The sequence below is a fragment of the Lithobates pipiens genome, unplaced genomic scaffold, assembly GCF_037356315.1.
Source record: "Lithobates pipiens isolate NorthernLeopardFrog02 unplaced genomic scaffold, aLitPip1_a1.2 Scaffold_18, whole genome shotgun sequence".
Taxonomy (NCBI): Eukaryota; Metazoa; Chordata; class Amphibia; order Anura; family Ranidae; genus Lithobates; species Lithobates pipiens.
Genome location: NW_027507758.1, coordinates 636,404,716 through 636,476,804, shown reverse-complemented (window position 1 = coordinate 636,476,804; position 72,089 = coordinate 636,404,716). Strand labels below are relative to the sequence as shown.

Sequence of the window (72,089 nt, the reverse complement as noted above, 5' to 3'; positions counted from 1 at the left end):
ACCTCTTCAAAGAGGAGGGTAGGGGCATATAGTACGGTGTGCTTTTTTGGGTCAAGGAAGTGAGCCAAATGAATTAAGAAGGTCTGTGTGCTTGATTAAAAAAATAGTTTATAGACATATACATGGTCTACTGGTCACATGTGTTGAATTCCTCCGAGATCCATGCCTCATTCATTTTTAGAAATGTGAGGTAGTTAACACTGTGGTGAGCTAGGCGAGTACGCTTATCGGTCACAATCCCCCCTGCTGCGCTGAACGTCCTTTCGGACAGGACACTGGATGAGGGGCAAGCCAACAGTTCGATTGCAAATTGGGCAAGCTCTGGCCAGAGGTCAAGCCTGCCCACCCAGTAGTCTAGGGGTTCATCACTCCTCAGAGCGTCCACATCGGCCGTTAACCCAATGTAGTCGGACACCTGACGGTCTAGGCGTTCCCTGATGCTGGATCCGGATGACACCTGTCGATGGGTCGGCTGAAAGAATGACCTCATATCCGAAGTCACCAACACATCTTCAAACCGGCCTCTTCTTGCAGGCGCTGTTGGATTGGTACCCGCAAATCCTTCTCTGGGAGTGGGAATTGCTCCTCTGCCAGCGCACGCAAAAGCAGAATGCAGCATTTCTCGAAGCAAGGCCTGGAAGTGCTGCATTCTGACAGCCCTCTGCGACAGCGGTAACATTTCCGCCATTTTGTGTTTGTACCGGGGGTCTAAGTACGTTGCCACCCAGTACTGGTCCTTGACCCTCATGCTTTTTATACGGGGGTCCCTATTAAAACACTGGAGCATGAAGGCCCCCATTTGCACTAAAGTGGAAGCGGTGTGGTGGCCTGGCTCCTGCTCATCATCCAGGATAATGTCGTCCTCTTCATTCTCCTCTCCCCATCCTCGCACAACAGGGATCCCAGAAAGGTTTAAAGCATGCTCTTCTTGCTCCTGCTCATCCGCCCCGGCACCATCCTCCTCTGACTCCTCATCAGACTCCTGTTGTTGACTTGTCTCAGATAGAGTAGCCCCCCCTGGGAATTCATCCAGCATTGCGACTTCCTCATCTTCCCGCTCCTGCTCCTCCACAGCCTGATCAATGACACGACGCAATGCACGCTCCAGAAAGAAGGCATAAGGTACCATGTCACTGATGGCGCCATGGCTGCGACTGACCAGTTTGGTGATCTCCTCAAATGGCCGCAGAAGTCTGCATGTGTCGCGCATGAGCAGCCACTGGCGCGGTGAAAAAAAACCCAGCTCCCCAGAACCGTTTCTTTCGCAGAGTTCATACAGGTAGACGTTAACTGCACGTTTCTGCTGGAGCAGCCTATCAAGCATATAGAAGGTTGAGTTCCATCGCGTCGGGCAATCGCAAATAAGACGTCTGACCGGCAGATGGTGTCGCCGCTGAATGTCAGCAAGGCGAGCCATGGCCGTGTAAGATCTTCTGAAATGGGCCGAGATTTTCCTTGCCTGCCGCAAGATGTCCTGGACCCCAGGGTATTTGACAAGGAATCGCTGCACGACCAAGTTTAAGACGTGTGCCATGCACGGCACGTGCGTGATTTTGCCCTGTTTCAATGCGCTAAGCAGATTGGCACCGTTGTCACACACCACTTTACCAACTGTCAAATTGAGCGGTGTTAGCCACTCATCTGCCTGTGAACGCAAAGCTGAAAGGAGTGCCGGGCCAGTGTGGCTCTTTGCTTCCAGGCACAACAGACGCAGCACGGCATGGCAACGTCTCACCTGGCATGTGGAATAGGTTCTGGGGAGCTTGGGCGGTGCAGTGGAAGAGACGCTAGCAGCGGAAAAGGAGGAGGCAGCTGAGGAGGAGAGGGAGGAGGATGGAGTAGGAGGAGGAGAAGAAGAGTCAGGCCTGCATGCAATCCGTGGCGGTAAAACCAAATCTACACGGGTGCCACGGGTTACATGCTTGACGGCCGTCAGAAGGTTCACCCAGTGGGCAGTAAAACTGATATACCTTCCCTGCCCGTGTTTGCTAGACCACGTGTCTGTGGTCAGATGTATCTTGGCACCGACACTGTGTGCCAGAGATACATTCACTTGCCGCTGAACATGGCCATATAGCTCTGGGATGCCCTTCTCTGAGAAATACTTCCTTCCTGGGACCTTCCATTGTGGTGTTCCAATGGCCACAAATTTGCGAAAGGCCTCCGAGTCCACCAGTTTATATGGCAGTAGTTGGCGGGCTATGAGTTCTGACAAGCCAGCCGCCAACCGTTGGGCAAGAGGGTTATCCGGCATCATCATTTTTTTACGCTCAAACATTAGGCCCACGGAAGCCTGCCTTTTTGCAGAAAAATGTGAGCTTGGCGTGATGGAAGGTGGAGTGGAGGACAATTGTGAGGAGAGAGGAGAAGGAGAAGTAGAAGACGAGGCTGGACGGTGAGAGCCTGCAGTGTGGCTTTGTGTGTTCCGTTGCTCCCACTGGGCTCGGTGATGGCTGCTCATGTGCCTTCTTAAGGCGGTCGTCCCTAGGTGAGTATTGGGCTTACCGCGACTAACGCGTTGACTGCAAAGATTGCAGATGGCAACGCTATTGTCAGCAGCGGACACGTTAAAAAAAGCCCACACTGCGGAGCCATGTGCCGGTGTCCTGGGAGCGCCAGATGTGACCGTACATGGTCGATGACTCGCTCCTGATACATTTGCAGTCTGCTTTGTCCCTGCTGTGCAATGTAAGTCATTGCTGCTTCTCCTCCCTATCTGCTGGTCCATATCTCCCTCTGAACTCCCCTCCTCTTCCTCTCTTGTGGGCACCCACGTGACATCACTAGACACGTCATCATCAACGTCACCTTCCCCACCGCTATAAGTAGAGATCTCGGAGTAGGCAGCAACACCGGGGACCAACCTCCTCCTTGGGCTGATCTGGGTACTGGCGTCAGACTGCTGAGTAGCGCTTGTTGCTACCTCCTCTTCCTGATCCAATACCAAGAGTGGCTGCGCATCAGAAATGTCCTCTTGATATGGATCGGAAAATAATTCCAGTGACTCAAGCGGAAGGTATGTGGTGGTGGTGGTGGTGGTCGTGTTGTTGGTGGTAGTGTCTTTGGGGGTGCACATAGCAGAGAGTGAAGAAGAGGGTGCAGATCGAGAGGATGAGGAGGGTGCAGAAGAGTAAGGCTGAGCGAGCCACTCAACCAAGTCTGGTGCATCCTTTAAAGTAATTGAACGCACCTTCTGCAACTTCCCACTTTGGCTCAAGCCTGTTGCTCCTGCCCTACCCCTACCACCCCTGCGGAAGGGCCTGCCTCTTCCTCTGCATGTCATTTTTTAAATGACCCTGTGACAAAACTCTTAGTCCCTATACCGCTGAAGGACTGCTGCAGTATAGGTGAGCGGTCAGCAGTGGTGCACGTCAACCCTATCTATTGTGGACCTATAGCGGTCCTTACAGAACAGCAGACTGTACCGCACTCAAGCCTATGTACCGTAGCACCCTATACCAAGTTACCAGTCCTTATAAGAACTTTTGTGGACCAAGCAGGTTGTGTATTAGTGTTTAGCAGACTGTACGTCAGTCCCTATACCGCTGAAGGACTGCTGCAGTATAGGGCAGCGGTCAGCAGTGGTGCACGTCAACCCTATCTATTGTGGACCGATAGCGGTCCTTACAGAACAGCAGACTGTACCGCACTCAAGCCTATGTACCGTAGCACCCTATACCAAGTTACCAGTCCTTATAAGAACTTTTGTGGACCAAGCAGGTTGTGTATTAGTGTTTAGCAGACTGTACGTCAGTCCCTATACCGCTGAAGGACTGCTGCAGTATAGGGCAGCGGTCAGCAGTGGTGCACGTCAACCCTATCTATTGTGGACCGATAGCGGTCCTTACAGAACAGCAGACTGTACCGCACTCAAGCCTATGTACCGTAGCACCCTATACCAAGTTACCAGTCCTTATAAGAACTTTTGTGGAACAAGCAGGTTGTGTGTTAGTGATTAGCAGACTGTACGTCAGTCCCTATACCGCTGAAGGACTGCTGCAGTATAGGTGAGCGGTCAGCAGTGGTGCACGTCAACCCTATCTATTGTGGACCGATAGCGGTCCTTACAGAACAGCAGACTGTACCGCACTCAAGCCTATGTACCGTAGCACCCTATACCAAGTTACCAGTCCTTATAAGAACTTTTGTGGACCAAGCAGGTTGTGTATTAGTGTTTAGCAGACTGTACGTCAGTCCCTATACCGCTGAAGGACTGCTGCAGTATAGGGCAGCGGTCAGCAGTGGTGCACGTCAACCCTATCTATTGTGGACCGATAGCGGTCCTTACAGAACAGCAGACTGTACCGCACTCAAGCCTATGTACCGTAGCACCCTATACCAAGTTACCAGTCCTTATAAGAACTTTTGTGGAACAAGCAGGTTGTGTGTTAGTGATTAGCAGACTGTACGTCAGTCCCTATACCGCTGAAGGACTGCTGCAGTATAGGTGAGCGGTCAGCAGTGGTGCACGTCAACCCTATCTATTGTGGACCGATAGCGGTCCTTACAGAACAGCAGACTGTACCGCACTCAAGCCTATGTACCGTAGCACCCTATACCAAGTTACCAGTCCTTATAAGAACTTTTGTGGACCAAGCAGGTTGTGTATTAGTGTTTAGCAGACTGTACGTCAGTCCCTATACCGCTGAAGGACTGCTGCAGTATAGGGCAGCGGTCAGCAGTGGTGCACGTCAACCCTATCTATTGTGGACCGATAGCGGTCCTTACAGAACAGCAGACTGTACCGCACTCAAGCCTATGTACCGTAGCACCCTATACCAAGTTACCAGTCCTTATAAGAACTTTTGTGGACCAAGCAGGTTGTGTATTAGTGTTTAGCAGACTGTACGTCAGTCCCTATACCGCTGAAGGACTGCTGCAGTATAGGGCAGCGGTCAGCAGTGGTGCACGTCAACCCTATCTATTGTGGACCGATAGCGGTCCTTACAGAACAGCAGACTGTACCGCACTCAAGCCTATGTACCGTAGCACCCTATACCAAGTTACCAGTCCTTATAAGAACTTTTGTGGAACAAGCAGGTTGTGTGTTAGTGATTAGCAGACTGTACGTCAGTCCCTATACCGCTGAAGGACTGCTGCAGTATAGGGCAGCGGTCAGCAGTGGTGCACGTCAACCCTATCTATTGTGGACCGATAGCGGTCCTTACAGAACAGCAGACTGTACCGCACTCAAGCCTATGTACCGTAGCACCCTATACCAAGTTACCAGTCCTTATAAGAACTTTTGTGGAACAAGTGAGTTGTGAATGTTTAGCAGACTGCAGCAGAAGGGCAGCAGTCAAGTATAATATCCTTTCTATATTTGGAAGAAAGAATATTATACATGTACAAGCCTATTACTGTACCACTGATACCAGTCCTGAAAAGAACCTTTGTGGAACTAATAATAACAGCAAGTCTTTAAAATTACCCTCACTGCCTGACAACACTGCTTCCTTCCTGTCCCTATACAAATTGGCAAAAAAAGAGAACGATTAGTGGTTACTGGAACAGCTCTTTTGTGGACCTTGATAGTAACAGCTAATGATGATGATGATGATGATGATGATGAAAGACTAATCTGGCTGTCCCTGTAGCATACACCGTCCTTTCCCTTTCTCTAAACTAACAAAAGACACTCAGGCTGCTGCAAGAATCAGCAGCACAGCAAACCTATCAACACCTAACACCTATACCAGTCCTGAAAAGAACTTTTGTGTACCAAATAGCTAGTGGTTTATCTCTCCCTACTCCACACAGGAACCTGTCCCTATCTTAACAGAAGAAAGAATGTAAAATGGCCACCGGATCGGGTGTATTTATAGGTTAGGGGGAATGTACAAGTGTCCATGTGCTGTCATGTCTCAATTGGCTGTCCTGTATCACATGATAAACGTGTCACCAAAGGTTAAAGTTCTTGTATACATTAAACACGTAAGTCCGCCGCGGCGAACGACGGAAAAAGGCGTTCGAACGTGCGGACCGCGAATGTCGGAAATTCGCCGCGAAACGACCGCCGGGCGAACCGTTCGGCCATCACTAGTGGTGACCTGTCCAGGGCACCTGGAAGGGGGGTCAATCAAAAATATAGGGATCACACAGCCTTTGGGTAGCATTCAGTCAACCTAGGAAAGCTGGGGAAACGACAAGCAACAACAAAAATGTATTTTATTTTATTTTATGCCTTCCCCTTTAAGAAGGTCACAACGTGATCATGGTCCCAGGCTGGGGCTTACCTTATGCTGAGTGATCCAGGCTCGGGGAAGCTGCCGCTCACTGTCCACAGGGGTTCCCAAATTGACAGGGGCTTTTAAAACCCCGTCACCGCCTCCCCCCTCCTCGCGCCTACACCACAGAGAGCGGTCGTTCAGCACCTGTGAGGCCGCCGGGCTCTCCGCCGAGCTGCACATGCGCAAACCAAGCCTCAGTGTCACTGAGGCCCAGATCTGTGAGGTGTTCTGGAACGCAGGAGCGTTCCAGGTGCCATGAGAGGCCGAAAGCTGGAGCCAGGGAGGAAGAAGAGGAGAAGACAAACTGGAACATAAAAAAAAACATAAGTAGCTGCCATGGAAGGGAATTATGCAAATTTCAGACCTTGCCAGCCAGGTGTACTTGCTAGACGTCCCATCCTGGGCATACTCAGGCAGCCCCCCCCTCCATCACTTGGGTATCCTGTGCCTGAAGCCACTCGCCCGCCCGTGGCTGGGCCCTGGGCTTGCACCGCATGATTGGTAGGCCTGACTCCAGGAATCATCTGGACTGGACGCCGTACAAGCAAATGTGAGTCCACACAATGTAGGTCAATAGAGGAGGACAAAAAAGGAATGCAGTATCTGTTGATGAGCTCAAATTTATGGGGTCCTATAGCATTGGAGAGGAGGTGGGGTTAACCCACACGTAGGCTGCCATGGACTCTGCCGTAAATACAAAATTTCAGTAAAAACCCCACTAAAGTTCTTTTCGGGGGCACAAAAACATGATAAATTACCCAAATTTTGGGTAAAGTATGACAGCGTAAAGAGTAAATAGATACCTAACATGTCAAACCTTAAATTTCTGTGTACCTGTGAAGTTCCAGTACCTTATCTTTTCTATAGGTGATGCTTTAAAAGCCCCCTGTAGGTCATCAGTTTAGTGTTACGGAGGAGGTCTGGTGATAGAATTATTGCTCTCATTCCGGTGTGCGCGCCGATATGTAACGTGTATCGCAATCAACGTTTTCAGGCGTAGGCACCCCAATGTGTGAGTTTATGTTTGTACATGCGAATATATGGGGGGGTCTCAATTTTTGGGGGTGAGGGGTGGGGCTTTATGTGCCTGGATTTAAATTTATATTTGTACAATTACAATTTGTTTTTGTTTTTCATTACATAGAAAAGCCTTTTTCCACCAGGGTGCCTTGAGGGTTCTTCAGGGGTGCCTTGTCAAAATACCGAAAAATTGCCCCAAAACTGTATACAAGCCAGAGGGTGGATGAAGCCTTTTAGTTACACAAAGCCTCAGGTTTTCATTGTACATCATTACAACCTTATAGCTGCCGACCTCTTAACGACCAACGGCATCATGAGCTGATAAGGAGGATGTCAGTTGCCTGAATATAATTTTTGTGTGACCCTCCCCCATCTCTCTCCATCAGTTTTGGAATCTCATTAGCTGAGTGATGGAGAAAACCTGAGTGAGAAGAGAAACATTGGAATACTAGTCAGTACCAGTTTTCAAAAGTGTATTGTGTATTTGCTTTGGAAGAATAAATCACTTATAATGTTGGGTGTCCTATGTGTGTGGATGTTGCTGCATTATGTAGAACTATTAGAATAGTTTTTAAATTTTAGATTGGAGCACCTCAAGACTGTCCATAATTTCGGAGGGTGCCTTGACTGAAAAAAGGTTGAGAAACACTGACATAGAAGATACAAAGTCCCCTATGTGATGATTTTTTTGGTGACAGGTTCTCTTTAATGAGACACCCAGGGTCTAAAAGGCTCCCAATGTCTCCCCTGTGCTCCACTGAATGTAATGTAATACAGATCACACTCCATTATATTCTTTCCCAGACTTGATGGCTGGGGAAACTGTCAATGGGGACCCGGAAGTGATGTCATACATGTCACTTCTGGGTCAGGAACAAGAAGGGTAGGAGAGCGGATGTGTGTCCTCTCTCCTCTATACCCATCATCACCCTCTATGCTGGTCCCGGGTCCACAGATGGGCAAGAAGAGCCCGGAATACATAGCGGGTGTGTGTCGGGGGGGCACTTTACCGGGGGGTGGAAACATTCGCTCAGCCACCCGAATGCTTCCATCCCACAAGTAAATCTGCTCCTTGCTTGCCCTCAGAACTGCATGTGGTGTACATTTTGTGGTGTAGGATTTCACAAACACTTAGGTCTATTTTTTTTTCAATTAATTTGAACGAATATGACCGGCATTCATCCAGTTGTGATGAATATTGGATGTATTTTATTTCATACACTGATTTCCTTGGCTCCATCTAGTGGCCATAATTGGTATTGGGCTAATTTTACTAGGGGAGATTTGTCAGGAAAAATACCCCATTATGGCCACTAGATGGAGCTGACTATCATAGGAAATCAATTTGTTAGGTCATGGCCAGAATTTGTAATGGCTGGATGAGTGCTTGTCACATTTGTCCCATGAATTTTCAGTAGACCCCTTAGTTTCCTTCATCAGACATGTCTTCATACTAATACCTAAGATCATACTCAAACACTTAAAGTTACCAAAACAACACACAGACCCCCGAGGTTCTTCTATGTATTTGGGGAACCTTTGGAGGCTCTGTGTGCTGTTTAAATTAAAAAAAAGGTGCCGGAAATCAAATGTAATTTTCTACCAATTTAAACTGATTATTTTTTTCTTTGTAAGTGTCACTTTATCTGTAGCCCACCCTACAGCAAGAATAAAGAAATGTATAGAGCCCCCAAAATCCATACCAGGCCCTCTGAATGTAAGATGGATAGTAAAGGGGCGGTTTCACACAAAAAAAGTGTGTGCCCCCCAAAAAATCCATACCAGAACCTTAATCCACACCAGGTCATGTGCCCGCAACATGGGGGTGCCTTGCCAGGGGGACCCCCTGTGGCAAATTGCCTTATCCCCATCTTGATGAGGAAAAAGGCCTCATCCTCACAACTCTGGCCTAGTAGTTGTGGGGGGTCTGGGGGGCATATCAGAATCTGAAAGTGTCCAGATACCCCCACATGAATGTGTTTGGGATATATAGTACATGGCTCCCCTACTCATTTAAAAAAAAAAGAAGAAATAAAGCAATAAAAACCCTCAATGTCTTTTATTTTAAAAAAATCCCCCCAAAAGTCCCTCATTGTAAATCCATCATCAATCTCGATGCCAACCCCCAATAACCCCCAATGATCCGCCACACAGGAGCGATCTCCTATGGCAGTGATGGCGAACCTTGGCACCCCAGATGTTTTGGAACTACATTTCCCATGATGCTCATGCACTTTGCAGTGTAGTGGAGCATCATGGGAAATGTAGTTTCAAAACATCAGGAGTGCCAAGGTTCGCCATCACTGTCCTATGGTAACACTCGCTGACTGATAGTGTCCTGAGCTGTCATCAGCTATTTAAAGGAAGGGGCGGGGATAGTTGTGACATCATTCCCCAGATATGGTCATATTCGGACACTGGTGTCATGTTCTATGCCCCACCCATTTGCCTATGTTGCCATGTAAGGGAATGGGTGGGGTGAAGTCGGTGATTGCTAAGGACGGAGTTGTTGCAGGCAGCCGTTGCTTCCCTAGAAACCAGTGACAGACAGAAGCCGTCACATTTGTCTACACCAAATGCCGTAAACATTGGATGTTCAGAAGAATGTGGGAGGAGCCAGTGTTCATCCAATCTTCTGTTCAGACATGGAGCTCCTCCCTAATGCAGATAATTGTCAGTGTGTGGAAGTGATTGTATCTGGCAGACAGGGATCTGTATGTGTGTGTGTATCACTGCCCGGCACACCACTCACATCACACACTTCATCCAATCTGCCCTAAATCATGTGTGTGCTGAGGGGGAGGGGGGCAGTGGAAGAAGTCATCACACCATGATTCTAGATTGAAGGATCGCTTGGAGGATCCTCTGAAGTGTGTGGGGATCACTTGTCTGCTCCACACTCCTTAGACTGTATGAAAGATTTGTATCTGCCTGTGTGTGTCCAGCCAGATAAATGTGGGAGAGTCTCCCTCCAGTAGTGATCAGCAGTATTGTAGGCAGTGAGAACTGTATTATAGCTGGTTTTATCTTCCCAGAGAAAGATCTCCCCTCATTCCTCCTCCACCAATCAAGGATCTCACTCCAGTTGGCAAATCACCATAGATATGATCTCCTTGACATCCATTGTTGGTGTCAGTGTGATAAAAAAAAAAAAACATTGTTGGTGTCAGTGTTATAAAAAAAAAACATTGTTGGTGTCAGTGGTATAAAAGCTCCTCTGTTATTCAGCTCACAGTCGGGCTCTTTACTGGCACCTCTGACTGCATGTGCACCCTTTGGGTGTACTATAGTTTGGATTGCAGCTCCTCTCCTATCTCACAGGGACATGTAGTAACAGGACCTGGGACTAGGAAGAAGTGGGGGCTATGAGTACAAGTGAAGGTGGGAGGCTGTTTGTGTAGGGGGGGGCAGCTGAATGTGTACATGTAGGTGTGCGTGGGGTTGGGGAGCTGAGTGTGTACAAGTGTGTGGGGGGGCAGATGACTGGGTACAGGTGTGTGTGTGGGGGGGAGCTGTGTACAGGTGTGTGTGGGGGGGGGCAGCTGAGTGTTTACGGGTGTGTTGGGGGGCTGAGTGCGCAGACATGAGAGGGGTGCTGAGTGCGTAGAGGTGTGAGGGGGGACTAAGTGCGTAGAGGTGTGAGGGGGGACTGAGTGCGTAGAGGTGCGAGGGATGGCTGAGTGCATAGAGGTGCTGGGGGCTGAGTGCGTAGAGGTGTGGGGGGACTGAGTGCGTTGATGTCTGAGGGGACAGAGTGCGTAGAGGTCTGAGGGGACTGAGTGAGTAGAGGAGAGGGGGGGACTGAGTGAGTAGAGGTGTGGGGGGACTAAGTGCATAGAGGTGTGAGGGGGCTGAGTGAGTAGAGGAGTGGGGGGGACTGAGTGAGTAGAGGAGTGGGGGGGACTGAGTGAGTAGAGGTGTGGGGGAGACTGAGTGAGTAGAGGAGTGGGGGGGACTGAGTGAGTAGAGGTGTGGGGGGGACTGAGTGAGTAGAGGTGTGGGGGGGACTGAGTGAGTAGAGGTGTGGGGGGTACTGTGTGCGTAAAGATGTGGGGGGTACTGCGTGCATAGGGGTGTGAGGGGTGGCTGAGTGCGTAGAGGTGTGAGGGTGCTGAGTGATGTGGTAGCAATTTTGCTGCTATGCTATGCACATAGCCCCACTACCTACTTTGTGCTTCAAATAAGCACCCATTTCCATCTTAATGATATAATGCTTTCATGTTACCTTCCAATACATTCATTCCAGTGAACAGACTCAACCATCCTTCTACGTTCTCATCTCAGCCTGGCTGCTCCTCAGCCAGGCCGCCCTGGTTACCCATTAAAGAGACATCAACAGTAGTGTTTCCTTCTGCTTCATCGTCAGCAAGCCCAGAGAGCCCCCCTTGACCAAAGCTTTTTATTACTTTTCCCACTGGAAGCCACGCCCTGGAGGGTTTGCCTCCAACAGCTGAACACCTCCCGCAAAGGATGTGACCTCACAGCAGTAACAGGATGTGAATGTCCATATAAGGACAATACAATACAATACAATACAATACAATACAATACAATACAATACAATACAATAGAAGGCACCTTTACAGACATGTATACATTCAAATAGTCTGTTACACAGACTGACCAAATTCTTTCAATGATGGAAACCATACAAAACCAATGAACGATGATTATAATTCTGTCGATAGAAATCCTTAATATATATACATTGTTCCAGAGAACAATGTATACTTGGATAATTCATCTCTTGTGAATGGAAAGCCATCTACAGATGTGCACCGCCTATCTCCATATGTTGATCAGACACAGGAGAGACGATGTGCGCACATCCGCACACAGCCAATGCCTACAGAGCACGCATATGTCCCCAGACGATCGTCTGTACAATGTACAGGGGCCCTTTTGCTGGTGGACATACCCCCACTCCGCAAACACCTTTCTTTCCAACCCCAAGATATTATCCACTACCTAACGGATCTCATCCAGCGTCAGTCTGCCCCAGTCAGCTCTAAAAGAGCGGGCTGGGAGAGAATGAACACAGGACGACTCTTATGACAATACATATAATAAATACATCTAAAATTTCCACAACAGCTCCTCCTCTTTGTCATATGATCCCATGTGTCCCTCGATGACTTTCGATCTTCTTCTTACACCTGGCCTTACAGTCCATATGAGTCCATAAAAAGGAAAACACGGCTTGACATGTAGACTTTTCCTCAGGAGGGATGACATGGTGAGCTGTAGTAGTCGCTGGTCGGTCTGGGATCCTCTGTGTCTTTTTCTTGGGTCAGGCATCTTGGGCTCATCTGTTCGGGCTCTGGTCACGCGTCCAATCAGGCAACAGGAACGCCTCATCACGGAATATAGAAGAATAGAAACAAAAAAATCATGAGTAAATATACCCCTAATTCCTTCAAAATTTGATCCGCTGCAAAAATAAAAATTAAATGCCCCCAGATTCCCAGACCCTTAAGAAGATTCCAACCTTCACTAGCTATAGCTCTGGCTTTGCCTTTTAGGTTTCTTAGCCTTATCCATATGGGCCTGAACTTTGCCACCAGTATCCCCGATCCAGGTATAGCAATCTTTACTTATGAAATCCCAGGAACCACCCTTGGGCTGTGGGAACTTCCTTGTTGCTTCAACAGTTACATGAAAACATCCCATCCTCAATGGATGAGAAATTGTTCAATCGTTTCATAAGCTCAAGCCCCCACCGTGTACAAGCAATTCCCTTCCAGCTGTCCCTGCCATCCTTACCTTCTCTCGCGCCATCAGAATCGGCCGCGACATAAGATGCTGGGACGAGATTCACCAGCACACATGAACTTCTTGCCTTAGGGGAATTACCTTATAAGCTGTAGATCCACATTAATACCAAACTAAAGCTGGAACACGCTTGTGGGCTACCTAGTTATCCCGTTACCAAAACTGGCAAGAACCAGAGCTATTTTTAAAATTATAATACATTTTACCCTCTAGAAATGTATCATTAAATTCTATTGTCATGTGTCTGTTTGGATTGTACTAGTTTGTCAAAAACTCCTCACACCAATATGCCTATATATCTCATACACTGCTGTCATTGCTGGGGCACTTAGAGCTCAGTGGAGACTCAGAGTAGACCCCACCATGTGTCCTGTTCACTTCCATACCTAGTTGGAAAATACACTTTAAAAATATAAATAAAAAGATACTTCTCATCCTTTTCTCCTTCTTCAATCTTCTTTACAACGACCCAGTCACCTGTCACAAACTTGGCTAGAATTAGAGTAGTTAGTATTATTGGTTTGAAAAATTTGTCATTCTCACCTCTCTCATCCCCCCTTTTTCCTCATTACAAACTGGAGGAAAACACCCAGGGTAAACTGTGAAATAGCCTATGATACTTTTACCTTCTTATACACTTTCAGAAACTCCTTGGACCTGAAAAGATACTTATAAACAAAAGTTATTACTCTGCCCTTCATAGACAATACAACATTCGTGTACATTGGTAAATTGTCATTGACATTCCTCAAAACCGATAATAACTAAACCCCTCTGTAACCCTTACTTTCACGTTCTTACTAAAAATACAACACCCGCGACACGTAAGAGGGCTGCCGCGGTGGGTTCAGACATCTTCTTGTTACCACAAACAATGAGAATACTAAAACCTGAGACAAACACTTAGATACAAATGTGGGGGAGATATTTCATAGTTCCAAATCAAAAATTATAAATTTAAAAACAACCAAATGGAATTCTGCCTTCACTCTTAGCGATAGAAAAAATAAAATACATACAATGGGAAAGACACAAGGACATCTCAGAATATTGTATGGACCAGCCACACAAAGTTCTTAAATGGGCATGAGAATTCCAACCACAGTTCCTCCTCTGAGAATCACAAAAGCAAGTACTACACATCCATCAGCTCACTCAGCCTTACAGATTTCTGAAGCCTCAGTTGCGATATATCAACTTCCAGAGGGATACCCAAAATAGTATCCTTGGACCACCTATGTCAATCTTTGAAGGGCTAATGGCCTTTAGCCCCAAAACTAGGATCCTTATGTACTGTGCAGCAGTCTGACTGTGGGAAGCCTCCAATCCTTCCCTTGCATGAACCTCCTAGTGCCCATGGCGATTCGAATCGGCTTATCGTCTTACCCCTGCGTCCAGGGAAACCGTTGCACCTACTTTGGGGACCACCGCCAGGTGCCATCTTGTGCGGTGGATTAATGGACTACAGCTAGTCCCTCAACTAGAAACTCCACCTGAGGTGTTATCACCCCCCGAATTAAGTCTCTACCCCTCACAGTATATGCGTACACAAACGTTTCCTTTGTACGCCCATACACTGCGTCGCCAGATTATGCCACACAGAAAACACAATAACTCCCGCTTACTCTACAGAACAATGCTGCTTCTCTCTCTGTATCTAGATATTACAACAACCAACATGGGTGCCTCCTATTTGCTCTCTACCCAAAACTGTATTACAGTACAAACCTTAGAAAAAACTGAAATTAAAATTTAAAACTCTCTTTCAAACGCCATTATTTTCCATTGTCCTAACAAACGTGAGTCAGAAAACCCCCGACTCCTCCCACCAACTTCCTGTCTCTAAAAGGTTGTAGCATGAACCCAGCAAACACGTTCATTTACATATCAATGTTACAGGAAAAGGGAGGGGGAGCCTCGCCCCATATGCAGACTATACAATACAAACTTAACAAAAAACAAAACAAATGAATTGCCCTCTGTGGAACTTCCATACATTTGTAATAAAAATAACACACTGCTGTGTACAAAACCTCAGTTCAAGCTAGTTTCACCATCCACTGAAATTAAAAGCAAAATAGAGATTTACACTGAAAACCAAAAATTCACTACAGAAAATGCAATAGCTTAACTGAAAAAAAAATCACATAAAAGGTACAAAAGTAGAATTCACTTAAAGGATATGGCGCCTAGAGAGAGGTGCCCAGACCACATGGTCTAAGAACAAGATGGTGGTTCATATCACATGGTTTCACACACAAAGGAATGGTGTCTGCACCTTCCCCTATAGAGATGCTCAGATTTTCACAAATGGCCACCAAGCTTGGTCACATGGCAGACAACAAAAGCTAGGCCCCAACAAAATGGCGTCCTTTCCCGCCAAAACCACAACTTCTCCCCACAAACCCACACACTTGAAAATGCACACTTAGACACACAGTTTAGGAACAGTTCCACTGAAAAGTATGTAATCTTACTACACAATTGAGAATGCACTCTTAGTAACACATGTTAGCCAATGAAACAAAAACACCACATAAAACGACAATATAACACAATATATCCCAGGCCAGCTCAAACATAGCTTCTTTTATCAAACAAAGCTAGCATAACAAGCCATTGTTTCCCTTCCCACAGGGCGTATCCCATTCAACACAAGGCCGCATGGCACAGAATCTTGCAGTTAAATTGCTCTACAAAACTCATGCAGTCTACTTGTTCCATACATAGGTAAAAATCAAAATTCATCCATTTCTCACATGCATTACAAACTTGTTATCCAAATCACACACACATTCTCACACACACACACATTCTCTCACACACACACACACACACACAATCAAACTTCAAGCATTATCTCAAAAAGATGGAAAATTGTTCTTTTCACAAAGCAGAACCTCCCCAATGCATCAGGCAGAGAAGACGTATCCCTTTTTCAGGACAAAAACGTTTTCATGTCCTGGACTAGGTCTTCTTCTCCCCCTCTCTGCCTGTGCAGAGGGGGGCTTTGTTTGGTCCACTGGTTCGCCATCTGTGGTAGCAATTTTGCTGCTATGCTATGCACATAGCCCCACTACCTACTTTGTGCTTCAAATAAGCACCCATTTCCATCTTAATGATATAATGCTTTCATGTTACCTTCCAATACATTCATTCCAGTGAACAGACTCAACCATCCTTCTACGTTCTCATCTCAACCTGGCTGCTCCTCAGCCAGGCCGCCCTGGTTACCCATTAAAGAGACATCAACAGTAGTGTTTCCTTCTGCTTCATCGTCAGCAAGCCCAGAGAGCCCCCCTTGACCAAAGCTTTTTATTACTTTTCCCACTGGAAGCCACGCCCTGGAGGGTTTGCCTCCAACAGCTGAACACCTCCCGCAAAGGATGTGACCTCACAGCAGTAACAGGATGTGAATGTCCATATAAGGACAATACAATACAATACAATACAATACAATACAATACAATACAATAGAAGGCACCTTTACAGACATGTATACATTCAAATAGTCTGTTACACAGACTGACCAAATTCTTTCAATGATGGAAACCATACAAAACCAATGAACGATGATTATAATTCTGTCGATAGAAATCCTTAATATATATACATTGTTCCAGAGAACAATGTATACTTGGATAATTCATCTCTTGTGAATGGAAAGCCATCTACAGATGTGCACCGCCTATCTCCATATGTTGATCAGACACAGGAGAGACGATGTGCGCACATCCGCACACAGCCAATGCCTACAGAGCACGCATATGTCCCCAGACGATCGTCTGTACAATGTACAGGGGCCCTTTTGCTGGTGGACATACCCCCACTCCGCAAACACCTTTCTTTCCAACCCCAAGATATTATCCACTACCTAACGGATCTCATCCAGCGTCAGTCTGCCCCAGTCAGCTCTAAAAGAGCGGGCTGGGAGAGAATGAACACAGGAGGACTCTTATGACAATACATATAATAAATACATCTAAAATTTCCACAACAGTGAGTAGAGGTGTGGGGAGGACTAAGTGAGTAGAGGTGTGGGGGGCCCTGTGTGCGTAGAGGTGTGGGGGGGATTGAGTGCGTAGAGGTGTGAGAGGTGGCTGAGTGCGTAGAGGTTTGATCAATGAAGGGGGGTACCAGATATTGGATATGCCCTGGGTGCCAAATGCTCTAGGTATGCCCCTGAATGGATTATCACATCTGAGGAGTGCTTCTGATGGAACATCTTTGTATTCTTATATAATGAGGGTTTATTGGAATTCTAAATAAAAAAATTTTTTGGACATTTTCTGTTGATTCTTCTGAATACCAACATATTGAAAACCTCCGACCATATCACTCCAAATTTACACCCCCATACGCCCAACCTGAGGAAGGTTTAGACTTGTTCTGATCTCTGTGTACAAAGAGCAAATGGGATGTGCCCAGAGATGGGTTCTATAAGAAATGACGGAGAAAATTGAGTACTGTGCGTGATACTCTTTTTTTATTTGCACTAACATACAATTTTTTAGGACAAGCTTTTGGGGTATGTCCCCTTCTTCAAGGTCCAAGCAGTACTGATTCACACATTTTTAAGCAGAATGTTAAAAAAAATAACAAAAAACATATCTCTGAGGGAAAGGAGAGAAAAACACATACAAATTCTCTGTCACAATTGCACTAATACGGCTACAATCACATCAAGTGTAAGAAATGATGGAAAGCAGAGCAGACTCTGACAATGGTGTAGTAAGGAACCCTCCCCCCTCCCCCTCTTCCTCCCTTCCTCCTCCTCCCCTCTCTTCCATTTCCTGTATCAGATATAATTTCAAGTAGCATTCAGAAAAACAACTCTGCTCACTTCTGGTCTTCTTACGGTAAGAAGAAGGTGGACAGTCCCAGTGTCCTGGTTCCAGGTGTTTATCTTCCAGAATCTTCTGTGATTGGACTCGTCACCTTTCTGGGAATATTTTATTGTTTATTGCATTAACCAGAGCACTGCCACTACCACATTTTTTTTAAATGTTGTCATACTTAGACCCTACCTAGGTAGGTGTCCTGGTGGAGGCAGCAGCTCACATTATTAGAATTTCACCATCAGCATGGGACATCCCCCCTTATTGACCCCATGTCCTGTGTTCTGCAACTTTTTCCTGCATCCTATGTCCTGCGGTAACCTACACCCTTCTCTGGTACCCTGTACCCTATGTCCTGCATTCTGCACACTGTACCTTTCCCCTGCACCCCGTGTCCTGCTTTATGCACCCTTCACCACATGTCCTGCACCTTGCACCCCGATGTTCTACACTCTGCACCCTGCTCCCCATGTCCTTAAGTCTGCACAATGTACCCTTCCCCTGCACCACATGTCCTGCATAGGGATGGGCCCGATGTTCGATTCGAATGTAAGTTCGACTCGGACATTGGGTGTTCGCCTGTTCGCTGAATAGTGAACAATTTGGGATGTTCGCGGCAAATTCGAAAGCCACAGAACACCCTATAAAGTCCACGGGAGAAATCAAAAGTGCTAATTTTAAAGACTTATATGCATGGTATTGTCATAAAAAGTGCCTGGGGACCTGGGTCCTGCCCCAGAGGACATGTGTCAATGCAAATAAAAGTTTTAAAAATGGCTTTCGGGAGCAGTGATTTTAATAATGATTAAAGTGAAACAATAAAAGTGAACTATTCCTGGGGGTGTCTATAGTATGCCTGTAAAGTGGTGCATGTTTCCCGTCTTTACAACAGTCCGAGAGCAAAATTAAATTTCTAAAGGAAAAAAAAATCATTTAAAAGTACTCGCGGCTATAATGAATTGTCAGTCCCGGCAATACACATAAAAGTCATTGAAAAAAACGGCATGGGATTCCCCCACAGTCCATTACCAGGCCCTTTGGGTCTGGTATGAATATTAAGGGCAAACCCGAACCAAAATGTAAAAAAAAATTCCACGGGGGCCCCCCCAAATTCTATAGCAGGCCCTTCAGGTCTGGTATGTATATTAAGGGGAACCTCGTGCCAAAATTAAAAAAGAAAATGGCATGGGGGTCCCTCGCATGCTGCCAAAGATCCGCCTCCATGGGAGGCACCCACCATAATGACCATCCTCTCAAGTGACAGTTTTTTATAACCGAGGGCGGGGCCACGCGGTGACGTTGCTGGGTGACCCCGCCCCCTCTAACGCACAAGTACATCCCTATGGCTTCCCCGTGTGTCAGAGGGGAGTGGGGTCACCTGGGGACATCACTGTGTGGCCCCGCCCTCAGTTATAAAAGAACTGTCACCTGAGAGGACGGTCATTACGGCAGGTGCCTCCCATGGAGGTGGATCGGTGGTGGCACGCAGGTTTTTTTTTGCGGTCCATCGGCGGAGCAAGAGAAGAAGAAGAAGACTTTGTGGAACATTTTTATTTTTTATTTCCCAAGCCATGTCATCTAATATTTACCATTTTGACACTTTTTTGTGAAATGGTAGGGGTACATTTGTACCCCGTTACCATTTCGCATGGGGGAGGCCGGGATCTGGGGGTCCCCTTGTTAAAGGGGGCCTCCAGATTCTGATAAGCCCCCCACCTGCAGACCCCCACAACCACCGGGCAAGGGTTGTGGAGATGAGGCCCTTGTCCCCATCAACATATGGGCAAGGTGCTTTTGGGGGCTCCCCATGTTGAGGGCATGTGGCCTGGTATGGTTCAAGAGGGGGGCCACTCTCTCGTCCGCCCCCTCTTTTCCTGCGGCCTGCCAGGTTGAGTGCTCGGATAAGGGTCTGGTATGGATTTTGAGGGGACCCCTGCACCATTTTTTTTTAATTTTGTGGCGGGGTTCTCCTTAATAACCATACCAGACCTGAAGGTCCTAGTATGGAATTTGGGGGGACCCTCACGCATTTTTTTTTTTAAATTTTGGTTCGGGGTTCCCCTTAATATTCATACCAGACCCAAAGGTCTTAAATGACTAGTTTTTAAATAATTTTTTTTCTTTAAAAATGTCATTTTGCTCTCAGAATGTTTTAAACACGGGAAACATGCACCACTTTATAGGCATACTATTGATACCCCCCAGGTATGAAATTTAAAGCAATATTTCACTTTAACCACTTGACCACTGGGCACTTAAACACCCTTAATAACCAGACCAATTTTCAGCTTTCGGTGCTCTCACATTTTGAATGACAATTACTCAGTCATGCAACACTGGACCTATATGAAATTTTTGTCCTTTTTTTCACACAAATGGAGCTTTCTTTTGGTGTTATTTAATCACTGCTGGGTTTTTTATTTTTTGTGCTATAAAAGAAAAAATACAGAAAATTCTGTAAAAAAATGAATTTTTCTTTGTTCTGTTATAAAATTTAGCAGATTAGTAATTTTTTCTTCATACATTTTGGCCAAAATTTATACTACTACATATCTTTGGTAAAAATAAGTACAAATTGGTGGATATTATTTGGTCTTTGTGAAAGTTATAGAGTCCACAAGCTATGGTGCCAATATCTGAAAATTGATCACACCTGAAGTACTGACGGCCTATTTGAATTCTTGAGACCCTAACATGCCAGAAAAGTACAAATACCCCCCAAATGACCCATTTTTGGAAAGAAGACATTCCAAGGTATTTAGTAAGAGGCATGATGAGTTTTTTGAAGTTGTCATTTTTTCCCACAATTCTTTGCAAAATCAAGATTTTTTTTTACTTTTTTTTTTCACAAAATTGTCATATTATCAGTTTATTTCTCACACAGCATATGCATACCACAAATTACACCCCAAAACACATTCTGCTATTACTCCCGAGTACGGCGATACCACATGTGTGAGACTTTTACACAGTGTGGCCACATACAGAGGCCCAACATGCATGGAGCGCCATCAGGCGTTCTGGAGCACCCAGGACAATTCTGACATTTCTCTCCTACATGTAAAAATCATCATTTATTTGCTAGAAAATTACATAGAATCCCAAAACATTATATATGTTTTTTTAGCAAACACCCTGGAGAATACAATGGTGGTCGTTGCAACTTTTTATCTCGCACGGTATTTGCGCAGCAATTTTTCTAATGCTTTTTTTTTTTTAAAAAAACAGTTTTGTGCTTAAAAAATAAAAATAAAAAAGAACACTGTAAAGTTAGCCCAATTTTTGCATAATGTGAAAGATGAAGTTACACCGAGCAAATCGATACCTAACATGTCACTCTTCAAAATTGCACAGGCTCGTGGAATGGCGCCAAACGTCGCTACTTAAAAATCCCCATAGGCGACAATTTAATTTTTTTTACTGGTTATATGTTTTGAGTTACAGAGGAGGTCTAGGACTAGAATTATTGCTCTCGCTCTAACATTCGCAGCGATACCTCACATGTGTAGTTTGAACACCGTTTTCATATGTGGGCTGGACTTACGTATGTGTTCGCTTCTGCATGCGAGCACATGGGGACAGGGGCGCTTTAAAAAAAAAAAAATGTATTGTTCATTTTACTTTATTTATTTTAGTTTGACATTTTTTTCCCCAAAAATAATTTTTTTGATTACTTTTATTTCTATTACAAGGAATGTAAACATCCCTTGTAATAGGAATATGGCATGACAGGTCCTCTTTACAGTGAGATATGGGGTCAATAAGACCCCGCATCTCACCTCTAAGCTGGGAAGCCTGAAAAAAAAAAAAAAAGATTCTGGATTTGATCGTATTGGCGAGTCGGTAGAAGCACCGGAGGGCGGCGGGAGGGGGGGTGTCTATGGCTGAGTATTGCAGGGTATCACCGACTATGGCTGGGTATGGCTGGGTATCTCAGAGTATGGCTGGGTATCTCAGAGTATGGCGTTGCAGAGTATTGCGTTGCAGAGCATTGCAGGATATTGGAGGGTGTTGCAGAGCATTGCAGAGTGTTGCATGGTATTGGCGGGTGTTGTAGAGCATTGCAGAGTGTTGCAGGGTATTGGTGGGTGTTGCAGAGCATTGCAGAGTGTTGCAGAGCATTGCAGAGTGTTGCAGGGTATTGCAGACCATTGCAGAGTGTTGCAGGGTATTGGCGGGTGTTGCAGAGCGTTGCAGGGTATTGCAGAGTGTTGCAGGGTATTGCAGAGTGTTGCAGAGTATTGCAGGGTATTGCAGGGTATTGCAGAGTATTGCAGGGTATTGCAGAGTAATGCAGAGTATTGCAGGGTATTGCAGAGTATTGCAGGGTATTGCAGAGTAATGCAGAGTAATGCAGAGTATTGCAGTGTAATGCAGAGTAATGCAGAGTATTGCAGTGTAATGCAGAGTAATGCAGAGTAATGCAGTGTAATGCAGAGTAATGCAGAGTAATGCAGAGTATTGCAGAGTGTTGCAGGGTATTGCAGAGTATTGGCAGGGAATTGAGGGGTTAATTTTCGGTGAGCAGCGATGTGGGCACTGCAGATGCAGCCCACATCGCTGCTGACACCGATCTCTTCCCCCTCCACTGTTCCGATCGGTACAGAGAGGGGGAGGGAGGAACCAGCGTCATCACATGACGCCGGTTTGTTTACAAGTGATCACTCCGTCATTTGACAGAGCGATCACGTGGTAAACGGCCGCTATGATCCGTGATACCGTGATCCGCTATGATCCATGATGCGGTTTACGGATGCTCTCGAGTGCGCACCCCAGGGGGCGCGCGAGAGCGGAATTCTGGGAGGACGTCATATGACGGCCTCCCAGAGTTAAGAAACCGCCCTGTAGCCGTCATTCGGCTATAGGGCGATTGTTAAGTGGTTAAACATTATGAAAATCACTGCTCCTGACAAAAATGCAATTTTTAAAACTTTTTTTGCATTGATACACGTCCCATGGGGTAGGACCCAGGCCTCAAACACTTTTTATGACAATAATTTGCATATAGGCCTTTAAAATGATCACTTTTGATTTTTCATTTTAGTGTCCCATAGACTTTAACCACATCAATACAGTGCACTTACACCCCCTTCCTGACCAGACCAATTTTCAGCTTTCAGCGCTCTCACAGTTTGAATGACAATTACTCAGTCATCCAACACTGTAACCATATGAAACTTGCGTCCTTTTTTCCACACAAATAGAGATTTCTTTTAGTGGTATTTAATCACTAGTGGGTTTTTTATTTTTTGTGCTATATATAAAATATAAAAATTTTGTGAAAAAAATGACTTTTTCTTTGTTTCTGTCATAAAGTTTTGCTAATTAGTAATTTTTCTTCATAAATTTTGGCCAAAATTTATACTGTTACCTATCTTTGGTAAAAATAACCCACATTAGTGTATATTATTTGGTCTTTGTGAAAGTTATAGAGTCTACAAACTATGGTGCCAGTCGCTGAAAATTTATCACATCTGATCAGGCCTTCAGTACATCAGGTGTATCTCATTTCTTGAGACACTAACAAGTCAGGAAAGTACAAATACCCCCCAAATGACCCCTTTTTACAAAGTAGACATTCCAAGGTATTAAGTAAGTAGCATGGTGAGTTTTTTTAAGTTGTCATTTTTTCCCACAATTCTTTGCAAAATGAAGATTTTTTTTATTATTTTTTTTTTTACAAAATTGTCATATTATCAGGTTATTTCTCACACACAGCATATGCATACAACAAATTACACCCCAAAATACATTCTGCTACTCTTCCCGAGTACGGCGATACCACATGTGTGAGACTTTTACACAGCCTGGCCACATACAGAGCACCAACATTGATGTAGTACCTTCAGACGTTCTACGAGCAAAAATGACGCATCTCATTTCTCAACCACCTATTACATTTTTGAAGGCCCTGGAGTACCAGGACAATGGAATTTCCCATAAAATGACCCCATTTTGGAAAGCAAACACCCCAACGTATAATCTGTGAGGCATAATGAGTCTTTTGAACGGTTAATTTTTTTCCAGAAGTTTTTGGAATATGTGGAAAAAAATAAAAACGCTTTTTTTTACACAAAATTGTCAATTTATAAGATATTTCTAACACATAGCATGTATATAGCAAAATTGACACCCCAAAATACATTCTGCTACTCTTCCCGAGTATGGCGATACCACATGTGTAGGACTTTTACACAGCGTGGTCACATAGAGAGGCCGAACATTGAAGTAGTACATTCAGGCATTCTAGGAGCATAAATGACACATCTCATTTCATTCCTTCCCATCACACTTTTGTAGGTCCTGGACCACCAGGACAGTGAAATTACCCACAAAATGACCCTATTTTGGAAACGAACACCCCAACGTATATTCTATGAGACATGGGCTGCAAATAGGTACTCCGGTACTCCGATGGGTTGGAGATAGGTACTCTGATGGCCTGGTGACATGTACTCAGTTTTTCTGATCTCCTGGTGGCAGGTACTTGAGTACTCTGATGGCACTGTGACGGGTACTCTGATGGACTGTGATTGACAGGTACTATGAGGGGTGGTGACAGGTCCTCTTTATTGGGGGGGTGGCAGTCAGTGTGCTTGATGTGTACTGTAGGCGGTAACGAGATGTTACCGCAATCTCCTCTTCACACACGATCGGTGTGTGAGGAGGAGAACCCGGTAACATCTTGTTACCGCGGTTTGTTTACATTTTAGTGATCGGCTGTGAAAGGATCACAGCCGATCATGTGGGTAAACAGCTGGCCAATGGCTGTTTACCAGCATCGGTGATGAGCAGTGTTCCCAGGGAACACGCCGCCACCGACGTGCACACGCAGCGCGCTCATGATCGCGCGCATGCGCCGTGCACAGTCGGGGTGCGACCATCTGTGATCGGCCGTGACTTCATCACGGCCGATCACGTGGTAAACAGCCATAACCAATGGCTGTTCATCCCCTTCGGTGGCGAGCGGTGTCTCCGTGACACGCCGCCACCGAAGAAACAGGGGTGCGCGCGCACGATGGCGCGCATTCCCTGTTTAAATGGGAGGCCGTCATATGACGGCCTCCCGCCACAATAGGTGCACCGCCTGGCCGTCATTTGATGGCCGGCGGTCAGCAAATAGTTAATGGTGTTTGTGTGTTCGTCCAAATTTTTTGCCTGTTCGCATGTTCTGGTTCAAACTGAATGGGGGGTATTTGGCTCATCCTTACTCACCAGAGAGATCATTGAGAGGTGAGCAGTGCTGGGAATTCTGGGACATTATCCAGTAACAGACAAGGGATTTGTCTGGATGGTGACTGTATCATTGTGTGTGTCAGATTCCTATAGGGTGTCAGGATGTCACTGTCTATTTCTCCATGGAGGAGTGGGAGTATTTAGAAGAGCACAAGGATCTCTACAAGGACGTCATGATGGACAATCAGCCGCCCCTCACATCACTGGGTAAGAGGAGGCTTTATTGTAAAGGAGAGAGCAGTACAGAGGGTCCATTTAGATCACCCATCATCTGATAAACACATAGAAACAATGTATTCAGTCAGTGTGTGTGTTTCCTACAAATGTATCCAGTAATGGGAACCCACCAGAGAGATGTCCCCATCTTCTGTATTCCCGGGATTCCACACAGGAAGGTCACACCATCCCTTGTCATCATCAGGTAGGAACAATCACTGATAGTATCATTAGGATCTGTACATTATCTGCATTGTTACAATTGATGTAATTTTTTATTATATATTTAGAGTGGAAACCTGAGAGATTCTAAAGCTGAGATTAAAGAAGAGATAAAAGAGGAGGATGATGAGGATGGGGTGATGGAGGAGTCAGAGTTTCTTAAAGGACACAAAGATCTGTACCAGGATACCATGGTGGAGTCATCCAGCTATAGAAACCCACCAGAGAGATGTCCCTGTCCAGACTTTTACATGTTAATAATGTGATAACATCCTCTAACTTTGGAACCTTAAACAGAAAGTGATAATGAGGGAGGAGTCAATAACCCAATGATGGGGGTCTTCAGGATCAGTCCAGTCTTCATCTTGGTTGTTCTCCCCCCATCCTCACTCTCTGACCTCTGGTGGGGCTCAGCCCCACTGTTATTCATGACTAAATCATGGACTAAATAAGGAAGTGCAGGACTTCTTGTGTTGGGAAGATGGCAATGAGTGATAGAGGGGGAGGGGACACTCGTCCTATAATCCCCTCATCACTGTCACTCCTATAACAGACAGTTCTCTTTGTTTCCTCACTCTCTGACTAAGGTCTATAATTAAAATAATGAACTGGTAGGAGAATTAGAGATGTAGGGCTGAAACAACTAATGGCCATAATTAATTAGTTGGTCAGACAATTAATTGGCCTGCATACAGAATGTATTATTTCTTTAACCACTTTCAGACCGGACCATTTTGCTGGTCAATGACCAGAGGTCTTTTTACAATTTGGCACTGCGCTGCTTTAACTGGTAATTGCGCGGTCATGCAATGTTGTACCCAAACAAAATTTGCGTCCTTTTTTTCCCACAAATAGAGCTTTCGTTTAAAGGTATTTGACTGACTCTGCGATTTTTATTTTTTGCGATATAAACGTAAAAAGACCGCATATTTTGAAAAAAAATGATATTTTCTACTTTTTGTTATTAGAAAAATCCAATAAACTCAATTTTAGTCATAGATTTAGGCCAAAATGTATTCAGCCACATGTCTTTGGTAAAAAAAAAGTCAATAACTGTATATTTATTGGTTTGCGCAAAAGTTGTCACATCTACAAACTAAGGTACGTTTTCTGGAATTTACGCAGCTTTTAGTTTATGACTGCCTATCTCATTTCTTGAGGTGCTAAAATGGCAGGGCAGTACAAAACCCCCCCAAATGACCCCATTTTGGAAAGTAGACACCCTAAGAAAATTGATAAGAGGCATGTTGAGCCCATTGAATATTTTATTTTTTTGCCTCAAGCGATTGAATAATGACAAAAAAAAAATTGTTTTTTTTTTTTTACACAAAGTTGTCACTAAATGATATATTGCTCACACATGCCATGGTTATATGTGGAATTGTACCCCAAAATACATTCTGCTGCTTCTCCTGAGTACGGGGATACCACATGTGGTCGACTTTTTGGAAGCCTAGCCGCGTACGGGGCCCCGAAAACCAAGCACCGCCTTCAGGATTTCTAAGGGCATACATTTGTAATTTCACTCCTCACTACCTATCACAGTTTTGAAGGCCATAAAATGCCAAGATGGCACAAAACACCCACAAATGACCCCATTTTAGAAAGTAGACACGCCAAGCTATTTGCTGAGAGGCATGTTGAGTCCATGGAATATTTTATATTTTGCCACAAGTTGCGGGAATATCACAAACTTTTATTTATTTTTAATTTTTTTTCACAAAGTTGTCACTAAATGATATATTGCTCACACATGCTATCGACATATGTGAAATGACACCCCAAAATAAATTCTGCTGCTTCTCCTGAGTACGGGGATACCACATATGTGGGACTTTTTGGGAGCCTATCCGCGTACGGGGCCCCGAAAACCAAGCACCGCCTTCAGGCTTTCTAAGGGCGTAAATTTTTGACTTCACTCCTCACTACCTATTACAGTTTTGAAGGCCATAAAATGCCAAGATGGCACAAAACCCCCACAAATGACCCCATTTTAGAAAGTAGACACCCCAAGCTATTTGCTGAGAGGCATGTTGAGTCCATGGAATATTTTATATTTTGCCACAAGTTGCGGGAATATTACAAACTTTTTTTTTTTTTCACAAAGTTGTCACTAAATGATATATTGCTCACACATGCCATGGGCATATGTGAAATGACACCCCAAAATAAATTCTGCTACTTCTCCTAAGTATGGGGATACCACATGTGTGGGATTTTTTGGGAGCCTAGCCGCGTACGGGGCCCCGAAAACCAAGCACTGCCTTCAGGATTTCTAAGGGTGTAAATTTTTGATTTTACTCCTCACTACCTATCGCAGTTTTGAAGGCCATAAAATGCCAAGATGGCACAAACCCCCCCCCCCCAAATGACCCCATTTTGGAAAGTAGACACCCCTAAATTTAGGGGTACACTAGTGAGACTCACAGGTAAAAAAGCACCTAGGCTGTCAGCGACTGTATCAAAACGCTACAAAAAAAACTGTTAGCGATCGCAGGGATCAGGCCTGACTCTGCGAACGCTGCAGTTATGTGTGTTGTGTTTTGTAAGTGACAGTGATCGATCGATACTGAAACTATATGCCCTGAAACTATAAAAAAATAACTAACCAACCAGCGTCACCTGTAACAGTTATATGGTGATCACTGGTGAAAGGGTTAATTAGGGGGCAATCAGGGGGCTTTATGCGGTAGTATATGGGGGTCCCTGGCGCTATAAAAAGCTGCGGCGAACCTAAATACCTACCTGCCTAACTAGCGTCACCTGTGACACTAATACAGCGATCAGAAAAACGATCGCTTATTAGGCTGGGTTCACACTGGAGCGATGCGGGAACGCCACGAATCCGCGGCGGGTTCCCGCATCACACTGCCCTATGCGAACTGCTGGGAGTGTCAGTGAAATGTTAATGACACCCCCAGATCAGTTCGCATATCGCAGTGCGATCTGCAAACTCGGACAGGAATCGGATCGCATGGTGTGAACACCCATGCGATCCGATTCTGCTGCGGACCAAAAAAAGGGTCCCGTGCGAGTTTGCGGCGGGTGCGATGAGAATTCAGCCATACTATCTGTATGGCTGAACTCGAATCGCACAGAGATCGGATGTGATTTGCACTGCAGTGCGGTGTGAATCACATCCGTTCTCATAAACCGCTGCAATGTGAACCCAGCCTTAGTGACACTGGCGACGGGGGGTGATCACGGGGTTAAACCTTTATTGGGGGGGTTAGGGGGGTACCCTAGAACTAAAGGGGGCTAACCCTAACTGCCCTAACAGTTATTACAGTCACAAATGACACCAATGCAAAAAAAAAAATGCAATTGGTGTCACTGTGACTGGGGGTGCAGGGGTGATTGGGGGGGTGATCGGGGGGTGAAGGGGGGGGTGAGAGTGTGCCTGGCATGTTCTACTGTATTGTGTAGTGTTGGTGCAACTCACCGATCCTCTCTCCTCGGTGCCGGAACGAAAAATACCGACACGGAGGAGAGATTACATCACTTCCTCTGCCTGTGTTTACATTACAGGAGAGGAAGTGATGTCACGCTGCACTTCCATTCGTCAGGAGCGATCGCGAGGGGGTGGCCATGAACAAATGGCCGCCCCCTCATCCCGGATCGCTCCTGAACGGATTCCAACCGCCGCTGGCACCGGGGGGGGGGCCCGATCGGGCCCCCCACCAGCGGGAAGGCAGGGACGTACAGGTACGCCCATATGCCTGCCCGTGCCATTCTGTCGACGTACATCGTCGTGCGGCGGTCGGCAACTGGTTAAATTTCAGAAAATACAGCTCAGTACACCATCCATACATTTCAATAAATGCCTGAGAACTTGAATGTGTGAGGAGCAATGCCTCATGGGACATATATTCCTGAGCAAAAGAAGGAAGTAAGTGATTCTAAAGGCAGAATTTTTTGTACCTTGCTATAGGGGAACTCTATACTATACTGTGTAGTTTCCTGTAGGGGAACTCTATACTATACTTTGCATCTTCCTATAGGGGAACTCTATACTATATTTGTGGCTTCCTATAGGGGAACTCTATACTTTGTGGCTTCCAATAGGGGAACTCTATACTATACTTTGCGGCTTCCTATGGGGAACTCTATACTATACTTTGTGGCTTCCTATAGGGGAACTCTATAGTATACTTTGTGGCTTCCTATAGGGGAACTCTATACTACACTTTGCGACTTTCTATAGGGGAACTCTATACTATACTTTGTGGCTTCCTATAGGGGCACTCTGAAGGCAGGCGGAGCCAGAAGTGCCGTGGGGGGTTCATAAGAGGAGAATAAGGGCTGCTCTGTGCAAAACCACTACACAGAGCAGTTACGTATGACAAGTTTGTTTAAAAAAAAAGAAATCCAAAATTTACAATTACTTTAAGGGCTCTGTCCAGGGAAGATCAGCATCTGAACCCAGAGAAGGTGGAGGCTGATAGAATGGAGGTGACAGAAAACAACTAAAAAAGTCTGGCACCTGGAAACTTGGACATGTGTAGCATTGGGAACAATATAAAAAGTCCTACTGAACACATCAGGAGAGGTGTGAGTACAAATGCAAACAGTCAATGGCAACCACAAAAAATTGCTAGTCAGAACAAAATCAATGAGATGAACCATATATTGATTTATTGTTACCATATGGTGAATTAAAAACAGTTAAAAATCTCTTTGCATGGATTGATGACAATCAACTTTCTCACTACTGTGGTGGTACCTTATGGTGGTGGCCAGGGATGGACTGCCTTGTTGAGGAATTGCTGTGGTGGTGGAACCCTCATTCACCCCTACGAAATCCACAAAAGCAGGGAAGGGGAACCCAGCTCTTGTGGGACTGGGAGGCGATGTAGAGCTGGAATAACCTCCAATGGGAACCAGTGAACGAAAGACTCCTGGGCATGACGTCAAGCACTCGGGAAGACCAAATCTAAAGCGAGGCTTGGAGCACATTGTGGTGAAGAGCAAGCCGAGAAGAATGAGGAGAGAACGTGGCCGTTGTCTTGACAATGCGCTTTGGCATGTGGCCCTTGATCAAGTCATGTGACATTACCAGTGTGACATTACCAGCCAATGGAGATTAAATAGGAGTAACCAGACACTGTCCCTTTAAAAATTTTAATCTCCTCGTGGCTTACTCCTATTTAATTCCCATTGGTTGGTAATGTCACATGACTTGAGAAAGGGCCATGCCTCGAATTGCGTTGTCAAGAAAACAGCCACATTCTCTCCTTGTTCTCCTCGCCTTGCTCTCCACCACACTGTGCTCTAAGCCGCGCTTTGGATTCGGTCTCCCCGAACGGTTGACGTTACACACGGGAGTCTTTCATTCACTGGTTCCTATTGGAGGTTGTTCCAGCTGTTTCCTGGTCCTCTCTCCACCTTTGGCTGGCTATCCGTACTGCCATTTACCACCAGGGATTCAGTCAAGGCTCTACATCATCTCCCAGTCCCACACGAGCTGGGTTCCCCCTCCCCTTCCCCACTTTTATGGATTTTGTAGGGGTGCATGAGGGTTCCACCACCGTGGCAATTCCTCAACAAGCCAGTCCACCCCTGGCTGCCGCCATAAGGTACCACCACAGTAGTGAGCAAGTTGATTGTCATCTATCCATTTAGTTCACTATATGGTACCAATAAATCAATATCTCATTGATTTTGTCTGATCATCTGTCCGCACAAGAGTGTCCCAACTAGCACGTTTTTTATGGTTGCCATTGACTGTTTTGAGGTGATAGAAGGCATTAAACCATTTTCTGCCAGGCCCTGTGCTCCATTTTGTACACTCTTTGTGGCCAGACCATTTGTGGAATTTTTCCTTTTGTTTTTTATTTTACACTTATAGCTTATAGAATTTGTGAAAACCCCCCCCCCACCATATATTTTCTGAAAGCACATGGTCAGTAGAATAATAAGAAGGTGCTACAGATTTTTTAGACCCCGCAGTATTTGCGCAAATGTTTTATCAAACCAAAATATTTCCAAAAAAATACACTAAAACCATTATTAGCAGATAAAAACACAGCACATTTTACAAAATTCCTACCAAATATAAAAGCTTAACCTGTATTGAGTTAGCTGAACAATTCTGTTAGCAGAGTCTGCTGAACAATTCTGAGATAAGCTTATGGTCATTGAAGTGACCATAAGCTTATAGGAGAGGGAGAAAGAGGTTCGTATGCTGTACTGACTTGGCCACCTGCAGGCACTTCTGTACATCCGGACCTGGCAATGAAAGGGTTAATATTACATAAAGTAAAAGTTTACTAGTATTGTGCATTATATTTAAAATTATTATATCCATGAAAATAGTCTCAGCTTTCAGTACTACTTTAATATAAAAGGTTTTTCCCCTCTAACATCCATATACAGTATCTTCATGTGTGACTCCCAGGTAGAATCCTCCATCTTAGTTACCTGTAGTACGCTAGCCCAGAAGACCTCCTTTCTATATTGTGATCAGAGCTAACCTCTTTGCTAGAGAAATAATTTGTCCAAGACCAAATACACTGGCTAAGACCAGGAGTATCTAGCCATGATGACCATGAAGTGTTAAACCTTTCTGGGCGGCCCCTGTGCTGGAAGATGTACTTCCCCAAGCGCAGGGTGTCCCCCATTTCAGTCATCAATTCTCTCAGAGTAGGAGGCTCCATTCCTTTCCAATGCCTAAGGATAAGCCTGCGTGCTTGAAAGAGTGCTCTGGCTTGTTTTAGGGATTTCCTCAATGGAGAGGTTGTCTAGAATACCCAATATACAGGGCTTAGGATCCATCAGGATGCAGACCTGAAACACCTTATTAATGGTAGTGACAGCTTCTGACCAATATAGATGGAGCTTGGGGCAGCACCCCAATAGATGTATAAGGTCACCATGGTCTCTGGAACACCTAGTTCACTCCGAGTTATCTCTCAGACCCATCCTACACAGCCTTGCGGGGGTAAAATGTACCCGCAATATTATGTACAGCTGGGACAGATGCTGTGCCACATTGAAAGAACACAGCTGAAACGCCTGTAGGGCCTCCTCCCATTGATTGTCCTCAAACGTGCTCACTTCACTTTGTACTCTTCCATAGGTGTGCCATGTTGGTCGGGAAGCCCTTAAAGTGTGTGGATGTAAGCATGGCGTAACACCGGAAATAAATCCTTTAAAGTGAGAAACCTCTGTCATATAATGAAAGATGGGGGCCAGGGATAGGACCCACATGGACCCCTCTGATTGTGCCCGGACAGCATGATATAACTGTAGGTATGGGAAATACATTGATTGGGGAGGTTGAATTTAGTCTGTTGCTGGAGAAGATGTGTACCAGGTGTGTAACCCCAGTTTTACGTCTTTTTTAAATAAAAAAAAATGTGATCTTTGATTCTGATATGTAGCAGATTCACCCTCTAATAATGCATCTGTCTGTCTGTTATTCTCAGAGTGGATTAAATATCCAACTATATATCTGGATATTTATATTTACTGCTGCATATAGATATTCAAGAATATTAACTAAATTATACACCAACCTTTTTTTTAGGTTTTTATCCAATTAATCAAAGCAATAATCGGCCAACTAATCAATTATGAAAATAATCATTCGTTGCCACCCTACAGAGGACCCATTTACTAGTTACCTTGAGGGGGGACTTGTAAGATCCTCAGAGACAAAGCTGCCTGATGTGGGCGGAGTCCTGGTTTAGGGGAACCATTCTGCTCATGTCTAGTGATAATCTTTGTATTTCTATTTTAGTAGATGGACAGGAGATGAGGAAAACCTCAGAGGATTGTCTCACTTTGTCTCCAGACTGTAAAGTAGAAAATGAGGACATCACACAGTATAGTCCAGGAGAAAACCTGGCTACCTCAAATGTTCATCTGGCAGCACACAGTATAGATGGACCATCGTATTTCTCTTATCCTGAGGAACCTCAGACTGTGAGGGACGGTGCCGTCCTTCCAACAGATAAGAGGATTGACTTTACTGAGTGCGGAAAGTGTTTCTGTTCTAAATACAATCTTAATGTTCCTAAAAGATCTCACACGGGGGAGAAGCCGTATTCCTGTCCTGAGTGCGGGAAATGTTTCCATTCTAAATACAATCTTAATGTGCATATAAGATCTCACATGTTTTTCAGTGAAGTTCAGTCTTTACACACATCAGAAATCTCACAATGGGGAGAAGCCGTATTCCTGTCCTGAGTGCGGGAAATGTTTTTCAGACAATTCCAGTCTTAATAGACATCAGAGATCTCACACGGGGGAGAAGCCGTATTCCTGTACTGAGTGCAGGAATTTTTTTCACAGAAGTCCCATCTTTACACACATCAGAGATCTCACACCGGGGAGAAGCCAGATTCCTGTCCTGAGTGCGGGAAACGTTTTTCCGACAAGTCTAGTCTTTCAAAATATCAGAGATCTCACACGGAGGAGAAGCCACTTTTCTGTCCTGAGTGAGGGAAATGTTCCTCACTGAAGTCCTGTCTTTCTGTACATCAGGGATCGCACAGAACCCTCAATATGTATTAGTGCCTTGAGTGTGGGAAATGTCTTCTATGTGAATGTTGCTGAATATCACAGCTCTCATGTGGGGAAGAAGCACACCCTGACATACACCTCAGATATACTCCATGGCTGATCTTTATCATGTAAGAAACAGTTCCAGAGGTGTGGACATTTTTTGAAAAAATGACTTGTCCAAGAGACTAAATCGGGGTCCCAATCTCCTTGTCCCTTATGACAATCTCCTTGTTCCTCATCTACCAGAGAGCTCAGCACCGGTGTGGGAGTTTACTGAAAACTACAAGCCGACATCGGCATAGGCTATGACTCTGTGAATGAATGGCACGGCCACTCTCTTTTCATAAAGTGACAGTTGATATGGGGAACTTCTCACATGGTAAAGAGCCTACATCATAGGCTCTTTACCAAGATTAGAGATGCGGTGTGTCAGAGCGACACACCACACCAATGATTGCCACGCACCCGAGAAGATGTCATATGATGTCCCGTCAGGATAATGGAACCCCCGCCTGGCCGTCATTCACCTATAGGCCGGGCGGGAAGGGGTTAAAAAGTAATTTTAGGCCTGAAGATTATATAAAACACCCTAGGGAGTCAAATAGCGGTAGTTACAATTTTTTATGTCACACGATATTACCGCAGAAGTCTAGGAAACGCCAAATTTCAGTAAAAACACGCAAAAGTTAATTTTAAGGACACAAAAACTAGATAACTTACCCAATTTTTTGGTAAAATATAAAAGCTGACGTTGCACCGAGTACATAGATACTTCACATAAAGCAGTCTTTTTCAACCAGGGTGCCTTGAAGTTTCTTCAGGGATGCCTTCCAAAAATGCCTAAAAATTGCCCCAAAATTGTATACAAGCCAGAGGGTGGATGAAGCCTTTTCGCTACACAAAGCCACAGGTTTTCATTGTACACCATTATAACCCTCTAGCTGCCAAACTCCTAATGACCAATGACATCATGAGTTGATAAGGAGGTTGTCAATTGCCTGAATATAACCCCAGTTTAACCCTCCCTTGCCTCTCTCCATCAGCTTTGGGGTCGTATTAGCTTAGTGATGGAGAAAAACGGAGGGAGAAGAGAAACATTGGAATACTAGTCAGTACAAGTTTGGGAAAGCGTATTTACTTTGGAAGAATAAATCACTTATAATGTTGGGCGTCTTAGCCCTTGTACACACGGTCGGAGATTCCGACGGAATGTGTCCTATCGGACCGTTTTGTCGGATAATCCGACTGTGTGTGGTATGCATCGGACTGTTTCCGTCGGAATATCCGTGGGACCCAATTTTCCAACTTGTTGGAAATATTTTCCGACAAACTGGTCCGATCGGACATACTCCGATCATGTGTAGAGAATTCCGATCGGACAAAGTGCCACGCATGCTCAGATCAAATTCCTACATCAAAGCTATTGGCTACTAGCCTGAACGTAGTCCCGTCGTAACGAAATAACGTCATCACGTTCTGAACGATCGGATTTTCCGACAACTTCTTCCGACCATGTGTATGCAAGTTTCGGACTAAATCCGTCGGACAAAATCCGACGGACAAAATCTGACGGATTTGGTTGTCGGAATCTCCGACCGTGTGCTCAAGGGCTCACGTGTGTTGATGTTTTTACATTATGTAGAACTATTAGAATATTTTTTACATTTTAGATTGGGGTGCCTCAAGACTCTCCATCATTTTGGAGGTTGCCTCAAGACTGCCCATGATCTTGGAAGCGCCTCAAGACTGTCCATAATTTTGGAGGGCACCTCAAGACTGTCCATCATTTTGGAGGGCGCCTTGACTGAAAAAAGGTTGAGAAACACTGACATGGAGGATAAAAATTCCCCTATGTGATGATGTTTTGGTGCCAGGTTCTCTTTAATGAGACATCCAAGGTCTAAAAGACCCCCAATGTCTCCCCTGTGCTCCACTGAATGTAATGCAATACAGGTCACACTGCATTATATTATTTCTTGGCCTTGATGGTGAGGAAACTGTCACCCGGGACCCGGAAGTGACGTCAAACATGTCACTTCCGGGTCAGGAACAAGAAGGGGAGGAGAGCGGTTGTGTGTCCTCTCTCCTCCCTCCCCTCTACCCATCATCACCCGCTAGTCCCGGGATGCTGGTCCTGGGTTCCAGATGGGTAAGAGGAGCCCGGGATACATAGCGGGTGTGTGTTGGGGTGGGGGAACTTTACCGGGGGGGGTGGAAACATTCGCTCAGCCACTCGAATGCTTCCATCTGACAATAAATCCTGCTCCTTGCTTGCCCACAGTAGGGCTAAATGTTACAACAAAAACCTATCTGCATGTCCCGGGTGTCAGGCGATAGGAATTGTTCATCCCTGAGTTCATAAGGAGATCAGAGATCACCAAAGACATGGATGAAGTGTTGTACCGTGTTGGCCATTGATAGCAGTAGAAAAATAAAAATTGAGTCATTACCTTTCATTGGCTGAGTACATTTTGTGGTTTAAAATTTCACAAACACTATATATATATATATATATATGTAGCGCTGATATCCTTGTCTTCTGATGTGTATTAGTATTATAAAGAAAGTCTATGGATGGATCTATAGCTTAGTGTTTGGCACCATCCACCGGCCAAATACTGAAAGTGAACTTAAATTATATTTGGTTTTCAAGCATTAAACTATTGACAGGGGGGGGGGCATGGCCTGGACATGGCCGAGTGAGGTTGCACTTTTGGAGAGCTCCCGGCCTGAACCCTCACCACCCGGCTGCTATTAGCTTTGCATACCAGCATGAGCTCACAAAAGCGGTACAAGACGAGAGCGATCACCCGGGACACCCCTTCCGGCAAAAATCTGGGCGAGATCCGTTACTTTCGGAGACTGCAAGGGCTCTCCCCGGCACCAATGCTGCGGTGCCATGAGGCTTCGTATCCTGCATGGCCCAGCGTGATGTCGCAGCAGCGCCTGCAGACTGGCAGCCTGTGGAGCGGTCACCACCCGGGAGCCCAGCAGAGGACCTACCGTTGTCCCGGGAGGTGGAGATGGCCTACTCACAGTCTTCGGAGGCCTCCCCGCTGGACCAGGACATTCCCCACCCAGTCCGCAATTGAGTCCCTGATCCTCCGGCTGGAGGAAACGCACAGGAGGGACATCCAGGAGGTCAGGGGCGAGGTTTCCTCTCTGGCGGAATGAGTTGCTACCGGGGATTCCTCGCTGACCACCCTGGACGCACGAGTGGCAGCGCTCGAATGGGACCACGGCCATCACCAAGACACAGCAGTGTCGCTACAGCTCCACTTCGAGGACATTGAAGACCGGAGCCGCCGCAACAACTTGCGGCTCCGGGGAGTCTCTGAGACATCCGAGGTGGAGCAGGTGAGTGACACGGTCAGGAGTATATTCCGGGCAATACTGGAGGATCCCTCAGCAGATATCATCCTGGACAGAGCCCATAGAGCTCTGGGCCCTAAATCCACAGACCTGAGCAGGCCGGGAGACATTATATGTAGATTGCACCGGTTCACTCAGAGAGAGGAGACCCAGCGGAGAGCATGGGAGCGAGGGGACGCGGAGATCCAGGGATCACCAATTAAGATTCTACAGGACCTATCCAGGGCTACCCTCAGACGCAGAGCCATCCTCCGACCAGTCCTGGATCTGGCCAAACAGCATGGATCGACGTATCGATGGGGTTACCCACTTTCTGTGATCTTCCGCAAACACCAGCAGACCTACCAGCCCTGTTCCTATTCCTGGGCACGGATCCGATTCCAGTCCCTGATTGGCTACAGCTTCTTCCACGACAACTGAGCAGATCAGGACCGACAGCCAACCGTGGTCCCCTGCCACCTCATCAGTTCCGTGGCAGGAGAAGACGCCGCTCGAGATCCAGGGACGCCCTACATGAGTAGGCTTTGAGCCACTGTTATCTGTAACTTGCCTCCTGGCCTGCCCTCCCCCCGTGCCTGCCTTTACCCTCCGGCACTGAGCTTTTTGCCGACATTTTTTTTTTGGGAACAATGACATGTTCCCGGGATGGGAGTCCCCCCCCCCCTTTTCTATTTTTTTCCCCCTTTCCACGCACCAACGGGCCCTGCTCGGTCGGTCTCATCTGAGCCACACGCATCAGACGACCGGGGACGGCCCTAGATACTCCCCAGTGCCAGCGAGGAGCGGCCTTCCACGGAGGGCGAAAATTCTCCACATGGCCTTATCGGACGCCTGAGATCGTCTCACTGGCACAACTTGGACACATGGTTCGCTTGTTTTCAGGCTGTTGCCCCCGGACCTGACTATTGGGATGGATTTTTTGTGTGGGGGGTGGGGGGACACTACAGAATGTTGTGGTATGGGGGGTTACGCATTAGAGGTCTGATCACATCCATCACATAGCCAGGGGGTGGATCCTGCGCCCCCCCCTCCGGCCTCTCCGCGAAGACCGCGGCATGCACCGATTGGGGGGGATGAGGGCTTACAACCCCCCGTGTCGGGCGGGGGAGGGGTCAGGAGGTCCTATGCTGACCTTAGCCATGCTCACTTTGGGTAGGTTTGTTTGTTCTTTTTATGGTTCCTGCCCAGGCTTAGTACATGCATGTCTTATGTTTTCTGTTTGATTCTGTTTCCAATGTTAATCTTGTTCGGACTGTTAAGCTGTTTTGCAGTGGGATTTATCCTGCGCCGGTATTAATATCATTACCAATATCAATCTTAACACCAATTTCTATATCACTACCCACCATGCTATGCCGGGGGGCTGAGTGGGGATGGACAAGGGTATATCTCCCGGCTCTGTTCCTCTACTCCCCCACATAGGACTGTGCTCCATACCTAGGGAACCCCCTGGGGAGTACTTCAGCCACTTAGGCTATTCTAGTAACACCTTTCTCAGCGGCACGACCTTGTGTCGTTTTTTCTTTTCTTTTCTTTACTCTCTGATACTTTCCTTTGACCCTATTCTGCTTACACTCTCCACTCCTCCCTCCCTACCTTCCCCCCCCTTGACGAACATGGATACACTTCACATAATATCGCTAAATGTCAAAGGCCTAAACACGCCCGAAAAAACGGCGGATGCTGTTACACGACATGCATCGGGCCAAGGCGGATGTAGTCATGCTGCAAGAGACACATTTTAGGGAGAATAGCCTCCCGCTGCTTAAGAATAGGTTTTATCCCCTGGTCTACCATTCAAATTATACTAAAGCTAAATCCAGAGGGGTATCTATCCTCATTTCGGCTAGGGTGCCCTGGACTCTCACAGCCTTGCAGACAGACAAAAATGGACAGTACTTGTACTTGAAGGGGATGGTGGGAGACTGTAAGGTGACGTTCGCCAATCTATATTCCCCAAACGACCGGCAGGATGCCTTTATTGCAAAGAGACTGGGCCAGCTCTTGCGATTCTCCGAGGGTCAGCTTATTTTGGGTGGCGACTTAAACATACCCCTTAACCCTGCAGAGGACACCTCCTCCGGCACCTCCTCCACTTCCCGGGAGATGCGCAGGCGTATCGGTCAGGCGCTACACAATGCGCAGCTCATAGATGTGTGGCGTCTTTTTCACCCTGGCGAACGCGATTACACCTTTTCCTCGACACCCCATCAAAACTATTCGCGTATTGATTATTTTCTGATACCCCACAAACACTTGCACTCGATCGAGCATACCTCCATCAGGTCCATTACATGGTCGGACCATGCTCAGATTAGCATCTCCTTTTGTCTGTCAGACACGAGACCGGGACTACGCCCGCCATGGCGCCTTAACAAGAGCCTGTTGCAGGATCCAGAGGTCCTGGCTGATGTGGTTAGGGAATTGGGTCATTACTTCGATACTAATGCGACTCCTGCTGTTATCAGAGGGAGCCTTATTAAACACGGCTCCAGGCTGAAGCAGGCACGGACAGCCAAACTGGACTCGTTACTTACTAAACTACGTGACCTAGAGCTTGCACTTACTGTAAGTCAGCACCAACCAGGAACCTGGGAGCTGAACTCGACATGGTTAGATCACAGGTTACAGACCTTTTACAGTTTAAGGCCAAGGCGGCGTTACAGGTATGCCGCAGAAAAACTTACGAAGGGGGGAATAAATGTGGGAAGTTGTTGGCACGGTCTATTCAGACCCAGCGGGCAGCGGCCTTCATACCACACATCATAACCACCCCGGGGCAGAAACTCTCACTATCACAACAGATCACACAGGAGTTCAGATCATACTACAGCTCCCTGTACAATCTATCCTCGCCCCCGCCCTCACACTCGGATATGGTCGATTATCTCAATCTGGCCCAGATGCTGACGCTCCCGAGGGACACCCAGGAATTTCTAGAGGAACCCATCACTTTGCCCGAGATCCAGCAGGCTGTGAAGGCTATAAAGCCAGGCAAGGCCCCTGGGCCTGACGGCTTCACGGCCTCTTATTTCAAAATATTACTACCCACCCTGGGCCAACATATGGTGACCATATTTAACAGTCTTAGCACTGGGTTACAATTACATGACACCTCACTGCAGGCACAGATTACTGTCATTCCCAAGGAGGGCAAAGACCCCAGCCAATGCAGCAGCTATCGCCCCATCTCCATTCTGACCTAAAAATATTCACCAAAATCTTAGCATCCAGACTTCAACACCATCTGCCCCATCTCATCAATCTGGACCAGGTGGGCTTTGTCCCAACCAAGGAGGCCAGGGACAACACCTCCAAAGTCCTTAACCTAATCCATCTGGCAACTAGCAGGAGAACGCAGAGCGTCTTCTTGGGCACAGATGCCGAGAAGGTGTTTGACCGTGTCAACTGGCAGTTCATGTTTGAGACCCTGCATCGGGTAGGCCTGGGAGACAGGATGATGTGCTGGATTGCCGCAGCTTACTCCGCCCCTTCGGCCAGGGTGAGAGCGAACGGTTTTCTCACAGAAGCCTTCCCGATTACAAATGGGACTAGGCAGGGCTGTCCCCTTTCCCCCCATTATTTGCCTTGACCCTGGAACCGTTCTTGTGTCACGTCCGACTCAATCCGGATATTACTGGCATTGGACTCAAGGAACCACGGCATAAGGTCTCCGCCTACGTTTTCTCTTTCAAACCCAATGATATCGCTACCAAGCCTCCTACGAGAATTTGATATTTATGGCCGCCTTTCCAACCTAAAAATCAACTTCTCTAAATCAGAGGCCATGGGAATAGCTCAAGTGGACTAGCGTTGCCCTGAAATACCTGGGCACTCTCATTCCGACTTCGCTGTCTCAGTTATATAACCTTAACTTCCCCCCCTGCTAAAAACAGTACAAGGACTACTAAATGGATGGAGCAGCGGCCTTCACTCATTGTTTGGCCGCTGCAACATCCTCAAAATGACAATACTGCTAAATTCCTTTATCTCCTTCAGGCGCTTCTGATTCATGTACCCATCAGATACTTTAAACAAGTTCAAGCAACTTTTACGCGCTTTCTCTGGGCGGGGAAACACCCGAGACCGAGCGGGAAGTTGCTTTCCCCCCCGAAGTCTCGGGGGGGGGGGGGGGGTTTGGCGTTCCCTGCAGTCAGAACATATTACCAGGCCGCCCACCTTAGCAGGTTATTGGATTGGTGCCGACACGGCGACGTTAAATTGTGGACACAGTTGGAGCAGGATCAATTTGACATACCACTCCATAGGACACCATGGTGTTTCAATGCACTACCGCCAAGGTCTGCTCACAAATACTATCGAAACCCGGTTTCTCCACGAGCAACTCCCCCCTGCAGCCAGTCATCAGACACCCCCTTTTTGAACCTGGTCTGTGGGACAAGGAATTTATAGACCTTCGGGTCTCGGGCCTGTTTCAGGCTTCCCACTTCAGTACATTGGGAAGGTGGAGCACACACAGGGAACTAACCGATCCTGATGGCGAATACAAACTGGATTTCCTGAGGGCTACACAACTCAGACACTTTCTTAGAAGTCTGCCGCCCCCACAAAATGATGAGCAACAACCTCTAACAACTCTGGAGATGATTTGTACAGAGGCTGGGGTAATGTCACATACCCTTTCACTGTCCTACGCCTTAATGATGGAAGTGCCTGGAGACTGCCGACCCCCTGGCCTTCTTAAATGGGAAGAGGACTTAGGTATACACTTCACGACCCAAATGTCCCAACATATCCTCACTTTCACTCATCAATCCTCCCTCTGCACAAAAACCGAGGAAACAAATTATAAGATCCTCACGCGCTGTTATAGAACCCCTACCCTCCTACATAAACTTTACCCGGAGACCACCGAATGCTGCTGGAGGTGCCAAGCTGAAGAGGGCACCATCTTACACATCTTTTGGTCCTGCCCCCGATTTCGACACTACTGGACGGAGGGCCACCGGATCACCCAACTTTTTACGGACCGGCTGGTACCGGATGATCCGGCGTTCTTCCTCCTTCACGCAACCAGAGCCCCAGTCTGACAGTACAAAAAATCTGTGGTTCGCCACCTCCTGGATGCAGCCAAGGCCTGTATTCCATTGAACTGGAAATCCCCCCACCCACCATCTATCACTCAATGGCTTCACAAAATAGATTAGGTCAGTAGGATGGAGGATCTGGTTCTCACCAGTCAACACAGATAGGAGAGCTACTCCAAGACGTGGCAGGCATGGAATGTGTTTAAATACTCGGACGAGGGGCGGGAACATAGGAGGACTGACTAGTTGACCAGGACCTATGGGACCAGACTCTCCTCCCCCACTGGGGGGCGGCCGTGAGGACTCGAGGGGCAAGAACCACCGAATCCATGTTTGCCATGCCCCCCCTTTGACTCCTCCTCCCCCTTTACCCACCACCCCTTACTCCTTCCTCCTCCCTCCCTCCTCGTTTCTCCCCACTCTTTTTTTCATCTATCTCTTTTCTACTCTTCTCTTCTTTAGGCTGGGTTCACACTGCTGCGGGGGGGGAGATCCGGATGTGATTCGCACCGCACTGCAGTGCAAATCACATCGGATCTCTGTAGCGATGCGAGTTCAGCCATACAGATAGTATGGCTGAATTCGCATCGCTCCCGCAGCAAACTCGCACGGGACCCTTTTTTTGGTCCGCAGCAGAATCGGATCGCATGGGTGTTCACACCATGCGATCCGATTCCTGTGCGAGTGTGCAGATCGCACTGTGATATGCGGACGGATCTGGGGGTGTCATTAAGATTTCATTGACACTCCCAGCAGTCCGCATAGGGCAGTGTGAACTGCCAGTGGGAGTCATGCGATGCGGGAAAACGCAGCGGATTCGCGGCGTTCCCGCATCGCTATAGTGTGAACCTAGCCTTAGTGATCCCGGATCACGCCTTCTGCTTTGATTAAAGGCCTCGCTGGGATACTTAGTCCCACGGAGGAGGAGTATAGCAAGCATAAGGCTTACTTACTACCACACTTCAAGCACTGTATTATATTTGTGGAAGCAACACTAGGATCATTCTTAATTCAACTTTAACTGCTTTAGCCTTGGATTACAAATTTATATGGAGTTACCCATACATATATATTGTTTGTAACTGTTTTACCAGAGTTCATTGTCCTGTCAATCTATGTTGGATGACAGTACAATTTGTTGTAATCACCTATTTACAAATATATATATAGTAAAATATACTTTGGTTAAGTACCTCGTTGTGTGGAGTGTTGTTTTCTCTCAGCAGATGGAGCCAGTGGACCCTGAGAGGACAATACAGGTATATTGTGATATATTATATTGTACTGTATTGTATTGCACAACAGCTGTGTCAAGGGGACTGAGGCAAGCTAGTGGGGTTTTGTTACTAGAGTGCAGGCCCAAAATAAAATCAGCCGCTCCTTCGGGAGTCAGTGCTCTATATATATATATATATATATATATATATATATATATATATATATATATATATATATATATATTGAATGCATGTGAGCAGCATTCACCCAGCTGTGATGAATATTGGATGTATTTTATTTCATACACTGATTTCCTGGTGGTCATAATGCAGTAGTGTGTTATTTTTACTAATGGAGGTATTTCAGGAAAAATACCCCATTATGGTCACTAGATGGAGCTGGCTATCATAGGAAATCACTTTGCTACATTATGGCCAAACTATGTAATGACTGGATGAGTGATTGTCACATTCATCCCATGAATTTCCTGTAAATAGACCCCTTAGTTTCCTTCATCAGACATGTCTTCATACTCATACACTTATAATTGCCAAAAGAGCACACAGACCCCCCGAGGTATATATACAAGGCATATCTCACCCCATGCCTTGTGTCAATGCAGTCTTGATTAAGAGAGAAGTATTTTTGTGGATATGGTGATATATGGGGCTCGTCCTTCAGTGGTTATTTGTGTCCACATGGATGAGTTGTACCCGTATTATATATCTGAGAGATCCTTTCATAGGGCAGAAGACAGATTGCCCATATCTTCAGTAAGACAGTATTTACTAGCATCTCTTTTTCTGTTCATCCCCTTTTTATATGTGGCCAATAGATGGCCTGGAGCCTTATATTGAATGTAGGAGAAGATTATAACCCCACATATTGTCTATACATATATATCAAAAAAGGTTTCACTATTTAAACTTGGTAGATGTTAACCACTTCAATACCAGGCATAATACCCCCCACCGCCCAGACCAATTTTCAGCTTTTAACACTGTAACACTTTGAATGACAATTGCGCGGTCATGCAGCACTGGACCCAAACACAATGTTTATCATTTTTTTTCCCACAAATAGAGCTTTCTTTTGGGGGTATTTGATCACCACTGGGTTTTTTTTTGCTAAACGAATAAAAAAAAAACATTTTTTGAAAAAAATAGTTTTTCTTTGTTTCTGTTATAAAAATGTTGTAAATAAGTAAGTTTTCTCCTTCACTGATGGGTGCTGATGGGTGCTGATGAGGCTGCACTGACAGGCACTGATAAGGCGGCACTGGTGAGGTGGTACCAATGAGGTTGCACTGATGATGAGGCATTAATATGCAGCACTGATGGGCACTGATAGACTGGACTGATGGGCACTTATAGGCGGCACTGTTGGGCACTCATAGGTGGCACTGATAGATGGCTCTGATAGGCAGCACTGATGAGGCACTGGCAGGCATTACTGCTGGGCATTAATTGCCACATCTAATGGGCATTGATTGACACCTCTAATGGTCACACCTGGTGGTCTTGGGTGGCAGCCCTGGTGGCCCTGGGTGGGCATCCCTGGTGGTCCTGGGTGGCATCCCTGGTGGTCCTAGGTGGGCATCCATGCTGATAATTAGTGCAGTTCCCCCATCAGGAGAGTCGCCAATTGGCTCTCCTCTACTCATGTCTGTCAGCGCGAGTGGAGGAAAAGCCCAGACATGGCTATTCCTGTATACACTGTGATTGGACAGAGCTGATCACATTGTAAAGCGCCTCCATCAGAGGCTCTTTACCAAGATTGGTGATGCTGTGTGTCAAACTGACACACCACACCAACGATCGCCATGCTGCGCACCCCCACGGGCGCACAGGGTACTTTGTCGCGGTAAGTGGGCTTAAGCACCATATAGCAATATGGTGTGACCAAATTCCCATATTTTTTGATAATGTTTTTTGAAAATGTCTAGGTGTTTTAAATAAGCCTTGCAGGAAGTAAATGTTTTTTTTGCACGTGTGCTCTGTAATATTTAGTTGTGTTCCCACGGGCCCACGATCGCAGCTTATCTTGCTGGACGTCATATGTCGTCCAGTCAGGATAACTTAACCACTGTGCGCACGTCATTCTGTTATATGGCAGGCGGGAAATGATTAATATGACCACATAGAGATAAAACGTTGATTCATATATATATATATATATATATATATATATATATATATATATAATGGCATTGACCTCATCCTATAGGTGGACCTGATATGGTGATTTACATAGCTTTTTTGATTTACAATAAGGACCCCTTTCACACTGGGGCATTTATCAGGCGTTTTAGCGCTAAAAATACGCCTGTAAAGCGTTTGAAAAATAGCTCATCTGCAGTCCCAGTGAAAGCCTGAGTGCTTTCACACTGGGGCATTGCGCTTGCAGGATGTTAGAAAAAGTCCTGCAAGCAGCATCTTTGGGGTGGTTTGCGAGCACTGTATACACTGATCCTCCACCGTCACTGCCCATTGGAATGCATGGGCAGCGCTGCCAAAGCACCTGCAAAGTGCTTCGGCAGCAGCGCTACACGGGTGCTTTTGACCCCTTCTCAGAGGTTAAAAGTGCCCCGTTCCTGCCCGAATAGTGGGGCCAAAGCGCCGCCATAACAGTGGTAAAGCGCCGCTAAAACTAGCTGCACTTTACTGCTACCGCACCCACCACCCCAGTGTGAAAGGGCTGTAAAGGTTACGTTTTAGTTAAGTGGCCTTTTGGTGCACAGGGAAATGCACCCTCATCTAGTTCTAGACCATTATTATTTACAGAAATGATTTATTGCTCAAGAGCCCCTAGAAACCTTTGGAGGAACCCTGGCTGAGAAAAGCTGAACTAGGCAGTAATATATTTCTCTCCTCCTTGTTGGGAGTGGAGATGACCCCATCTATATGGCTATATAGTACATACACATACAGCACGATGACATGTTCACACTACGAGGTTTCTCGGGGCTGCAGTTCCTTTGAGCTCCACAAGGTGGTGATCTCACTTCTACACAGGAAGTCTCTATGGAAGATGGGAGATGAGTTCAGGAACAGGCAGGAAGTGACGTCAGGTACAGATAGGAAGTTCCAGGTGAGGGGTCAGTCAGGAGGAAGTAGAAAGAAGACATTGCTGAAAGTGGCAGCAGAGGAGGTAATAAGATCTTATTTTCTATTTACACCCAGTAACCCCCCCCCCCCCCCCGTCATGTTCGTCCTCTTCCATAGTCACTGTAATGTCCTTTATCTCCAGCAGATGATGATACACACATATGTAGTGTGGGCATTTAGATTAATATTTAGATGAACCCCTTCAGGGTCAGAACATTTCCCCACTTGTGGGGCCGGAACATTCTCCTCATTTTGGAACTTTTTCCACCAATCACCTTCTCACCTCTTCAGTCTATACTCTATACCTGGCAAAGAAAACGTTCATTTTTTATTTAACCACTTTCAGACCGGACCAATTTGCTGGTCAAAGACCAGACCACTTTTTGCGATTCGGCACTGCGTCGCTTTAACTGACAATTGCGCGGTCGTGCGACGTGGCTCCCAAACAAAATTGACGTCCTTTTTTTCCCACAAATAGAGCTTTCTTTTTATTTTTTACTTTTTGTTATAATAAATATCCCCCAAAAATATATAAAAAAACATTTTTTTCCCTCAGTTTAGGCCGATACGTATTCTTCTACATATTTTTGGTAAAAAAAATCGCAATAAGCGATTATTGATTGGTTTGCGCAAAAGTTATAGCATTTACAAAATAGGGATAGTTTTATAGCATTTTTATTAATAATTTTTTATTATTTATTTTTTTACTAGTAATGGCGGCGATCTGCGATTTTTATTGTGACTGCGACATTATGGCAGACACATCGGACATTTTTGACACATTTTTGGGACCATTGTCATTTATATAGTAATCACTGCTATATAAATGCAGTGATTCCTGTGTAAATGACACTGGCAGTGAAAGGGTTAACCAGTGGGTGGCAGTGTAGGGGTTAAGTGTTCCTAGGGGAGTGTTACTAACTGTGGGGGGGTTGGGCTTTCATTTAGTGTACACTGATCTCTGCTCCAATCACATGGAGCAGAGATCAGCGTCACTAGTTGCTAGGCAGAATAGACAAATGTTGTTTACGCAGCATTTGCTCTATTCGGCCGCTCCGTGAGACGATCGCGGGGATGCCCACGGCGATCGAGTCCGCGGGTCCCGCGACCGGACTCACGGGGGTCCCGACCAGCGCGCGCCCCCGGCGGCGCGCTCCCGATGGCAGGGCGGCATCGAATATTGGACGTACCTGTACGCCAATATGCCTGCCCGTGCCATTCTGTCGACGTACATCATCGTGCGCTGGTCGGGAAGTGGTTAAGAGAGGTGTGACGCACCTGGGAGAAATTATTCTGTGTGTACAGATACCTCACAGAGCTCCCCACAGCTCCTTCTACCTATGTCCCTCCAATCCAAGTCAGAGAATCCTATGACATCACACTGGCCTCGCAGCTCCTCCTCTCAATGTCCCTTCATCCAGAGTCAGCAATCCCTATGAAATCACACTGACCTCACAGCTCCTCCTCTCAATGTCCCTCCATCCAGAGTCAGAGAATCCTATGACATTACACTGACCCTACAGCTCCTCCTCTCAAAGTCCCTCCATCCAGAGTCAGAGAATCCTATGACATCACACTGGCCTCGCAGCTCCTCCTCTCAATGTCCCTTCATCCAGAGTCAGCAATCCCTATGAAATCACACTGACCTCACAGCTCCTCCTCTCAATGTCCCTCCATCCAGAGTCAGAGAATCCTATGACATTACACTGACCCTACAGCTCCTCCTCTCAAAGTCCCTCCATCCAGAGTCAGAGAATCCTATGACATCACACTGGCCTCACGGCTCCTCCACTCAATGTACTTCCATCCAGAGTCAGAGAATCCTATGACATCACACTGACCTCACAGCTCCTCCTCTCAATGTACTTCCATCTAGAGTCAGAGAATCCTATGACATCACACTGGCCTCACAGCTCCTCCACTCAATGTCCCTCCACCCAGAGTCAGAGAATCCTATGACATCAAACTGGCCTCAAAGCTCCTCCTCTCAATGTACTTCTATCCAGAGTCAGAGAATCCTATGACATCACACTGACCTCACAGCTCCTCCTCTCAATGTCCCTCCATCCAGAGTCAGAGAATCCTATGAGATTACACTGACCTCACAGCTCCTCCTCTCAATGTACTTCCATCCAGAGTCAGAGAATCCTATGACATCACACTGGCCTCACAGCTCCTCCACTCAATGTCCCTCTATCCAGAGTCAGAGAATCATATGACATCACAATGACCTCAGAGCTCGTGGCTTGAAACCAGGGCATGCCAGTTTTATACTTGACTGTGTCAAGTCTTGGTTTGTTTGTAACTTTAATTATTTAAAAAAAAAAAAACTATTCAGATTCACACTATGAGTGCCCATCTCTTTGGTTCATGAGGATATCCTGTGGTCTGATACAGAAGAGGTGACTGTTGCAACTTTATCTATTGGAAGTGATTCACCCCAGGAGGGGCAGAGGGATCTGGATACCCTGGTGTTTGCTGAGCCAAGGTGGAGGTGTCTGTTCTGGATACAGCCAGTACACTCCAGACGTTTTACCCCTAGAGGGGTGCAAGAATCTGGTGAGTGGGTGACTTAAGGGGAATACGGAGGTCACTTGATTGATTGCACACCTGTAGCTAAACCCAGGCTCGCAGGTGACAAGCACAAGTCACCTGAAATTTTGCTATTTTTGCACTACTTGAGATTGAACTTTAATGTTGATTGTATTTATCTTTTACATTTTTTGACACTTTTTACATTATATTTATAATTTTTTATGATAATCAATTTTTCATTAACTTATTATATAGGAATTTGCACACGCATCATATACTGTTTGGGGTGAATTATCAAGGATAAAATTTGGTGTTTTAGATGAACTGATGAAATCATCACTACTTTTTGCACATTTATTTTAAGACTAGGTGTTGGATATATGGTTACAAAAAGCACAATTAACCACTTTCAGACCGGACCATTTTGCTGGTAAATGACCAGAGGTCTTTTTACAATTTGGCACTGCGCTGCTTTAACTGGTAATTGCGCGGTCATGCAATGTTGTACCCAAACAAAATTTGCGTCCTTTTCTTCCCACAAATAGAGCTTTCTTTTGATGGTATTTGATTGCCTCTGCGATTTTTATTTTTTGCGATATAAATGGAAAAAGACCGCAAATTTTGAAAAAAAATGATATTTTCTACTTTTTGTTATTAGAAAAATCCAATAAACTCAATTTTAGTCATACATTTAGGCCAAAATGTATTCAGCCACATGTCTTTGGTAAAAAAAAAGTCAATAATTGTATATTTATTGGTTTGCGCAAAAGTTGTCACATCTACAAACTAAGGTACGTTTTCTGGAATTTACGCAGCTTTTAGTTTACGACTGCCTATCTCATTTCTTGAGGTGCTAAAATGGCAGGGCAGTACAAAACCCCCCCAAATGACCCCATTTTGGAAAGTAGACCCTCTAAGGAAATTGATAAGTGGCATGTTGAGCCCATTGAATATTTTATTTTTTTGCCTCAAGCGATTGAATAATGACAAAAAAATTTTTTTTTTTTTTTTTACACAAAGTTGTCACTAAATGATATATTGCTCACACATGCTATGGGCATATGTGAAATGACACCCCAAAATAAATTCTGCTGCTTCTCCTGAGTACGGGGATACCACATGTGTGGGATTTTTTGGGAGCCTAGCCGCGTACGGGGCCCCAAAAGCCAAGAACCGCCTTCAGGTTTTCTAAGGGCGTAAATATTTGACTTCACTCCTCACTACCTATTACAGTTTTGAAGGCCATAAAATGCCAAGATGGCACAAAACCCCCACAAATGACCCCATTTTAGAAAGTAGACACCCCAAGCTATTTGCTGAGAGGCATGTTGAGTCCATGGAATATTTTATATTTTGCCACAAGTTGCGGGAAAATTACAAACTTTAATTTTTTTTTTTTTTCACAAAGTTGTCACTAAATGATATATTGCTCACACATGCCATGGGCATATGTGAAATGACACCCCAAAATAAATTTTGCTGCTTCTCCTGAGTACGGGGATACCACATGTGTGGGATTTTTTGGGAGCCTAGCCACGTACGGGGCCCCGAAAACCAAGAACCGCCTTCAGGTTTTCTAAGGGCGTAAATATTTGACTTCACTCCTCTCTACCTATTACAGTTTTGAAGGCCATAAAATGCCAAGATGGCACAAAACCCCCACAAATGACCCCATTTTAGAAAGTAGACACCCCAAGCTATTTGCTGAGAGGCATGTTGAGTCCATGGAATATTTTATATTTTGCCACAAGTTGCGGGAAAATTACAAACTTTAATTATTTTTTTTTTTTTTTCACAAAGTTGTCACTAAATGATATATTGCTCACACATGCTATGGGCATATGTGAAATGACACCCCAAAATAAATTCTGCTGCTTCTCCTGAGTACGGGGATACCACATGTGTGGGATTTTTTGGGAGCCTAGCCGCGTACGGGGCCCCGAAAGCCAAGAACCGCCTTCAGGCTTTCTAAGGGCGTTACAGTTTTGAAGGCCATAAAATGCCAAGATGGCACAAACGCCCCCCAAATGACCCCATTTTGGAAAGTAGACACCCCTAAATTTAGGGGTACACTAGTGAGACTAGGTAATAAATGGCGGGTGCCCGGAAACTATAAAAAAATAACTAACCAACCAGCGTCACCTGTAACCGTTATATGGTGATCACTGGTGAAAGGGTTAACTAGGGGGCAATCAGGGGGCTTTATGCGGTAGTATATGGGGGTCCCTGGCGCTATAAAAAGCTGCGGCGAACCTAAATACCTACCTGCCTAACTAGCGTCACCTGTGACACTAATACAGCGATCAGAAAAACGATCGCTTATTAGGCTGGGTTCACACTGGAGCGATGCGGGAACGCCCTGAATCCGCGGCGGGTTCCCGCATCGCATGCCTCCCGGCAGCAGTTCACACTGCCCTATGCGAACTGCTGGGAGTGTCAGTGAAATGTTAATGACACCCCCAGATCAGTTCGCATATCGCAGTGCGATCCGCAAACTCGGATCGCATGGCGTGAACACCCATGCAAACCGATTCTGCTGCGGACCAAAAAAAGGGTCCCGTGCGAGTTTGCGGCGGGTGCAACACGAATTCAGCCATACTATCTGTATGGCTGAACTCGAATTGCACAGAGATCGGATGTGATTTGCACTGCAGTGCGGTGCGAATCACATCCGTTCTCAAACTGCTGCAATGTGAACCCAGCCTTAGTGACACTGGCGACGGGGGGTGATCACGGGGTTAAACCTTTATTGGGGGGGTTAGGGGGGTACCTTAGAACTAAAGGGGGCTAACCCTAACTGCCCTAACAGTTATTACAGTCACAAATGACACCCGCCGGGTGATCAGGGGGTTAAACCTTTATTAGGTAATAAATGGCGGGTGCCCTGAAACTATAAAAAAATAACTAACAAACCAGCGTCACCTGTATCAGTTATATGGTGATCACTGGTGAAAGGGTTAACTAGGGGGCAATCAGGGGGCTTTATGCGGTAGTATATGGGGGTCCCTGGCGCTATAAAAAGTTGCGGTGAACCTAAATACCTACCTGCCTAACTAGCGTCACCTGTGACACTAATACAGCGATCAGAAAAATGATCGCTTATTAGGCTGGGTTCACACTGGAGCGATGCGGGAACGCCACAAATCCGCGGCGGGTTCCCGCATCGCATGCCTCCCGGCGGCAGTTCACACTGCCCTATGCGAACTGCTGGGAGTGTCAGTGAAATGTTAATGACACCCCCAGATCAGTTCGCATATCGCAGTGCGATCTGCAAACTCGGATCGCATGGTGTGAACACCCATGCGATCCGATTCTGCTGCGGACCAAAAAAAGGGTCCCGTGCGAATTTGCGGCGGGTGCGGCGCGAATTCAGCCATAATATCTGTATGGCTGAACTCGAATCGCACAGAGATCGGATGTGATTTGCACTGCAGTGCGGTGCGAATCACATTCGTTCTCATAAACCGCTGCAATGTGAACCCAGCCTTAGTGACACTGGCGACGGGGGGTGATCACGGGGTTAAACCTTTATTGGGGGGGTTAGGGGGGCACATTAGAACTAAAGGGGGCTAACCCTAACTGCCCTAACAGTTATTACAGTCACAAATGACACCAATGCAAAAAAAAAATGCAATTGGTGTCACTGTGACTGGGGGGGGGGCAGGGGTAATTGGGGGGGTGATCGGGGGGTAAAGGGGGGGTGTGAGTGTGCCTGGCATGTTCTACTGTACGTGTGGTGTGTTGGTGCAACTCACCGATCCTCTCTCCTCGGTGCCGGAACGAAAAATACCGACACGGAGGAGAGATTACATCACTTCCTCTCCTGTGAGGAGAGGAAGTGATGTCGTGGAGCATTTCTATTCGTCGGGAGCGATCGCGAGGGGGTGGCCATGAATGAATGGCTGCCCCCGGATCGCTCCCGAACGAATGCCGACCGCCGCAGGCACCGGGGGGGGCCCGATCGGGCCCCCCACCCGTGGGAAGGCAGGGACTTATATATACGCCCATATGCCTGCCCGTGCCATTCTGCCGACGTATATCGTCGTGCGGCGGTCGGCAAGTGGTTAACAGAACAACAACAGTACACTACCCAATATAGGTCACAAGGTAAGCACACTCCCTTTGACATTTATCTCACTACTGGGGAATCACTTATTACCCATTTGAGAAGAGTGACCCATTGGGGAATAACTAACGCCCATTCATTGCATATTCACCTGAGAAGAGTGATTCACTGTAGAGAATCACTCTTCAGGTGACAAAAAGCCACCTGTAGCAATTATAAGCCACCTATTGCATACTCACCCGGGAGGAGTAATTCACTGTAGAGGATCACTCTTCAGGTGACGGGCAGCACCACCCACCCCTACATACACACAACAATGACATTACAGCTCCTCCTCTCAATGAGTCAGAAAATCCTATGACATCACACTGACCTCGCATCACAGATCACATGATAATCACATTTCCTCCACCTCCCTCCTTACCTTTCTGATAGAATAGAGAAATAAGCAGAAGATTCTAGAAGTCACCAGATAGATCATCGAGCTGCTGACAGGAGACATGAGCGGTGCTGGGAAGGACATCATGATGGACCATCAGCCGCCCCTCACATCACCGGGTAAGAGGAGACTTTATTGTAAAGGAGAGAGCAGTACGGAGGCTCCACCTAGATCCCCCATCATCTGATAAACACATAGAAACAATGTATTCAGTCAGTGTGTGTGTTTCCTACAGATGGATCCAGTAATGGAAACCCACCAGAGAGATGTCCCCGTCCTCTGTATTCCCGGGATTCCACACAGGAAGGTCACACCATCCCCCACCATCATCAGGTAGATGAGGAACAATCACTGATAGTATCATTAGGATCTGTACATTATCTGCATTGTTACCATTGATGTCATTTTTATTATATATTCAGAGTGGAAACCTGAGAGATTCTAAAGTTGAGGTTAAAGAAGAGATAAAAGAGGAGGATGATGAGGATGGGGTGATGGAGAAGTCTGGGTTTTTAAAAGTGCAGAAAGATTTGTACCAGGACACCATGGTGGAGTCATCCAGCTACAAGAACCCACCAGAGAGATGTCCCCGTCCTCTGTATTCCCGGGATTCCACACAGGAAGGTCACACCATCCCCCACCATCATCAGGTAGATGAGTGACAATTATTGGTAGTTCTGATTTATACACAGCATGTTTGTTACAATGAATGTTTTATTATATATTCAGAGTGGAAACCTCAAGGATGATAATATTGTTGTTAAAGAAGAGTATAAAGAGGAGGATGAGGAGTATGGAATGATGGAGGAGTTTTCAGAAGGACACAAGGATATAATGGAGACACCTAATACCAGGAACCCACCAGAGAGATGTCCCCATCCTCTGTATTCCCGGGATTCCACACAGGAAGATCACACCATCCCCCACTGTTACAAGGTTGGTGGGACAGAGGTTATAAAAACAGACTTCTAGAGATGATGTGTGGATTTTCTATGTGATGTCACAATATTAAAGCTTATATCTTACAAATGATATTTTCTCTAATTTTCTTGATTTAGAGTGGAGATCCAATCGATATCGAATTTGAGGTTAAAGCAGAAGAAGAAGAGAGGTATGTGAGGGATGATCAGCAGTCTATGGAAGAGGATGGAATAACGGGGATATTTATAGAGGAGGACACTCCTACAGAGATCAGCACAGGTGGGTCATTAACACTAAATACATTTCTCCACTCATACTGCTCACTGATTGGTCCAGAGTAGGGCAAGGACTGGGTGACATCAACCTGAAATCCCCTGGTCACTTTCCTGGGCTATGCTCCCCATCCTGTATTCCTGTATTTCTCTCAGATAATTGTCCTTCTCTGTGCTGCCGACACAATTTATGTATCTAGACTGGATTTGTGGAGATTCTGGTGTTCAGCTGGTGGCAAAATGTTCATTTTCACCCATAGGCGTTAATAGACCAGGGAACCTGGGGTATGTGTTTTGGGTCTTCTGCCTCATACCGAGTATGGCAATATCTCTGACAGAACAATTCTCCCAGGCTTACTTGCTCTGTTGTCTGCTGGCTGGGATAGGGAGGGATATGGAGGGATATGTCTGTATAGTCTCAGACCCAAGTCACTGAGTGCAGTCTCAGGAGATGGGAGGCAGCGGTTTGGGACCTCTGCAACTTGTCTCATGTAAACATTTAATCTTCCACTGATTACTGAATACCAATATTATGAATACTGACCATTACAATATATAACTTATCTTGTACATTACACACGCCTGACCCCTGCACTATATACTCTATATTGTACATTACATCATTCTGATACTATATAGTCCTATCTGTTGTGTCTTATACAATATGTTGTACATTACATAGTCCTGACTTCTGCTCTCTCCCCTCTAGCCACTACTATATATATATATATATATATATATATATATATATATATACATAATATGTACTCTCTTTTGTTACACCCATTTCCTACCAGCTGGACATTTTATATCTGATGATTTGATTGGAGCACAGACTTTTACATGCTGATAATAATGTGATAACATCCTCAAACTTTGGAACCTTAAACAGAAAGTGATAATGAGAGAGGAGTCAATAACCCAATGACGGGGGTCTTCAGGATCAGTCCAGTCTTCATCTTGGTTGTTCTCCCCCATCCTCACTCTCTGACTTCTGGTGGGGCAAAGCCCCGCTGTTATTCATGACTAAATCATGAACTAAATAAGGAAGTACAGGACTTCTTGTGTTAGGAAGATGGCGATGAATGATAGAGGGGGTGGGGACACCCATCCTATAATCCCCTCATCACTGTCACTCCTATAAAAGATAGTTCTCGGTATTTCCTCACTCTCTGACTAAGGTCCATGAATAAAGAAAAGAACTGGTAGGATATTCAGAAATGTAGGGCTGAAACAACTAATCATCATAATCGATTATGAAAATAGTTGTCAACTATTTTCATAAACATTTAGTTGGTCAGTCGATTAATTGGATTGCATACAGAATGCATTATTTCTTTACATATCATAAAATACAGCTCAGGACACCATCCATACATGTCAGTAAATGCCTGAGAACTTGAATGCGTGAGGAGCAATGCCTCATGGGACATGTAGTCCTGGGAAAGAGAAGGAAGCAATTGAGTCTAAAGGCAGATGTTTTTTCATCTTCCTATAGGTAAACTCTATACTATACATTGTGTCTTCCTATAGAAGAACTCTATACTATACTTTGCAACTTCATATAGGGGAACTCTATACTATACTTTGCGGCTTCCTATAGGGGAACGCTATACTACACTTCGTGGCTTTCTATAAGGGCGCTCTGAAGGCAGGAGGAGCCAGGAGTGCCGGTGGTGGTGGGTGGTCCAGGAGAGGAGAATCAGGGCTGCTCTGTGCAAAACCATTACACAAAGCAGGTATGACAAGTTTTTTAAAAAAAGAAATCCAACATTTATAATGAATTTAAGGTCTCTGTGCAGGGAAGATCAACTGGTAGACTGGAGGTATGTCAGAGAACTCACCATGTGAATGTCCGTCCCCGTGTAGCAGTGGTTCACTTTCGTCCCAAGGGCCATGTGCAGTGTCCCCGTCAGAGGCGTGCGAGTTCCGGTACGAACAGACGCACGCCAATACGAACACGTGGACGCACTCGCGCCAACCGAACGTATGCACTTACTCACGCATGCACGGCCACGTCCACCAATCAGGGCACATCTCGCCCTATATAAACAGGATCCTGACTTGATACCAGTGCTGGGTCGTCTTCAGCTTGTCCCTGGAATACCTGATCGTTCTTGTACCTGTGACCTTGTTCCTGACTACCGGCTTGCTCGACTATTCTTTCGGATCATCCCTGTTTACTGTTTCCTGGACTATTTCTGACCTTGGCTTGGATCTCCTACTTCGGCTTGCTTCCTGATTTTGTACCTCACACCTGCTTGGTTCCCGCTGTATTCCACCAGTGACCGGCCTACGCGTCTTCATCCAGGAGGACCCAGTATCTTCAGGTCTTCATCTCCAAGCCGCAGGCACCTGCACCCTTTCGCTGCCTCCACACTCCCTGTTCCCACTTCCAGGGGTGTGGAGACCGGAACCGTGCTAGAGGCCACCCCCAGAAGTCTGACTCCGCTGTAAGGTACGTGACAGTACGATCCAGCCAGAATGGAGTCCGACAGGGGGGCCTCACCTTTGGAAGCCTTGTGCCAACAAATTTCCGCCCTCACCCAAGCAGTCCAGGGCCTGCAAGATGGATATCACCAACTTGAGCAGAGAGTGGAGTCATTAACACCAAGCACCGCTGCTTCCCAAGGGGCCACAGCATCCCGATCCTCCGTTCCAGCAACGTCAGCATCTGCACATGCAGTAGTGGTGCCACTCGCAGAACCTCAAGTTCCTACCCCAGAGAGGTTTTCCGGAGATCGCAGCAAATTTTGTGCCTTCAGGAATGCTTGCCAGTTATATTTTTTGCTGCAGCCTCGTACTTTTTCCCTGGAAAGCACAAAGGTGGGATTCATTGTTTCCTTACTTCAGGGCGAACCCCAAACCTGGGCTCACCGCTTATTGGAACAGGCCAGCCCTCTGCTTGATACCATGGACTCTTTTTTGAATGAGATGGCTAAGTTGTATGATGAGCCTCAGCGTGCCACATCTGCAGAGGCCAGTCTCCATGCCCTTCAGCAGGGTCGCAGACCTATAGAGGACTACGTAACGGACTTCAGGCGGTGGAGTTCTGATACTCAGTGGAACGACGCCGCCCTCCGTTACCAGTTCCACATTGGACTGTCCGAGGCTCTAAAAGATGAGTTGGCCTGTGTCGGAGTTCCCAGTTCTTTGGAGGACCTAATACAAGTGTCAATTCAAATTGATCGTCGTCTCAGGGAACGGAGATCTGAGAGAATCAGCCAAATTCGTCCCACATGTATGTTGCCTAAAGTCCCGAATCATCCTCCCATTCCTTCATCTCATACACCTGCTACAACTTCTGAAGCTCCAGAGCCAATGCAAATAAGCTTGCTTCGTTCACCGTTATCTACGGAAGAAAAGCAGCGCCATCGTAAGAACAATCTCTGTCTCTATTGTGGAGAAGCTGGTCATTATGCAAATATGTGCCCAAACAAGACCCGTAAGTTCAATCCTTCACCTCTTGAACCCAATGCATTGCCTTTGACAAAATCTATTCACATCACTGTTTCCATTTCCTTACAGCTTCCAGAAGGAACAGTCCAGGTCCAAGCTATAGTTGACTCTGGCACCTGCAGCTGCTTCATTGATCATGCTCTTGTTCTTCAACATAATATACCATTGATACCCAAGCAACGTCAACTCTCCATACGGTTAGCGGATGGATCAAACATTAAATCTGGCCCCATCACCCATGAGACTCAACCATTATCCGCCAACATACTACCCGACCATCAGGAACTACTCCGCCTGGACGTTATTTCTTCACCACTATTTCCAATCATTCTGGGAATGCCCTGGCTACAAGCCCATAATCCTCAAATAAACTGGGTGACTGGTGAAGTGTTTTTTCAGTCCACCTACTGCCTTCAGAACTGCTTCCCTCAAGATCTCCCACCACTTGGCCCCAGTTCTTGCCTGCTCAGAGCCCACATCTGAGGCTCAAAGACCGGTCCCAGCTACATATCACAGTTTCCTAGACATTTCTGACAAACAAAAGGCTGACACTCTTCCTCCACATCAGGTTTACGATTGCCCAATTGAATTATTGCCAGGAGCTGAAATTCTCTTTGGAAGGATATTTCCCTTATCGGAAACCTGAACTTCTGGCCCTCAAAGAATATATTGATGAGAATCTCAAGAAGGGGTTCATCCAACATTCCTCTTCTCCAGCCGGTGCTGGAATATTCTTTGTTGAGAAAAAAGATCATTCCCTCCGCCCATGTGTGGACTACAGGGACTTAAACAACGTAACGATTAAAAATCGCTATCCCCTTCCATTGATCCCGGAATTATTACAGAGACTCCAGAGAAGCATATTTACAAAACTAGATTTACGAGGGGCCTATCATTTTATCAGAATCCGTGAAGGGGATGAGTGGAAAACGGCTTTCCGGACACGCTTTGGCCACTTTGAGTACTTGGTCATACCATTCGGACTCTGCAATGCACCAGCTACTTTCCAGCATTTCGTTAACGATATTTTCAGGGACTTTTTGGATTTGTTTGTGATCGTTTATTTGGACTCCCTAGAAACACATCGTGACCATGTAAAACGGGTTCTTCTCAGACTTAGGCAAAACGGACTCTATGCCAAAGCCGAGAAATGTGAGTTTGAGCGCCAGACCATTCACTTTCTCTGCCTGGTGATTTTGATTGAGGGTGTGGAAATGGATCCTCAGAAGGTTTCAGCCATCTTATCCTGGCCACCTCCAACCGACAAGAAAGGGGTACAACGTTTCATTGGGTTTTCTAATTTCTATAGAAAATTTATCAAGAATTTCTCCAGTATTATAGCACCTATCACACAACTCACAAGAAAACAAAGTCGGTTTCAATGGACTGCTGCAGCTCAAGCTGCGTTTGATAAACTAAAAGGACTGTTCACATCTGCCCCAATACTAAAACATCCTAAACCTGCTCTGCCTTATACCCTGGAAGTGGATGCATCAGAAAAGGCTGTAGGAGCCATTTTGTCCCAACGCCAAGGGCCTCAGTCCTTAATGCACCCTGTAGCTTTCTTTTCCAAAACACTAGGTGCATCGGAAAAGAACTATGATGTGGGGGATCGGGAACTTTTGGCTATAAAATCAGCCTTAGAAGAATGGCGGTACCTCCTGGAAGGGGCAACACACCCAATATTGATCTTCACAGATTGTAAAAATTTGGAGTACCTCAGAACGGCCAAACGTCTCAGGGCCCGGCAGGCAAGATGGGCCCTTTTCTTTTCTCGTTTTAATTTCCATATAACTTACAGACCAGGATCCAAAAACAGTAAACCTGATGCGTTATCCCGCATGTTCACAGAAACTGAAGTCTCATCTCTCCCGGACACTATCCTGCAAGCTGGAAATTTCTTATTAACACAACCTAGTTTCTTATCACAGGTTCGTCAGTCCTCCCAAGGAACATCAATCCCTTTAGATACAAACCTCCAAGAGAAGGATGGTCTCTTCTGGCAGAAACACAAACTTTTCATCCCTCAAGATCTCCGCACTTCTGTTATACAGGTTTGCCATGACTATCCTCTGGCTGGTCACTTTGGGGGTCACAAGACTATGAATCTAGTTCAAAGACACTTCTGGTGGCCAAATCTTGCAAAGGACTGTAGGGACTATGTCAACTCTTGTCCAACCTGCCTCAGAAATAAAAATAGCAAGAATAAAGCGTGGGGACTGTTGAGACCACTACCCATTCCCGAAAGACCATGGGATAAAATCGCAATGGATTTTATTGTTGAACTTCCTCCATCTGAAGGGTTTTCTTCCATTTTTGTGGTGGTGGATCGTTTTTCTAAAATGTCACACTTCATTCCCATGAAAGGAACTCCATCTGCGACTGAAACAGCCAAAATATTCATTAAAGAAATTGTTAGGCTCCATGGAATTCCCAGTGATATTATCTCTGACCATGGAGTTAAGTTCACGTCAAAATTCTGGAAGTCGTTGTGTGAGGCACTAGGTATCAAATTAAATTTTTCCTCAGCCTATCATCCCCAAACTAACGGACAGACGGAACGTACTAATCAGAGGTTGGAGCAGTATTTACGTTGTTTCACTTCCTTTTCCCAGGAGGATTGGGCCTCATTATTACCCTTGGCAGAATTTGCATTCAATAATTCTACTCACTCTGCCACAAACCAGTAACCATTCTTTTCTAATTATGATTTTCATCCTTCTTTTCTGCCAACATTTGTAGTGGATTCTCCTGTACAAGCTGTCCAGGATAGGCTAAATTTCTTTGTTACCAACAATCAGGTACTTAAGGAAACCATTGCCAAGGCACAAGAAGACAATAAAAGATTCTTCGATAAGAAGAAAAGGGGGAATTGGATTTAAAGGTCGGTGATCGTGCATGGCTTTCAACCGCGAACCTAAAACTGGCATGTCCCTCTAGAAAATTGGGACCCAGATATTTGGGACCTTTCCCAATTAAAAAGAAAATCAATCCAGTGGCCTATGAACTTGAACTTCCTGACTCATTCAGGATCCATCCTGTGTTCCATGCTTCTTTACTTAAGCCTGATGTACCCAATTCCTTTCCAGGTCGTGAGATAGGCCCTCCAGAAGCTGTGTTGGTAGATGAGGAGCAGGAGTTCGAAATCGAAGCCAATTTGGATTACAGGAAACGCCAAGGACAAAACCAATATTTAATTAAATGGAAAGGCTTTGGTCCTGAAGAGAATTCCTGGGAACCCGAAGCAAACCTCCATGCCCAGAGGCTCATACGGGCCTTTCATCGCTCTCAAAGTTTGGTTTGAAGAGGCATCCGGAGGCTGCCCTTAAGGGGGGGCACTGTCAGAGAACTCACCATGTGAATGTCCGTCCCCGTGTAGCAGCGGTTCACTTTTGTCCCAAGGGCCATGCGCGGTGTCCCCGTCAGAGGCGTGCGAGTTCCGGTACGAATAGACGCACGCCATTACGAACACGTGGACGCACTCGCACCAACCGAACGTATGCACTTACGAACGCACGGGCACGTCCACCAATCTGGGCACATCTCGCCCTATATAAACAAGATCCTGACTTGATACCAGTGCTGGATCGTCTTCAGCTTGTCCCTGGAATACCTGATCGTTCTTGTACCTGTGACCTTGTTCCTGACTAGCGGCTTGCTCGACTATTCTTTCGGATCATCCCTGTTTACTGTTTCCTGGACTATTTCTGACCTCGGCTTGGATCTCCTACTTCGGCTTGCTTCCTGATTTTGTACCTCACTGCCAGCACGTTACCAGACCCCTTGCTCGTCCCTGATTACGCACCTGCCTTTTTTCTGTACCTTATTGCCAGCCAGTTGCCAACCTAGCCTGTTCCTGACGTGCAGTGTCTTCCTCACACCTGCTTGGCTCCCGCTGTATTCCACCAGTGACCGGCCTACGCCTCTTCATCCGGGAGGACCCAGTATCTTCAGGTCTTCATCTCCACCTGCACCTGCCCCCTTTCGCTGCCTCCACACTCCCTGTTCCCACTTCCAGGGGTGTGGAGACCGGAACCGTGCTAGAGGCCACCCCCAGCTGTCTGACTCCGCTGTAAGGTACGTGACAAGGTAATAGAAGGCATTACTATTGCATAAAGTAAACGTTTACCAGTATTGTGCGTTATGTATGAAATTATGATATCCATGAAAAAAAAGTTTCAGATTTCAGTACTACTTTAAAAAGCCCCCCCATATAGCTTCATGTGTGACTCCCAGGTAAAATCCCCATATATCCTACTTCTGGGTACATTTATTATATATATGATATAAGATATATTACTTTCACTATTTCACAGTATAAATTAATCCCGTATAGTATTGATTATCTGTTGTTTTTGTACTATAAAGGACTATTCCTTTAACCCCATCATAACAGATGATTAAAAAAATCATTAAAATAATTCAGGCTGCTACTAAATGTCCTATGCTGGCCATGCTTGGATCCATTTTTGAAAGAGAATATTCACACAAATATTTGTACGAATATTATTTGTACATTTGCTGAATGGACGGGTGTAATTTGAAAATTCCACTTGCTTTAAACATTCAATTTTAAAATTAAAGTCCCTTCTGAGCAAATACCACATACACTATTTGAAAATTTGTTAGATGGAGAAAAGTTTTCTGTTCTGTTCCTTCGAATTTTCCCGCCACTGTGGCCAATTTAACCCCACTAATGGTTAGAATATTGCATGAATTTAAAGCTAAATGGGTTAGTGTGTTTGGACATGGCTGAATGAAGACGTGTGGCTGCTGAGCTTCTGACCCTGTCACACACACCCCGGCCTAATTCACTACTATTGGTGCGGCATGCCATCCACTAAGAAGAAGACGGCTAAGGGGGAAACGAGGCAGTTACACCCGCTATAGCTGGTGGGGAAATATCCAGTTTCTTCACAAACTCTCAGGTGGCCTCCCCTGAATACAAGATGGCAGAGCCATGCAGCCAGCCATGAGAGTCCACAGACTCACCCTGCCTCTTCTGCTAACTCCATGGACTCTGACTCCTGCTCAGATACTCCAGCAGCCAGTGTGGTTCCCAGACTCCGGCCATGCACCCGCACACGCTGCGGGTGGACACGGAGCTGCGGGAACTTCTCCATGCTCTCCTGACCAAGGCGGAAATTGAATCCCTGAGTTGAGGCCTGGAGGAAAAACATTGCAAAGCCCTGCAGGAGGTTAAGCAAGATCTACACTCCCTCTCCACCCAGATGACCACGGGGGAAACTTCCCTGGTGGCCATGGAACAATGGGTGGCATTCATGGAATCCCTCCAGGATGCCTACATAGTCGTGGCAGTCACCCTGTAACTCCATATGGAAGATATGGAGGGCATGAGCCGGCACAATAATCTGCGGCTTTGGGGTCTTCCAGAGGACTTAACAGCATCTGCCTTGGAAATCTCCCAAAGGTTACCGGATGACCCCCTCCCTGCAAACCTGGAGCTGGACCAGATCCACAGAGCCCTGAGCCCCGTCCCGTGGATCCTAATCGTCCACAGGATGTGGTTTTCAGAGTCCACCATTTCACCCACAAGGAAAGCATCCGAAAAGCGTGAGAGGCTGGAGACATCGACTTCAATGGGGCGATGGTGGGAATGCTACTGGACTTCTCTTGGGCCACCCTCCACAGGCGCTCCTTACTCTGCCCGTTCCTGGAATTAGCCTGCCGGCTCGGCACCACGTACCGCTGGGGCTACTTCTTCTCAGTTACCTTCCATAGGAACCAACGCTCTTTTACCCTCCAAGCACACGGCGACCTCCCTGCTTTCTTCCAGTTCATGAAATCTGACCCCATACAGGTCTCGAATTGGCTGCAGTTCCTCCCACAGCCGACAGGCTGAGCAGGACCGGCACCCCCATGGAGAAGCTCTCAACCTCGCCCACAGAGATCCAGGAGACATTCCAGGATGATCTCCCCGAAGGGTCCAAGTGAGTCGGACCCTGTCAGGTCTACTTTCCTGACAAGTACTTCCCATTGCACTACTACTGCCTTTGGCCCCATGTTTAGCAACTCACCCTCCACCCTTCTAGGTGTAGAGACACTTTTATAATGACTGCATCTCTGCCCCCCAGGATGTACACTCCATAGAGATTGTATGTAGTTCACCCTCTATTGCCTTACCAAGGTGTGCCCCTCCTCCCCGTGGTTTCTTCTGTCACACAGAAGATATACTCTATTTCCCCCCACCCTTGCCTGGAGAACTCCTTTAGGATCTTTGGACCCACCATCCGGTTCTCACTGACTCACCACTTATTGCTATTACACAACAAGTCACTGGGAGGTCTTAGTGCCTTAATGTTTTGGGCTACAAGGATTTCACACTTGCTGCAGCTATACTTTCAACAATGACGATTAACCTTTTTTATTCTTTACTCAGGTTTGGTCCTACGTATAACCCGGGGTCATGTGATATGTTAGGTTTATATGCAAATAGGCCATTAATCCTGTAAAATGATGGAGGGGGAACCAATAACATACTTAATGGTTTGACGGGTGGGCATATGGTCCTACCCGGCTGGTGCGGGGAGAGGCCCTGCCCCCTGTGTAATATCTTGTGGGTGCGGGCTCGCCTTCCCGGCCATGGACCCACCATGACTGGGAGTACCCCATCATCCTAAGGCTCCTAGATGCGAGACTGCCCATGTCATCTGCTATAAATGTGATGAAAGGGGGGAAATTACATAGTCTTCTGTCAGGTTTTACACCTTTTGGAAGCCTTCCACACAGGGCTTTTTTGTGATACCTGCTTCACTGCACAAGAATTTTTTTAAGTCTACCTTGTTATGCCCTTTCCACCGATTATCTATCCACCAATTACTTTTGTAGGGATGGCCTGCCGAGGCCCGTGTCACCTCTGGGGTGGCGCAGGTGCTGGGGTTTGTGTGGTGTCTGCCTCCTGCCCTCAGCGGGCTACTTTTTCTCCCCCTTTTTTTCTTTTTTTGGGGGAGAGTGGGATGCGGACATCGGCGACCTCCATTTCTATAGAATACCGCATTATCTTTTCTATAGTTATTGTTGACGTAAGATTGTTTTTTATATACCTTTTATTACCAGAGTCGGGGTGGCCTGGAGTGGGTTGGGAATGCTATTAAATGATCTGAAACGCTCCCATGCTGATATAGCATTCAAGAAACCCATTTCAGAGACAACAGATTGCCCATACTCAGAAACAGATTTTACCCTTTGGCCTATTACTCTACTAACAAGTCTGCTAAGACTAGGGGTGTCTCTATCCTGGTATCTGGTACACTTCCATGGACCTACTGCATGTCCTTATTGGACACAGAGGGACGCTTTGCCTTTCTTAAGGGCCTCATTGGTGGAGTTACGGTGATGCTGGCAGCGGTTTACGCGCCTAACGATCATCAGGGTATCTTTGTCCGTCATACTTTAAGCAAACTGTTGGATTTTTAGGAGGGTTAGTTAATACTGGGAGGTGACTTCAATATCCCCTCTGTAGATGCATCCTCGGGCTCTTCCTCTGTCCCTGCTGGCTCCCACAAGCGACTGACACAATCCATTTATAGGGCCCGACTGATTGATGTATGACGACTACAACATTCAGGAGACAGAGATTACTCATTCTATTCCTCACCCCACAAGATATACAGGAGAATCGAATATTTCCTGATCCCCATAATAAACTACATGCTGTATGTGAAACCTTCATCGGATCTATAACATGGTCTGACCATGCCCCCATTTCACTGGCCTATGCACTTGCAGACGTCTCTTCCCCATGTCTCGATTTTGAAGGCTGAATGAAAGCCTACTACAGGTCCCAGAGGTGCTGGAGCAGGTGAATAGAGAGTTGACCTTCTACTTTCAGATGAACAATACTCCAGAATGTGACCCGGGGATAATATGGAAAGCCCATAAGGCTGTGATCCGGGGACTACTCATTAAACATGGCTCCCGGTAGAGAGGACATAATGGTGCTTGCTCTCGGATCAAGGAAGAAAGGAACAAACAGTTGGCGGTACCATGTACCAAAGTCCTGTCGAAGCCCAGCACAGACACGTCCCATCCCTGACCTTAGATACCGAACTTGTTTCTCTCTGCACCCAGATTAACTATCTACTGTGCTATAGGGCTAAAGTGGCACTGCAAATATGTCACAAAATAACTTATGAGTCCGGAAACAAATGTGGGAAGACCCTGGCTAGATCCATCAGAGAACACAAACTACTCTCGTATATACCTCACATATTCTCCTCCGGAGCTCAAAAAATTACTATGCACACACAGATCTCCCAAGTCTTCCGGGACTTCTACGCTTCCCTCTATAACTTGCCTTCAATGCCATGTTCCCAAAAGCAGATAGATGAATATATTATTTCCTCCCAGCTCCCTTCTCTTTTGCTAGAGATCCGGGAAGAACTGAACATGCCAATAACTTTAATAGAGCTGGAACACGCCATTAGCTCAGCTAAATCATGTAAAGCCCCAGGCCCGGACGGATTCACCCTTCAATACCATCGGACTCTTCTCCCGATTTTTGGCCCATTTATGCTAAACCTGTTTAATGCCCTTGGAGAGGACTTGGTACTCCCTAGAGAAACTATGCAAGCTCACATCTCCGTCATTCCTAAGGAATGAAAAGATCCAACCTCATGTAGCAGCTACAGACCCATCTCTCTCCTGAACGTGGACCTCAAATTGTTTACTAAGATTCTTGCGACTCGTTGAGCTAACGACTTACAGGACTTAGTCTACCTAGACCAAGTGGGCTTTGTCCCTACCAGGGAAGCGAGAGATAACATGACCAAGGTCCTCAATCTGCTACACATAGCCACATCAAATCATACTCCTTGTGTCTTTCTTAGTACCAATGCGGAAAAAGCATTCAACCTCGTAAACTCTCAATATATGTTCTCGGTACTACACCAGTCCTACACTTAGGAGATACTATAATTAAATGGATTTCTAAACTCTCAGCTCCCTTACCTATTACAAATGGAAGGAGACAGGAGTGTCCATTGTCACCCCTGCTCTCCGCTTTATCACTTGAACCATTTCTCATAGAATCCGGACATCCAAGGTTTAACCTTGGCAGACAACCAATACAAAATTTTGGCTTCGTAAAGTGGAAGATGTTAATAAAATGGAAGTCTTAGTGCTCACTGCGCAACACCAGCAGGAGGGGCACTCTAGGACTTGGGGACTTTGGAACCAGTTTGTTGTCTCTGCGGAGGGTATGGCCCTCCTGGGAACATGATGTTACACTTAGGCATTGGAGCCCAATTATCGTGCATTGGCCTGAAACAAACACCATACGTTCTCTTTCCCCCTACCCAGCCACCCCTCCCACCCCTTTCCCAATTTTTCTCTTTACTTGTTCCCCCTTAATTTCCACATTCTCTTTTTTTCCTTACACTTTTCTCTTCTTCCTTTTCTTAATTTTCTGTTTGTACACCGGAAGCACCATTTTTTTAGAAAGACGGGATCTTACGCCACAACATACTTTTTGTATCTTACTTAACCTATAGACAGAAGGGAATAACATACTGGTCATTGTTTTTTTTTCAGTTTTTACCTTTTTCCTTGGTTGTTCACTTCTCTGCACAATTTAATACATTCTATGGATGTTTCCTCAAGACCCTCCCTAGTAAAGTACATACAGTTAAACTGTTCGTGGCTATCTATGTTCATACTTATGTCTTCAGTGACTGCATGTATAGATGTAATGACCTGTTTTCTCCCATTGTGGGTAGAGCTGCACAATTAATCGTCAAGAATCGTTATAGCAATCTTGACTAAAGTGTTTCACAATTCTTTCTATGCAAATAATTCTCTCTGCTCTTCTGAAGCCACAGCCCTCAAAAGAAAGGAAGAGAAAAACTGGGCAGTCTGTCAAGAATCAAAACATTCTTTATCAGTTGAACTCAAGTATAAACATTTTAACAATTTGTCAATGGAATAGACTATGTGAGTGAAAAAAGTTTGACCACTTAAACACTAAACCTTTTTCTGACATTTGTTGGTTTCAAATCATTATTTGTTTTTGCTAGAAAATTACTTAGAACCCACAAACATTATATATATTTTTTAGTAGACACCTAGAGAATAAAATTGTGGCTGTTGCAATATTTTATGTCATGCTGTATTTGCGCAGCGGTCTTTCAAATGCAATTTTTTTTTAAATTACTTTAATGAATTAAAAAAACTAAATAAACTAACCAGTAAAGTTAGCCCATTTTTTTTTGTATAATGTGAAAGGTTCTACGTCGCGAGAATTGTGAGTGAATCGTGATCTTTTTATTCTAAGCAAAAAAAATTTGATTCTCATTTTGGACAGAATCGTGCAGCTCTAATTGTGGGTATTAATAAAAAATCATAATAGATATTCAAGAATATTAACTAAATTATACACCAACCTTTTTTTGAGGTTTTTATCCACTTAATCGTAACAATAAATGGCCAACTTATCAATTATGAAAATAATCATTAGTTGCCGCCCTACAGAGGACCCATTTACTAGTTACCTTGAGGGGGGAATTGTAAGATCCTCAGAGACAAAGCTGCCTGATGTGGGCGGAGTCCTGGTTTAGGGGAACCAATCAGCTCATGTCTAGTAATAATCTTTGTATTTCTATTTTAGTAGATGGACGGGAGATGAGGAAAACCTCAGAGGATTGTCTCACTTTGTCTCCAGACTGTAAAGTAGAAGATGAGGACATCACACAGTATAGTCCAGGAGAAAACCCGACTACCTCAAATGTCCATCCGGCACCACACAGTGTAGATGGACCATCGTATTCCTCTTATCCTGAGGAACCTCAGACTGTGAGGGACGATGCCGTCCTTCCAACAGATAAGAAGTTTTCCTGTACTGAGTGCGGGAAATGTTTCCATTCTAACTACAATCTTAATGTACATAAAAGATCTCACACAGGAGAGAAGCCGTATTCCTGTCCTGAATGCGGGAAATGTTTTTCACAGAAGACCAATCTTTACACACATCAGAGATCTCATACAGGACAGATGCCGTATTCCTGTTCTGAATGCGGGAAATGTTTTTCACAGAAGTCCAGTCTTTACGCACATCAGAGATCTCACACTGGGGAGAAGCCGTATACCTGCCCTGAATGCGGGAAATGTTTTTCACAGAAGACCAATCTTTACACACATCAGAGATCTCACACCGGGGAGAAGCCGTATTCCTGTCCTGAGTGCGGGAAATGTTTTTCAGAGAAGTCCAGTCTTTACAAACATCAGAGATCTCACATGGGGGAGAAGCCATATTCCTGTCCTGAGTGCGGGAAATGTTTTTCACAGAAGTCTAGCCTTTCCACACACCAGAGATTGCACACGGGGGAGAAGCCGTATTCCTGTCCTGAGTGTGGGAATTGTTTTTCACAGAAGTTTAATCTTTGTGCACATCAGAGATCTCACACAGGGAAGAAGCCGTATTCTTGTCCTGAGTGCGGGAAATGTTTTTCACACAAGTCTCATCTTTACAGACATCAGAGATCTCACACGGGGGGGCAAGCAACTTTCCTGTCCTGAATGAGGGAATTGTCCAGTCTTTCCAGACATCAGAGATCTCACACGGGGGAGAAGCCGTATTGCTGTCCTGAGTGCGGGAAATGTTTTTCAGATAAATCCAATCTTTACAAACATCAGAGATCTCATACGCATAAGAAGCCATTTTCCTGTCCTGAGTGAGGTAATTGTTTCTCAGTCCTCACTGAAGTCCTGTCTTCCTGTACATCAGGGGTCCCACACAACCCTTGAGGTGTATTAGTGCCTTGAGTGTGGGAAATGTCTTGTATATGAATGTTGCTGGACATCACAGCTCTCATGTGGGGAAGAAGCACACCCTGATATACACCTCAGATATACTCCATGGCTGATCTTCATCATGTAAGAAACATTTCCAGGGGTGTGGACATTTTTAAAAAAAATTACTTGTCAAAGGGACAAAATTGGGGTCCCAATCTCCTTGTCCCTTATGGCAATCTGTTAAAGGAAAAGTTCACATTTTATAAAAAATAATAAATGCACATTTTCTGCAGGTCAAATTTTTTTATATACTATACGTAGGCGCCTCAATGTGAGCTTATGTTTGCAAGTGCGTATATGTGAGGGTGGGCATCAATATTTTTGGGGGGATTTTATGTGCTTGGGTGTAACTTTAATTTTGTACAAGTAAAAAAAATGTTTTTTTTTTACTTAACTTTTTTTCATGCACATGTCTATTATCCAGCTAATCTTTATAACTCAAGACCAGCTGACTGTGCAAGCTACTTTGACACTGCCATTTATCATGTCTCCTTGTTATGTCCCCCAAGTGTTGTGTAAGTGGCACAGATGATCATTTACGATGTTACAAAATTATGGGATTGCTATGTATTCTATACTCTGTATGTTTTTTTTTTAGTTAGGCTGATTTTCTGTGTTGCCAAGGCCTAAAAGTTCTCGAAGAAGCTTATCGATGTGAAACGCGTCGACCTCTTGGACAATTCAGCAGAGCTAAATGAGCCATTATAAATATATATAGCCTAATGTTTGATGGAGTGGTTCCCATGTGGTTTTAACGCATCATTTTATTATTTGCAATATTTATTTTATGTAATTTTTATGTTCATCCATTTTCTTACCAATAAAGTCCAACATAGAAGGTTATTTTTGAAATTATATATATATATATATATATTGAAGGTGGTAAATTTATAGTAGCCAAATCTTCATCGTTTTACATATAAAAAAAATGTTGAATGAATGTGCCTAGCTGTGATGAATATTGGATGTATTTTATTTTATACACTGATTTCGTTAGCTCCATCTAGTGGTCATAATGCATTATTGTGATATTTTTACTAATGGAGGTATGTCAGGAAAATACCCCATTATGATCAGTAGATGGAGCTGACCATCATAGGAAATCACTTTGCTATATTATGGCCAGGATTTGGAATGGCTGGATGAGTGATTGTCACATTCATCCCATGAATTTTCTGTAAGTAGACCCCTTAGTTTTCTTCGTCAGACATGGTTTTATACAGATAACTGAGATCATCATCATACACTGGTGAGTACAGTACACAACAAAGGATATAAATTAATCAAAGCAACAATATTAAACCAACTATTGATTTAAACCTGAAAATATACATTTGCCCATCAGATGGTGCTAAGTATCCTAGAAGTTATTGCCATTTAATGAACAAATGTAACATTGTTTATTTTCATTTGATGGAAAACCTTCAACCAGCTCAGCAGATCACTTCATTCCCCAAATCCCCCCATTCACACAGAAGGGATGTACATGCATTGTCACCGGGCAGATTGCTATGTAAATTATTTATGAATAGACCCTTAAATGTCAGGAGACGTTTATATAAAATGAAAAGTATGTAGCAGATAAATGAATAGACCTCCTAGCAATGTTATTACCAGGCTGCAGCTAGGGGGAGCTCTAATGATTACAGTGTGACCACAGCAGAGTGATCCCATCTAGCTCACATTAACCCTTTCACTGCCAGAGCCGGTTTTCCATTATTTTTGCACACATGGTAAAATGAAGATTTTGGGCCTGAAGATAAAGATAGATAAAACCCCCAAACATATATTTTCTGAAAGCA

The 72,089-nt window shown here is 45.6% G+C and overlaps 1 protein-coding gene across 1 annotated transcript; it reads left to right on the top strand.

Moving 5' to 3' along the window:
- The first annotated feature begins 25,186 nt into the window (after nucleotides 1-25,186).
- Nucleotides 25,187-71,121, top strand: LOC143989649 (uncharacterized). The gene is made up of 6 exons (XM_077489904.1): nucleotides 25,187-25,303; nucleotides 54,063-54,160; nucleotides 54,250-54,477; nucleotides 54,557-54,763; nucleotides 54,886-55,027; nucleotides 69,104-71,121. The coding sequence occupies exons 1-6, from the start codon at nucleotides 25,219-25,221 to the stop codon at nucleotides 70,009-70,011; spliced, it is 1,668 nt and encodes a 555-aa protein (XP_077346030.1). The 5' UTR covers nucleotides 25,187-25,218; the 3' UTR covers nucleotides 70,012-71,121.
- Nucleotides 71,122-72,089: the final 968 nt, after the last annotated feature.

Coding starts and splice junctions, on each gene's coding strand:
- LOC143989649 (XM_077489904.1), top strand. CDS start 25,219: ATGGAGGAGTGGGAGTATTTAGAAGAGCACAAGGATCTCTACAAGGAC. Junction 25,304..54,062: donor GCCGCCCCTCACATCACTGG/GTAAGAGGAGGC, acceptor TGTTTCCTACAG/ATGGATCCAGTAATGGAAAC. Junction 54,478..54,556: donor CCATCCCCCACCATCATCAG/GTAGATGAGTGA, acceptor TTATATATTCAG/AGTGGAAACCTCAAGGATGA.